At 33.9% G+C, this 72,089-nt stretch overlaps 5 protein-coding genes and 1 pseudogene across 8 annotated transcripts; 3 read left to right on the top strand and 3 right to left on the bottom strand.

Moving 5' to 3' along the window:
• The first annotated feature begins 23,689 nt into the window (after positions 1–23,689).
• Positions 23,690–26,722, top strand: LOC122306674 (probable WRKY transcription factor 31). Its single transcript, XM_043119137.1, has 5 exons — positions 23,690–24,272; positions 24,382–24,480; positions 24,590–25,174; positions 25,265–25,378; positions 25,648–26,722. Exons 1-5 carry the CDS (start codon positions 23,922–23,924, stop codon positions 26,383–26,385), a joined length of 1,887 nt encoding a protein of 628 aa, XP_042975071.1. The 5' UTR covers positions 23,690–23,921; the 3' UTR covers positions 26,386–26,722.
• Positions 26,723–30,779: 4,057 nt separating this feature from the next.
• Positions 30,780–37,276, top strand: LOC122307517 (aspartic proteinase A1-like). Of its 3 annotated transcripts, none has more exons than XM_043120436.1 (14): positions 30,780–30,936; positions 31,600–31,970; positions 32,057–32,117; positions 32,745–32,839; positions 32,925–33,037; positions 33,244–33,412; positions 33,518–33,557; positions 33,669–33,733; positions 34,117–34,230; positions 34,370–34,434; positions 34,597–34,753; positions 34,829–34,948; positions 35,312–35,400; positions 36,985–37,276. In XM_043120436.1, the coding sequence occupies exons 2-14, from the start codon at positions 31,608–31,610 to the stop codon at positions 37,067–37,069; spliced, it is 1,536 nt and encodes a 511-aa protein (XP_042976370.1). In that variant the 5' UTR covers positions 30,780–30,936; positions 31,600–31,607; the 3' UTR covers positions 37,070–37,276. The 3 variants fall into 3 exon arrangements, with proteins under 3 accessions (XP_042976370.1, XP_042976368.1, XP_042976367.1); XM_043120434.1 differs by lacking the exon at positions 30,780–30,936 and adding an exon at positions 31,473–31,506; XM_043120433.1 differs by lacking the exon at positions 30,780–30,936 and having other exon boundaries at positions 31,564–31,970.
• Positions 37,277–41,200: 3,924 nt separating this feature from the next.
• On the top strand, positions 41,201–42,867 carry LOC122306914 (mitogen-activated protein kinase kinase kinase 18-like). The gene has a single exon (XM_043119483.1). It carries the CDS (start codon positions 41,432–41,434, stop codon positions 42,836–42,838), a length of 1,407 nt encoding a protein of 468 aa, XP_042975417.1. The 5' UTR covers positions 41,201–41,431; the 3' UTR covers positions 42,839–42,867.
• A 606-nt stretch (positions 42,868–43,473) lies between these two features.
• Positions 43,474–45,878, bottom strand: LOC122306915 (annotated as a pseudogene).
• A 1,296-nt stretch (positions 45,879–47,174) lies between these two features.
• LOC122307343 (B-cell receptor-associated protein 31) lies at positions 47,175–54,158 on the bottom strand. The gene is made up of 2 exons (XM_043120185.1): positions 53,702–54,158; positions 47,175–47,764 (listed from the first exon to the last, which is right to left on the bottom strand). Exons 1-2 carry the CDS (start codon positions 53,982–53,984, stop codon positions 47,382–47,384), a joined length of 666 nt encoding a protein of 221 aa, XP_042976119.1. The 5' UTR covers positions 53,985–54,158; the 3' UTR covers positions 47,175–47,381.
• Positions 54,159–69,867: 15,709 nt separating this feature from the next.
• Positions 69,868–71,815, bottom strand: LOC122308521. 2 transcript variants are annotated; one of them, XM_043121886.1, is made up of 3 exons: positions 71,583–71,815; positions 70,775–70,842; positions 69,868–70,685 (listed from the first exon to the last, which is right to left on the bottom strand). In XM_043121886.1, exon 3 carries the CDS (start codon positions 70,635–70,637, stop codon positions 70,008–70,010), a length of 630 nt encoding a protein of 209 aa, XP_042977820.1. In that variant the 5' UTR covers positions 70,638–70,685; positions 70,775–70,842; positions 71,583–71,815; the 3' UTR covers positions 69,868–70,007. The 2 variants fall into 2 exon arrangements, with proteins under 2 accessions (XP_042977820.1, XP_042977819.1); XM_043121885.1 differs by lacking the exon at positions 70,775–70,842 and having other exon boundaries at positions 71,583–71,809.
• Between the last annotated feature and the right edge of the window lie 274 nt (positions 71,816–72,089).

A 72,089-nucleotide genomic window follows, 5' to 3' on the forward strand; every position in this document is an offset into this window, starting at 1 on the left:
ATCTTATTATATATTCGTGAAAAAGAAAGAAAGAAAGCAATGAATGAAGAGCATGTCCAAACTCATGAAAAAGAGTTTCTACTTCCTAGTGGTTAAGCCTCACGGTTGATGGATTACATGAACCAGAAAAATGGCAAACAAGTGGTATAACCTGCAATGTCAGGAAAACCAAAGCTAATTGTGATAACTTTTTTTTATCAGTAAAGCTAGATAACTAAATTATAACAAAAGATCATTCATCAGGTTTATACATTAAAAAGAAATTATGAATCCTAAATCATATCAAACAAAAATGTTTTCCTGTACAAGGTAACTGATTGAGACAGGGAGTACCAGAGCTATCATATGAGGCCAGAAATTCTTAGGTTAAAATTGAAGATTTTGATAAAACTAGAAATTTAGAAAGTAAGAGTAACAACACAAACAATTCTAAAACAAATTTCAAAATAAATTAACAATTTCCAGACATTACATAGACAATCAAAAAGTTACCCAATACATGAAAAATTAGATGGCAAAAATTTTCTCACCAACCGAACAAACCTTTGTAAGAAGCAATGGGTTTAGGAAAAGGTACCTAAAAGAGATTGTTGAGCGAGTGCAAAAGGCAGAACTATAATATTTTCTGCTCATGATCAATTTGCGTATTCTCGGAAGCCATCTTCAATTTCTCCGATTCTTACAGATTACGAGTCTTATGTGCAACAAAAGGAAGAAAAAAATCTAGGGTTTTCAGCTTCACTCGCTTAGAAACTCGTTGGGGGCCGTGGGTTGCGAACAGAGCAAGGGAGAGAAGGAGGGCCTCGGGGGACTAGGCTAGGCACGAAGGAGAAGGGGGCTCCGATAGAGGACTGGCGATGGCGTCGACGTGTGAGTGGTGGCGATACAGAGAAATCCGAGAGACAGAGAGAGAGAGAGAGGTGAGGCCAGATTTGGGGAAAATGACATTTCCGGCATGGGGTTTGGGGGAGAAGGAGGGGGCGGACGTCGAGGTGAGGTGGCGGTGACGTGGTGGGGCCGCTGGAGACTGGCTGTATGCGGCGGCTCGGGTCGAGGGAGAAGATCGATGGGGACCGAGAGAGGGGAGAGGGGGGAGGGGGGGGGGGGGGCGAGACCACTGGAGGGAAAAGAAAGAGGAATCGGGGGATGAAAAAAATGAAATTTCGCGCCCAGAAATCAATTACAACAATTTTCAGGCGCTGCAAAAGGTTTTTTACAAATACAGCGGTCAAAATCGCTGTAATTGCTAAATTTTTCGCTGTAAATATTAAAATCACGAATCTGATAATTTTTAAACACCAAAATCAGCAGCGATTTAAAAAACGCTGCAATAGATAACTTATTGCAACGATTTTTTTTGCAACAAGTCAAAAATCGCTGCAATAGGCCAAATTTCTTGTAGTGTAAGTTTATTATAACGTATATTTAAACTATTATATGAAATTATGTCAGTTTATAAATTTACTTTTATAAAATTTTTATGTAAATGTAATACTTTTATTTTATTTAAAGATTATTTGAATTGAGAGAAGTTCTTAAATATTCATTTCATATAACAATTATAATTTTTTTAAACTTTGATAAAAATAAATAATTTAATTATTTTAAATTTTAAAATAAAAATAATATTAAAAATAATATTTTAATAATATTTTATTCAAATTTTAAATTTTATTAAAAATCATTCTACCTCGTCGCATTATCCAAATCTCCTTCTCCAAAGCGAAAAGTGAGAAATTGGTATAAAAGAAACTTGAATAGTTGAATTCAACTATAAACTTGATTAATGTTTCAAGGGCGGTGAGCTGGCATATTGTACCAAAAGGACGTATATAGCTGCGGAGCAGTTGACAATAGAATAGGCAAGTATACGGACCGGGAAACCAGTTTTAAATTTTGGTTGTGTTTGAATGTTGAATTAAAATAAAAATTAAAAATTAAATAAAATATTATTAAAATATTATTTTTAATAATATTATTATTTTAAAAGTTAAAAAAATTAAATTATTTATTATATTTTATATTAAAATTTAATAATTATATGAGATGATTAAGTAGAGATGAGTTAAGCTAGGTGGGCAGTAATGCGCAGCTCATGGTAGGCGTGCAGGCCGTAAGGGTTTACTTCTTTCTTTCGCATGTGTCTTCAAGTTCTCACCGGGCGTTTGCGTGTACTGCACGCGCGCAAAGATTTGGATAAGATGCATTCTGTGCAGATGGGCAAATTGTTCAAAGGGAGAAACTTCTGCTACTTAGACGACTGTGATCCAGTTTATACTTTGGACTCGAGTTTCCAACCTTTCACAAGACTTTGTCAACCATTTTTAATACGCTAGCTACCATGATAGAGAGAGAGTATCGGTCTTCACATGTTTCACGGGTCCATTGAACTTGGATCTTTGAAAGTGAAGGGTACTACACCTTCAGAGTTAGGCGAAGGCAGCGGAGCCACGTTGGAATGGTCTCCAAAAAATTTGAAAAAAAAATATATATATATATATTGATTTTTTTTATTTAATAAAATAATATTAATTTATCATATATTGACTCTCTTCTAAAAATTATTTTGACCCCTCCATAAAATTTAATATGATATAAAAATGAAATAAATAAAATAAAATCTTATATAAAATAAAATACATATTTTTATTATAAATAAAATTTAAAAAAATTCTAAGTACTATATCCATTAGTATTTATAACATCTTTCCATTGTCTACATTGAAAGAGAAATAGTTAAGAATTTTGATTTAGATTCAATACTTGATAATTTTGTTTATTTAAAAAAATACAAGTTACAATTTTAGACACTCTATATTTCTTTTGTTTAATATATTTATATGAATGTCTTTATATTATTTCGATAATATATTATTTTTGACATATCAAATACTTTTTTAATACATAAATTGTATTAAACGTATTTTATTTTTATTATAAATCTTCTAATCAAATTATTATATATCGTAAAAATATTATATAAAAATAAAATAAAAATTATTTTATGCATATTATTTTAATTTTGTTTGGGTCCCTTAAAATAAATTCCTCACTCCGCCACTTAGCCAAAGCACTTAGTTAATAGTGCAATGTGAACTTGACTCGTCGAGTTATTCTCTATATATACACAGTTCTTCCACTAAAATTATTTCAAACAGAAAAAGAAAACAGCAAGTGGATCATCATTTTCTGTTAATTCATGTGTTTAAGATCATGCCTCTTCTACTATTTTTATTATTTACTTTACACAGCAGGAAAAAAAAAATGAGTTATTTGAACTCACCTGATCATTAACCTGTCACTACAAGAAGAGTTTTGCTACTCATAAGCCTCGAGCAAGAAATCTTGTGCTAATTGGTCAAACTTATTGTGGCGGCTTTGTTTTGTGCCATAAGCTTATATTTCTTGTAGTGATGTCAATTTTTATAGTTTGTTTAAAGAGAATTTAAATCAAAACTTAAAAACAAGGAATCGGGGGTAGGTTTTGCCTTTGGTAGTTTATATATATTGAATATTCCACAATTCTATATAAAAGATATGTTGATACAGTAAGATTATATTTGTGAGAAAACTGAATTTTTAAATATCTCATGCAAATTAAATAAATTCTGTCATTTCACTTATGTGGAGGACAACCCCTAACGTGCAAGTGTTAGAAATGTTTTTAATTAGTGGACCTAGATAGATCATAATAAATTTTACATTAATATACAATTATCAAATATAAGGTTTGGATGATGTACGTCTATATATATATGGTTCATTATAAGTGTGATTAAAATATAATAAAGTGATATAATTGGGTTATTGACACATCAATAGAAGTCCATAATTTTAGTCATGAGCTTTCAAATGTACACACCTAATTCATGTGTACAGATCCAATAAAGATCCATATAATTCTATTATTTTATAATAATCAAAATTATTGGAATATTTTAAGTACTATATATATGGTAATGGTTCTTCTCGGCTCCTACGTGCCGCATTGCAATGAGATCAAGGATCTGGTCAGTCGTCGTCTTCGATCTCTAATGGAAACATGTATACCACCCTACCAGATTTCTACAATAATTTGACATGTGATATTATCGTAACAGGATTCTCCAATTCTAAGAGCAAGTAAATTAGGTCTCATATGGAAATATTAGATGGAAATTATTTTTGAAGCATGATGAGGTATTAATGTTTTGGTGTATAGAAGATATATGCATTCAATTATAATTTTAAAACAAAACCAAAAAAAAAAAAGGAAAAAAACAGTGAGATATTTTCTAATGACGCATGAACATATAGATCATCAAGCTTCGCTCACAGCCCTGATCTTTAGACTAGCTAGCAGCTCTTACTTGTATAATCGTGCTCTTTGTATAAAGTTCGACTTGGTCCGATCATCACATGGTTTGGTACGACTTTAGTAGTCTGCCACTAGTTTACAGGAGAAAGCTAACAAAAAGAATGAGGGCGACAAGTTTCCACTGTTGACATTAACGAGCTATGGGTTTACCTTCTTTTCTTTATATATATATATAATAAATACTATTATGATCCTAATTTATATCATTCATTTTGCTTCTTAATTCATGTAACATCACGACATGGTGTCTGTATTTTATTAAAAAAAAACTAAAAATATAAATATTAAATAATAACAAAAATCAAATTTTATTCTTTTTATGGTCAGTTGCCATTTCATTTTAAATATATAAATATAGGTCCTGGAAAATAAATTAAATTGCAGTTTGGATTTTGGAAATATATTAAAATCTGGTTTATCAATATAATTTGTCCTTTTGTAAGCTGTACTTGATTTTATTTTATTTTATTTTTCTAAATAAGCAAATTTTATTAAAATAAAAAAATGATACAAGTTAAAGAAGATGGAGTTTCTTAACAAAATATTTCAAAATAACAACCATAATGTAAAAGAGGTAAAAAAAAAAGAAAAAATAGATTTTGCATATCAATTTTTTGATCTCTACCCGAACCTTACAAAGAATTTATCGTTTTAAAAGATATTTTAAAAGTAAGTCATTGTTAGAGACGGTGCAAGTGGAAGTATTATAATTGAAAGTTTTGAAATATTTGTAGATGGGGTCTCTTTCACAATGTAAGCTGTACTTGATTAATTGGTCATCAAAGTGCCTTTAATTTGAATTATCTTGAGAGAAATCCATTTGAACATTGACAAAAAGTGATTTTCATATTTTATTATTGTTGCCGACTCTTTTGTTCTTACGGAACTTGATATATAATTTTAGTAATTAAATATTATTGTAAGTGTTGAAAAAGAGGCCTGTAATTAATTATTTGGAATAAAATCATACACGTCTTTCCCTCGTTTCCAATATGAAATTCAATCCAAATCTGGAAAGAATCTTTTTTTTTTTTTTTTATCTTTCTGTTACGTAAGTCATAAGATGTACACTTGAATATTTAAGGGCGGTAAGTATGAAATTGATATCAGTGTATGAAATTTTATATTATTTAAAAAAAAGTTTTTATTTTTTATAATATTTTAATAAAATTTTAGCTATATTATTGACTAATTATTTAATAATATAGATCACGTAATTTGAAACTTCTATTAAAACGTTTCAAACGTTAGAGGTTGTGTTAGGAATCTTAAAAGATATTTAAATAACTTTAAAAATTCTTTAATAGAAAAATTAAATTATTTGAATGTTATGTATTAAAGTACTTAATACTTTTTAATCTCAAGTAAGCTAAAAATTATTTCTTATGATAATCTGGAATGTAGTTCAATTTTAAAAAAGTTATCATTAGTCAAAAATACCCATATAACTTTCAGATAATTATAACTTTTAAATTTTTAAGGGTATGGTCATAATTTTAAAAAATTAAATTATCGTCATTGATACCTTAGAAATTATTTTTTTAATTTGTTTGCAAACAATTAAACATGTTTGAAATTCCTTTAAACATATTATTACCAAATAATAAATAATTTTTTAATAGAAGAACTTATTACTTAAACTATAAGTTACAAGTTTTAAAATTTTACGTTATATTTTCCACCACATTTTCAAATAGGTACTTAATTATGAAGTCCAAGACAATACTTTTTGCTTTGCTATGCCTAAAACTTAACCTTTTTTTTTTTTTTACCAATACTCTTATTCTAAGGTCTCCGCATGTTACACTGATGTGATTTAATTTAAAAGATAAATTTTAAAATTTTCTTGTTACAAATCAAATCTTACATTATAAATTATGTGGATGCATGCATTATGTGCTTTACCCACCGATTTGATAATAAAATATTTTTTTAAATTTCCTTAGTTTCTTATTATAGCTCCCGTTGTTAAGCTATATTAAAATTCAGCCGTCCATTATGTTCTATATATTAAAATTCTGAAATTGATGAGTGTATCCCTGTCTTCTCATGATAATCTGTCTACTTCGTTTAAAAAAAAAAAAAAACCAATCTTTTACAGGTAGACACTACTAATTATGTTTGTAATGGAATATGGTAGTAACTCCTTTTAATAATCTTTATATATATGCATGTAACATCCCTCGTAAATTTGGACATGATCCTTAATTACCTTGGTAATTTAGATAAAATTTACCAAATATTAGCAACAATTTGTTTACATACAATGGCTAATTATTTTCTCTGTGGTCCTTACTTTATTAAGACTCGACAACATTATACATCACAAAAAGTTTAATGGGGTTTCTCAAATACTGTTTTTCTAATTTTTAATTAAGTTTTGTTATCAACAGTCGCATATGCTTTTAGTTTTTCTGATTATTTAAATAAATAATAACTTAAAATATGTCATATCAACAAGTATAATTTCGCATGAAAGATTATTAAGACACGTTTTGGAGACAATGTGTCAAAACGTGTTACATGCATATACATATATAAAGATTGCTTAAATATGAGACTCACTTAAGAGTACTTCATCCTTTTTCATAAAGAATATTATTATGCGAGATTTGCAGACTTTATCACTGTATTTAATATTACTCTTTAAAAAATTCTTAAATATGTTTTTTTTTTCAAACTTTAGAACTGCCCCATACATAATATGTATGTATGTATGTCAACAAGCTAGATCTTTGTGTACGTAGGGCTGTAAATGAACTAGTCTGTTCGATAGTCCGCTCAGTACTCGCTCGGTTAAACTCGAATCGAACTCGACTCGTGAAAAAAAAAAAAAAAAAAAAAAAAAAAAAAAACTCGTTCATAAAAGCAGATACCCGCTCGATTTGTAAATGATACATACCCGACAAACCTTAACTCGACTCGACTCGATTAAGGCTCGTTTAGGCTTGCTCGTTTATACTCGAGTCGACTCGTTAGCTCGACTCGATTAAAACTCATTCATATATTAATAAATATATACATACACCTATGCATGTATATATATATTAGCTAATAATATAAGCATACCACTTTTATAATTAAATATATAATATGTATTCTAATTACTTATGTCTATATAGTGAATATACTTCATAGATATATTTTATAATTTGTATAATAATTATTCGATAAAATTTAATAATTTCATATATTAGTATGTGGGAACCATATATGCAATAGATTTATGATATCATATTAAGTGTATGTATTAATAATATATGTATGTATATAATATATTGTTATTATGGATAAATATCAACCAATTAGATATTAATTATTTATAAATTTTATAATTTAGTAGAGGTTCTACTTGTTAGTTGTATAAATTTAATATTAGTTTATTTATTTATTTATTTAATTTATTAATTATTAAATCTTATTCCAAAAAAAAAAAAAAAATTTGAACTCGAGCTCAAAGTCAGCTCGACTAGAACTCATTTGTGGGATGAGCTCAAGTTGAGAGTTTAGTTTATCGAGTCGAACTCAAACAAAGAATAAAAAAAAAATCTCAAGCTCGGAATCGAACTCGAGTATTTTGAGTCGAGCCGAGCCGAACTCGATAAGTCAAAAACTGACTCGGCTCGGCTCAATTACAACCCTATGTATATCCACAATTGTCACGACAGAGGCAAGTGACTGGAAACAAAAGTGGTGAACAACATCATTTGGGCAATTATAGAGAAATAAGAAAATGCTCAAAGGTGCATAGCTTTTTTACAAGCTGCATCGCTCACGGCTTTCTAAAGTACTACCTAATGATCAAGTAGATCGAAGTACTAATATTCCCATGCATATATATATATATATGTATGACTAGAAACAACTCAATTAATTGAATCACGTTTTGGTCATGTTCTGATCTTTTAATTTCATGCACAGTACTATTGGACTTTTTAATCACTTTTTGTACAGTACTATCTTTTTCAAGAAGAGCAGTAATGATCGTCGATCTGCTTAATAATAAGTTCAATTGTCGAGTACTGCCGCCTAGCTTCCTTTTTCTGTCCCAAGCGGCCGAAGTATTGTTGGAACAAAGATCCACCTGATCTCTCAATCTTCCTGATAGAAATCTAAACAAGGCTAATTAAAGTCTCAATCACAAGTGATCACGTGATTCATGTTGATCAGGGAAAGATCAGAAATTAGGGCAGCTTGTGAAGAATGTAAGGAACGTGAAGAATTAGATCGAAGCTGGTAATTGGGTAAGGAGATGACGATCGCTACTTCGTGATCTCGATCTTCAAATGATGCGGCCGCCTCCTTTTTGGTTTGGTTGGCAAACAAGCTGAGGCCAAAGAGATCTTGGGGTCCCCCAAATATTCAATATAGAGCACACAGAGAAAGAAAGAGAGAAAAAAGAAGTAGACAATTGATCCCAGTTAGCATGCAGCTATGAGCCCAAGCACATGAGCAAATTACAATGCCTAATCTTAAATAGCTATGTTAGGTCGCCGCAATTAATGCTCCACGTGAATAGAATATCAAACCAATGAACAATGCATAAACAATCAAATTAAAACACGAGTTACTAAGAGTACTAACATTCAAAAAAAAAAAAAAAGAAAGAGAATCGACTGATCAAGCAATAGCATGATCATTTGCAGAAATAATGGACAATAATGGATCCAATAAATAGATTGTAGATTAATCAATTAATTAGCTAGCATGAGATAAAAATGTTATGTTCTTATCACGATGTTTCTCTTCACACTACAAGAGATATGATTTTTTGAGACAAAAAATTTTGTCTCAAAAAATGAAAATTTCGTCCCTAAAAGTTTTGGGAGACGAAAAAATTTCGTCTCTATTTTGTCTCAAAAAGGCTGTCTCAGAAAGTTTTCGGAGACGAAAATTGATTTTCGTCTCCGAAAAGTATTTTTAGGGACGAAATTGGGCGGAACCGGTCGAAACCGTTCGAACGGGAAATTTTTTCTGAGACAAAAGAATGTCGTCTCAGAATCTAGTTCGAACGGAAATATTTTTGTTCGAACAACATGAAATGTTAATTCGAACCAATAACCATATCTGACCAAGTTTGTTCGAAGAAAAATATTAACTGTTCGAACAAATAATCTATTTACAGAAATCTTCTGTTCGAACGGACTTTTAGAAATGAATTTATTCGAACGAGTATTTAGTTGTTCGAACGAACGCATGGATTGTATTTCCCGGTAAGTTCGAATGGGTATATTTTTGTTCGAATGGGAATTTATTGGTTCGAATGGATATGTTTTTGTTCGAATGTATGCATAAATGGTAATTTACCATTCAAACGGCATTGATCAAACAAAATGAAATTGATACTAATACAAATTGTAATCTATATACATCAATTGTTCAAATGTTTACAAACATCGTAAATATAAAAGGCTATTAAAAAAAAAACAAATGAATTATGATTGTGGTGGTGGTGGTGGTATAGGGTTTTGGGACATCATTAATTGAAATTGTTCAAACATTTTTTGGTTATTTAATTGTAGCCTCTCTTCTAATCTTGCTTCTAAATCTGCTGCTTGATCTAATCGGGTCAACAACTCTTTTTCCTTCGATCTCAATCGTTCTATCTCAAGTGCAGCTTCCTCTAATTTTTTAGTGTTGTCGTCATTCGATCTGGCTTTAGAAGATGATGAAGATGTTGAGGATGGCTTCACGCAACGTCCTAAGCCCCTCAAATATCCAGAACGTGATCCAAGAACTTGAGAAAAGATTTGAGCATCGTTGACAGATGATTCATCAGATGGATCCGCAACAGTGTCTTTAAGAGATATCATCTTGTCCTGGAAAAAGAAAAACATTAAAATTAGTATATGTAACAAAAATATATTTAGACAATGAAATTAAATAAACTTAAACTTACATAATTTGCCTCTGCTTCAGGATTGCTCCAAACACCATCACGATTTTTATGTGCTTTAGCATACAATTGGGTCAGATCATAATCAGTAGGATTTTCTTCTTGCTGCAAAATGAAAATTAATATCATAATTTATACGAAAAAAGTGTATATATTAAGATTTATTGGAGACAATAAGAACTAACCATTTTTTTTGCCAAGCGATGAAAAGATCGAGAACCCGCGTGATGGTGTATCGTTAAATTTGATCTATTTGTTTTGTTCACTGTACTCCGTTTCTAAAAAAAAGAATTATAATTTTTATTTAATACATCTATTATATATTATTAAAAAAAAGATGGTAGCGAAATTACCTGATAAGCAGGATCTTCAAACAGATCACAAACTTTCTCCCATTCGTTTGGTGGCATTGCTTGGAATGGATTTTGACGCGCCTCTATCGTAGTACTGAACTTCTGGTAGTGTGCATGGCATCGACCTTTGTACCTCCGAAATGCATTCGACATGAGTTCTTCAATCGTTAGTCGATCCTCCCGCCGACCAAAATTTAGTTCAAACTCGTCCTTCAAAGAATTATAAACAATTAGTATAATTTCAAACATTCGCATTTAAGTAAAAATATTATACAAAGTAACTTATTACCAGACAACGATTTTTGATGTGGTCTTTCACATCTTGGGAAACTTTAGCCCAGGATGATGTAGCCATCGGTGCATACGTGCGAGTAAGTGTACCAACATAAGAAGCAAGCCAAGCTGCCGAATCCCCAGAGCCACCGGTGTGATCATCAGATATATCAACTTTAATTTTACCCACTTTCCTTACTTTTTCTATGCAGACACCCCTCGTAATGCCTCTAACTCGGCGCTGGTTTACAACAGCTATATATACAAATGGCTTAGAATATATTTTAATTAAATTAATCTTATTTGAAAGATATACATTGAAAAAATACCTTGTTCTGGTTCTGTTGACGGTGGCCCACCATTGTTGGCAGGTGAAGCACAGGGGGATTCGCTAAGTGGTGGGGATGGCTCACGTGTTCTTTTGCGTTTAGGAGGCATATCTGTTTGAAATTACACAATATATTATTATTCGAACAAAATACATGAAATATTTTTATAAAAATTTTACCTACACAAATATCTGTTTGAAAATCATTCGGTATCAGTATTGCTGGACCAATCGCTCTCATCCTCAGTAGACATTTCAGTTGATTCATGTTCTTCCGACATGTCACCTTCAATTACTTCGGGTTGAACATCTTCTCTGCGCAATGGGACCATGTCATAATGGCTGAGATCAACAAATAGATTGATGCCTGATTCATTTTCTTGATATGCTTCTTCATGGTCTGGACTATCAACTTCTTCATGTGGTTTGTCTACCTCTGGAATATAATCATACACATTTCTCGGCGCAAATTTCTCGACTATTCTCCATGGATTTCCGAACTCCGGATCATCTAAATAAAAAACTTGATTTGCTTGGCATGCGAGAACAAATGGGTCGTCCTCATACCATTTGCGAGATGTATTGACACTTACAAAATATTCATCCTTACGCACTCCCAATCTAGGATTCGAGACATCCCACCAGTTACATTTAAATAACCAGACCATATATCCCCCCACATACTTTAATGCTATGATATTCTCCACAATTCCGTAAAAATCAATATTTTCATCCCCATGGCTTCCTTCGACAACAACCCCACAATTTTGAGTTTTCCTATATCATTCTCTGTCTGCTGTGTGAAATCTATATCCACGCACCAAACATCCTGAATATTGGATAGCCCGCTTAGACGGACCACATGCCAAAGCATATACTTCTGGTGAGATTTCACCTGAATGTTCATTATATTTCGATGCAACCTACATAAATAAATTTTATTCTACTTATATCAATATCATATATAAATATGATGACACCTACAAATTAAATAAAGTTTAAAATACTTTCAAGCATAATTTTTTATACTATCAATACCGTATGTTCAAACCATGAGGCAAATTCTTCTTCATGCGTTTTTTCTACGTCAGTCACACCATTCGTGCGAAGTAGTTGTATATGTTCGCTGCATATGTTAATGTGAATTATTAATTTGTATCAATATATACTATATTATTAGAAATGCACTTAATACTACTACCAAATTAGATGATCATCACGAACCTCAAATACTGTTCAATCTCTTCACAATTATTTAAGACATACCATCGAGCTCTTTCAAACTCTCGCCCACATAGGTCATAGCCCCCTTGTGCACCTATAGGACGTACTTTCTGGGAAAACACGGTAAATGCTGACGAAACTCCCATTTGTCCACCTTCATAATTTCGATCCGGTCTCGTAAATCTAGTATCAACCCCACGAAAATACATTGAACAAAATGTATGCCACTCATTATGAATATATGACTCTGCGATCGATCCTTCCGGACGAGCCTTATTCCCCACAGATCGCTTAAGTTTTCCCAAAAACCGTTCAATAGGATACATCCATCTATACTGAACGGGGCCAGCAACTAAAGCCTCACGAGGGAGATGCACAGCCAAATGAACCATTACATCAAAGAATGAAGGCGGGTACAAACTCTCCAATTTACACAATATCAATGCAATGTCAGCTTCCATTTTTAATAAGGCATCAACTTTCACGTTCTACTGCAAATATTTCTGAAAAATCGCCCTAATTCTGTGATAGCTGTACGAACATCTGGAGTAAGCTTTCCCCGCACACCAACTGGCAACAATCGCTGTAAAAATATATGGCAGTCGTGACTTTTTAGACCAGTTATCTTCCAATCATAAGGTCGGACACATCTTGACATGTTCGAAGCATAACCATCGGGTAATTTGATTGTCATAAACTAATCACAGAATTTCTTTCTCTCATCACTTGAAAGTGTATACCATCCAATGGGCATATAAGCTGATGACCCAGTATCTTGCAAATGCAACTCTGATCTGATTCCCAACTCTTTCAAATCTTTACGAGAGTTGACTGTATCTTTTGTTTTTCCTTGTATTGACATCAGGGTACCCAAAATATTCTCACATATATTTTTTTCAATGTGCATTACGTCTAGATTGTGACGCAGTGTTAAGGTAGACCAGTATGGCAACTCAAAAAAAATACTTTTTTTGGTCCAATTCAATTCCACTGCTTGTCTTTTCCTCTTTCGGCATCTTGCATTCTTTCCAAATCTGTTGTCTGGGACATCTGCCAATTGAGTGAGAATATCACTGCCAGAATACTCTGGTGGTGATGACCTACGATCAACCGTTCCATCAAACATTACCCTATTGTTTCGCCATCTATGATCATGAGGTAGATATCGACGGTGTCCCATGAAACATAATTTCCGGCCATTCGCTAACCACTGAGACTGTGTATCTTTGTTACAAACAGGACAAGCCATTTTTCCCTTTGTGCTCCACCCAGACAAGTTCCCGTATGCCGGAAAATCATTAATTGTCCAAAGTATTGCAGCATGCATTTTGAATTCACGCGAAGCGGCCACATCATATGTATTGACACCCTGTTCCCACAACTCTTTCAACTCTTCCATCATTGGCTGCAAATATACATCTATTTCATTTCCTGGTGACCTTGGCCCTGGAATCAATAGAGTCATCATAAAATAAGGATCCTTCATACACTTCCATGGTGGCAAATTATAAGGCATTACTATGACAGGCCAAGTGCTATGAGAAGTGCTCATGTTGCCAAATGGATTAAACCCATCAGTTGCTAAACCAAGACGTACATTGCGAGGTTCTTCAGCAAACCATGGATACTCGTCATCAAATTTCTTCCATTGTAAGGAATCTGCAGGATGAGTGAGAAATTGATCATTTTGAACTCTTTCTGTGTGATGCCAAGTCATATCTTTCGCAGTCATCCGGGAAGTAAATAATCTTTGAAGTCGAGGAATAAGCGGAAAATGTCTTATCTGATGTCCATCTTGACTCAAGACACACCGGACATGATTCACATTCTGCATATTGCTTCCAGAAGAGAACACAATCATTCTTACATGCATGGATGATATTATAATCAAATCCTAACCCTCGCTTCAATTTCTTCGCTTCATAAAAATTCCGAGGTACTACGTTATCCTCTGGCAGAGCCTCTTTAAATAATTCAAGCAGCATATCGATAGCCTTTGCAGAAATATGACAAATAGACTTTATATGGAGCAACCTGACAGTGAATGACAACTTGCTATGACGGGTACACCCTTCGTACAATTCTCGTTGTGCATCCTCCCACAATGATCCAAAGTCTTCATTTCCCCCAAATGACTGGGTAGATGTTCCTTCTCCAACCCTGGCACCAAATATACCAGCGCCAAGATCTCCTAACATTTCAGTCATATCTTCTCCATTATCATAACCATCATCAGAAATATCAACATTTATGTCCTCCGTGTCGATCTCGTTACATTCACCCATCTGGTTGGTGTGACTGCCAAATCTAACTCCTTGGGGAAATGGTTCTCCATGTAAAACCCAATCTGAATATTTACCATCAATTCCATTTACGAATAAATGATCCTCCACAACTGTCATATTATAAGAACTAAGGTTTTTGCACTTCTTGCATGGGCATCTTATAAATCCTCGACTATCAACACTCCCACAAGCAAATTCTAAGAAAGACTTCACCCCTTGTGCATATTGTATATAGTCTCGACCAAGTCTATCTCCCAACAACATCCAACTTTTATCCATCTATAAAGGAAAACCACAATCATGGGATAAACACTATCATTCAACTATTACAATACATGTGTTTAATTACCATGTACTTTTAAGGTAGTTGGTCCTATCCCATTCGAGAGACTATCATCTATATCGCATATATACTCAGTCTAAAACTCGTATGTTAGTTTAAATTTCGGCAGCATTTCCCTACAATTCTCCAAGTATGCTAGTCACGATAAGTCGTCGACCCTATTCATGAGCCGAGAAACTTATGAACTACATACTCGAAGAATGTAGAAAAATGTTAAACCAAAATTTAAATTGACTAACACAGGAGTTATAACTAAGTATATATGCCATATAGATGATAGAATCCCAAACTGTCCACTTTGGACAATTCAAGAGTTATACCCAAATATTCTTTAAGAGAATATTTGGCCACAACTCTCGAACGGGTCTAAGGTTTAACTGCATGTAAAATAACTACAAAATCCAAACACTTAGTAATAAACATAACAAGCATATGTCACGAATACATGGGAAGATTACATTACAAGTATACATGATGGGCCTTGAAATATTTAATACTTGAGTACTCAAATATCTTCACATATTTAATTATAATTTTTTAATTAAATATCTTATTATTATATTTGGAGTATTAAGCTATTTAATTAGTGTACTTAGATATAATTAATTATACATTAGGTATTAATCATCTTATTACTTGAGTACTTACTTATGTTCAAATATGTAATTATAATTTTTTAATTAAATATCTTATTATTATATTTGGAGTATTAAGCTATTTAATTAGTGTACTTAGATATAATTAATTATACATTAAGTATTAATCATCTTATTACTTGAGTACTTACTTATGTTCAAATATGTAATTATAATTTTTTAATTAAATATCTTATTATTATATTTGGAGTATTAAGCTATTTAATTAGTGTACTTAGATATAATTAATTATACATTAGGTATTAATCATCTTATTACTTGAGTACTTACTTATGTTCAAATATGTAATTATAATTTTTTAATTAAATATCTTATTATTATATTTGGAGTATTAAGCTATTTAATTAGTGTACTTAGATATAATTAATTATACATTAAGTATTAATCATCTTATTACTTGAGTACTTACTTATGTTCAAATATGTAATTATAATTTTTTAATTAAATATCTTATTATTATATTTGGAGTATTAAGCTATTTAATTAGTGTACTTAGATATAATTAATTATACATTAAGTATTAATCATCTTATTACTTGAGTACTTACTTATGTTCAAATATGTAATTATAATTTTTTAATTAAATATCTTATTATTATATTTGGAGTATTAAGCTATTTAATTAGTGTACTTAGATATAATTAATTATACATTAAGTATTAATCATCTTATTACTTGAGTACTCAAATATCTTCACATATTTAATTATAATTTTTTAATTAAATATCTTATTATTATATTTGGAGTATTAAGCTATTTAATTATCACTGCAAATAATAAGTATTTAATTCTGTGATACTGTTCGAACAAACACTCTATAAGTTCGAATGGAACGCTGGTGAAGTTATATTCTGTTCGAACAAATAAAAATTAATTCGAACGGTATTCAGCGCGTTCGAATTAAACCAACCCAGAAACCAGTCACGAAACAGAGCACAAAACTGATAAACAAAACACAATTTCTGCATTCATGATGCCATATTTCAATACAACAAACTCAAAACATCATGAATATCTCTAAATATGATTATTAAAAAACTTAGAAAACTAATAAAACTTACCTCTTGTACTAGCAATTCAAACTTTAGTCAATCCACAATACCTATATATACATAAAACACATTAAACTGTTGTTCTATCCCAACAAATAAATGCAAAAACTCTATAGATATTTGTAAACGAAAATCGAAATGAAAAATACAAAAAAACACAACTTACCTCTTGTCCTTCTCCTTTCTCTCTCAAGAATCTCTTCTCTCTCAACGCTTTCAAGCTCTCTCTCTCCACAACACTCTCTCACAGCCTCTGCCACGCTCTCTCTCCTTTTCTCAATCTTCAATCCGAGTGAAAAATGAAGTGAAATGATCGGATTAATAATATGTGCATTTCAGTTCGAACTAAATTTTAATCAGTTCGAACGCGAAAGTCCAAATACCGCTAATTTTTCCCACAATTTTTTCGCGTTCGAATTAATATTTTTCCAGTTCGAACAGAAAAAGGAATATTCTCCAGCATATACTGATAACTTGGCGCGAATTTTCCCTCCAAACAAAAAAAATTCGTTCGAACATGAATTATCTCTATTCGAACTAACATTATATTAGTTCGAACAGATAATTAGATAAATATATAACTATACACATAATACACCCAATATTATTATGTGTATATGTAAAAATTATATAGACTATATAATACTAAGTGTCACTAATATCATAATACTAAGTTTCTTATCAATCTATAATATTAAGTATTTAAAATAGTATAATATTTTATTTACAATCACTAATAGTGTTATACTTATAAGTTAGTATCACTATAAGTATAATACTAAGTATCACTAATAGTATAATACTAAGTGATATTAAAGTATAGATACCATCAAAATATGAAAACTAATAATACTGTAATATTTTATAATATAGTCCAAGTACTTGGTTTATTATTAATATACAAACTAAACATATTAGAAATATGTTTTTTATACTAGTATAATTAATGCAATGTTTTACTATATACTTACTATATTTACTTTATAATGCAATACTTTAGACAATACTATTTTATACTCATCTAATCCATAATATATATACTATTACATATATATATACTAGATACTTACAATATATATAAGTAACTAGTATAAAACTCTATACTATCGATATATAGTTATCTAATATATATTATTATATATACTAGTGAGAAATTTGGCCATTAGTACTAGTATACTCTGTATTATATACTATTATTACTAATACTTCTCAATTGTTTTACCTCTTGTACTTATATATATATTTTTATGAAGTATTATATAATTCATTCGAACTTATACCCTTCTAGTTCGAACTTATACCCTTTTAGTTCGAACTAATTATACTTCCGTTCGAACGAAATCACGTTATTTAAGCCGCGAACCAGTTTCTTCCCCAGGAGATTTCGTGCCTCCTCTCATTCGAACTTTTCGATTTCCTCCGCCGTTAGCAGCCACAACGCCGCCACCAACTCCGACCAACTCCTCAAATCTCCTAGAACAAGAGGTATGGGTTAAATGTTAATTATTTTTATAATTTTTTTAGTTAGTTTTGGGGGGGTCGGATTTTGAATCAATCCGGCATTTTGTTGTTTTGGGGGCAAATGACACAACTATAATCGGTAGAAATGATAGGGATTTACTCCTAAATCATTTCTACCGATTAAAATATTGGATTCCTTCATAAAAATGAATGTGTCGGTTCGGTTCTGAGTCGACTCAGCCATGTCTGTTTGGCTCAGGTCCGTTCGAATGAATACAAATTTCATTCGAATTGAAGTCAAGTCCATTCGAATTAAATTTATGTTAATTCGAATGGAATATAATTTTATTCGAATGGATTTTAGGCTAATTCGAATGGACATATCTGAGGTCATTCGAATGAAAATTATGTTCATTCGAATGAATTTAAATTTCATTCGAATGAATATAATTTAATTCGAATGGAATTAAAGGCCATTCGAATAAGCAGTTGTCAACCATGATAGCACAATATCATCATTCCTCTAATTCACTTTAATTAGATCACATATATCTTTTATACATCAACAGTATACTAATGGCAAGCAGCAGCGGAAGAAAACGTTCCAGACCCCAGACAGTAGAAAGTACCTCCGCATCTCCTTCTCAGCCGGCCGTCAGGCCTATACTAGTTGAGCGGGAGATCATTTTAGGTGACTTCCGTGACCTCACTTGGGAGGGGCGGAGCATACATGACATCATCACCGATCGTGGATGGACCCCGATCTGTCAACAGAGGGGCACAGCATATCCTGAGATGGTCGGTGAGTTTTACCGTGCCATGGGTGAGCAGCCTGGTGATGCTCTATGCTATAACTTAGTAGTCCGGGGAGTGAGTATTATATTCTCTCCTCGCGTTATTGCTGAGTTCCTAGATTTGCGGCGAGAGCCCGGTGCCTATCCTGCAGCAGCAGCAGCGAGATCAGCGACTGCACCATCTGGAGAGGACACTACAGTCGCATCCTCATCGCCAGTGCCGGATAGACAGACCGCAGAGCTGGATGCTAGCTCGGATGATAGCGAGAGCGGTGATGAGGTACCTGATGATGGTCTCACAGACGATCAGGTTCGTGACCTAGTGCGAGACCCTGAGGCTCCTCCATATGATGGCGGTAAAGTGATCCGACAGGCCGACTGTATAGCATTTTTCAGAATGCTTAATTTGATTGTTGGGTATAACATTGATCCGAAAAAACACAAGACTGATTTCAGGATCGAGCGGGCCAGATTTTTGTTACGGTTAGCACAGGGGGAGCCGATTGATCTGGCATTATATTTCTTCCTCCGCATTCGCACAGAGTCACGCTATTCGGGTGGAGGTAGTCTACCATTTGCGCTTTTGATATCTAACCTCTTACTCCATTCAGGGGTTGCAGTGACTTTGACTGAGCGGAGGTCGCCACAGATGGGGCCCGTTAACAAGATCACATTCAGTAAGAGCAAGGGTCACTTGTCGAAGACTCGTCCAGTCCTACAGGATCAGCCTCCGCCTACTGATCCAGCTTCTACTGCTGCTGCCCCTATTGAGAGACACCCTGCTGGGGCTACTCCAGATGAGGTACGAGCTATATTGGCGGACCACCGCGACATTTTATTGAGGGACTTCATTCAGCCCATGATGGAGAAGCTTAAGGACCTAGAAGGACGGTTGCAAACTTTACAGGAGGATTTTGATTTATATAATAAATAAATATTGTTAGTAATTTTTTTACTTTTTTATATTGTATAGAACGTCTAACTCATTTTGGAATGTAATTAATGCAGTATAGTTTTTATTTTTAGTATTTGCTAGCCTCTTTATTGTTAATAACACATTTCTTCTCATTATACTTAGTGTTCACGATAATTGAAAAAATGACACTATCTTTAAATTAATATTTAGTTAACTAAAATATTTTTAAATTAATTACATAAAATTAATTATTTATGAATTTGTAAATATTTTAATTCATTGTAAATCATAATATATAATATATAGAACTTTTTATTTACTTTGGAAATGATAAAAAATTAATAGAAAAAATATGTATTCTTACAATTTTAACAATATATCTTTTCAATTAAATAATACCGTTCGAACACGTTAATACTAATTCGAACAAATAATATTGCATTCGAATTAATTAATTTTCTGTTCGAATTAAATTTAATTAGTTCGAACGTCATAGATTTTTGGAGACGACCTAATTCGTCTCAGAATCTCAAGTTCGAACTAATTTTTTTTAGTTCGAACGGATTTATAAGGTTTTCCATGTTTTGAGACGAAATTAAAATTTCGTCTCAAAAAAGTACTTTTAGGGACGAAATTAATTTCGTCCCTAAGAAATTTCGTCCCTAAAAATTAAATTTCTTGTAGTGTCAACATGTGTATCAGGAATGGAGAAGTACTAAGCGGGGCAGTATTATATAAAACGACAAATTAAAGCAGCTAGGGTTGCATGAAATCCTTGCATAATATTCTACAACAACACTTGATCGAGAAGCACCGTAATTGTTGAACATGCACCGTCTCTATTAGCCACTACATATATATATACACACACTAGTTGATGGCGTAACGTGCAAGGCACGTTTTTCTAGTTGTGTGAAAAAATCGTGAAAATAACATTTATAAACAGTAAATACAATGCGGTTGAAAATAGGATAATGTAAAGTAGCATAAAAACTTGGTATATGTGAAAATATGAAATTGGTTGAATTGAATAGAAATCGGTTAATGAATAAGGTGGGTGAAGAGTAGCATTCAAAAAATCTGTTTTTTTCTTTCTTGGCCAAAGTCTTTAATTCAAAATAATTATGGACACTCAAAAGAATAAAGCAAACAATGAAATTAAAAATAATAATAATAATCGAACTACCCTCCATACAGATTCAGAATCAAGTCAAAACATAATATTGATAGGCAATGAACAGAAATTGAAAATGTCTAATACCCTCATACTCAACCACTTTCAACACAACCAACATGAAAAAAAATAAATGCTAAACAGAGAAATGGACAAGGGAAAAGTGATAGACAGAACGTGAAAATTGAAGAAGAAAAATGGAACAAAAGCACAAAAACTTTTGGACCTAAGAATATACGTAAAGTACCCGTCAGATTCATATTACGTATAAAGTAGAAAAATAGGAACAAAAAGGAACATACCAACATGGCACTGTGAAAACAAAGGAAGATTCTCTTCGGCGCTTCACCTTTGAGATTCTTTTGATTAATGGTAAGAATTGAAAATTGAAAACCTTAACCTCTAAGATTCAACTTTAACGCTTCACCTTCAAGATTTCTCAACTCGGTCAACATAGAAAAAAGAAATGGAAAACAAGAAAATGGAAAAAGAAACAGCCACCAAGAAAATGGCAAAAAGATAGAATAAAAACACAATAAAATGCAAAAAAACAAGAATGTATAGGAAGTACCTAAAAATGAATGAAAGCTTTTCTTTGGTGCTTCACTTTCAAGATTCCTCAATACGACCAACACAAAAGAAAGAAATGGAAAATAGGAAAATAGAGAAAGAAATAGTGACAAAGAGAATGACAAAAATAAAGAAAAAAATACAACAAAATACAAGAAAACATAAATATATATGCATGGCTTTGTCGTGCTCAATGAAACGACAAAAATGAAAGCCTAGCAACGAGAACGGAAGAACATACCGATGAAATCAAACAAGGGCAGAAACGTAAAAAACAAAACAGAACAGGGACAAAAACATACAAAAGCAGCAAACAGGAGGACAAAGAAGGAAAGCGAAAATCAACAAGCAAGGGCATAAATGTACAAATGCAGTCAAACAAGGGTAGAAATGTAAAAATGCAAGACAAAGCCATGCAGATTCGGGAAGACAAATCAACAAACAAGGGCACAAAAGTAAATAAGAGAAACATTGAGGGACAGAAACGGAAAATAAAAATCAGTAGAATACACACACGCGCGCGCACACACACACATATATATATATATATTATATAATTGTTATGTTTTTAAAAAATCAATTATGCATAGACCTGCATATTAATTGTTGTGTACTTAATGCTTATACACTATATATTTTATAATTTAATTTAAAAGATAAATTTTAAAATCTGAATTTTACAAATCAACTCTTAGCATTTAAGTGACGTGGATAGTGTTCTATACACAAACTCAAAAATAAAATAATTTTTAATTATTTTTATTTAAAAATTAAATTAAACCAATAATTTATTATTATCTCGTCGTATTAAGCAATCAATCCATATGAGTATGACCTTATTATCAACCATGATCAATTATGTTCATGTGAGGGACGTGCAGAACGAAAAAGGAATTAATTAGTTCATTTTGGGACAAAAATATAAGAAAAAAGTTATTTTTATAGGGTTTGTCTTATAATTTTTTTTTTTAATGATATTTTAAAATCTTGTGGGGCTGAAGTCCTCAAGACCAAATCAGGGTCAAATAAAATAATGTTGCAAGAAAATAAACAATAATGCTGTCATGGAAAATTAAATATACTTAAAAAAATCATAAAAAAAACTTAATTCTCCATATGTCAGTTATTAATATATTGAAAATTATGAGATTTTAAATTCAAAATTTGAATTTTAAAAAAATAATAAAATAAAATTTATAAGTAAAAATATAAATAAAACTATAAATACATCTAACATTACTCGTCATGTTATATACAAAATTTTTTTACTCATTAAAATCTTAAGATTTTATTTTGTGTATTTTTTCTTTTTATAAAAATCCGAACAATAAAAATTAAGTTCTGTTACATATAAACTATTCAATCATTTTTATATATTTTTTATATATTTTATTAATGTGATTAGTTAAAATAATTATACAACTAATTATATTAATAAAATGTATAAAAAAAATATACAAAATAAATACATATAAAATTTTTAATAAAGAATATGTGCTAATTAGAAAGAGAGCAAAATTTCAGGTTTTGAAAGGGCGGGTCCCGAATTCCGGAAGGCAATTCGGGGCGGGCCCAGGGTCCCCCCATCAGGACCGTTGACTCAGACAGAGTAGTACCTCTTTTCTACGGGGGAGTGGCGTCGGGCCAATTGGGGAGGTGAATTTTTGGAACGCGTCAATCTTCTCCAGCCCCACACTTTGACCCAAACAAAGCAAACCAAAAAATATTCCTCAGGTGGGCCCCAACTGTCCCGTGGACCACACAAAGCAATCTGACCGACCTGATTTACCTCCTTTTATTTAGTAATATGTGTCTAATATACATTTTTTTTTTTGACACTATATATTTCTGAACTCACTATATTCACCTGATATTGTTAAAAAGAATTTAAAAGAATTATTTAATTTTAAAAATAATAAACATAAAAATTAGAATGTAATTTGTATTGTGGAATGGACAAAATTAAAAAGAAACGAAGTTCGTGGAATTTAAGGAAAGCAGGAACGAATACACGGACGTCGAGGCATGGCCGTAAAAGCGATGGCATTCTCTCTCCCATCACAAACCAATATTACAACATTCAACACAACACCAGCACCACACTAACAACTACTACTACTCCTTGGTCTTCTTCCAAGGTCTCAACCCCCTCTTTTATTGCCGAGTCCATTGCACCGTTTCATTCAAAGACTTTGTATATCTCTCTCTCTCTCTCTCTCTCTCTCATTTTCTTGGATTTATGGCCAAAGGAAGTGGACTTTCTGTTGATTCAGATCCAATTGGGTTCTTTTGCCACCAGCCAATGGTAATCAACTCGTTCCCTGAAGACAATCCTGGCCGAGAACCCAAGTGGAAGCTGGGTGCCATGGATGCCGCTCTCACCAACTCAGCTCCCCCGACTATCCAATTCCCACTGAACCTTAACTGGTCTCGTCGCCAAGATTCTCCTTCATCGTCAGACAACAAACGCACTGTTATCGACGAGGTGGACTTCTTTGCCGAGAAACACGGCCGCGACAACAAAGCTGCCTCTACCGATACCGACAGAAAAGACTCGGACGGTCCGGCCGCGTTAGAGTTTAACGTAAACGTACGGGATCGATCCATATTATGTTTTCTCAATGAGTTTTATCATATTATATTGGTTTTCCGATCTGATAATCTGATTGAATAGATGTTTCTTTTTTATACATATATAGACTGGTTTGAATCTTCTTACTACCAACACTAGTAGCGACCAATCCATGGTGGACGATGGCCTATCACCGAACGTGGAAGCTAAAAGAGCTAAGAGTGAGGTAAGGGAACGAAAATCTTGCTCAATTCTGTCATGGGCTCGTATGTTTTAGAATTTATGTTTTCCTGAATTTGTTGCTGATGATTTTGTATCACTATGTTGTGTTTCAGTTGGCTGTTCTTCAAACTGAGTTTAAGCGAATGAAGACCGAGAATCAGCGTCTAAAAGCGATGGTTGATCAGGTTTCTACCAATTATAATACTCTACGGATGCATTTCGTTACTCTTATGAAGGCTCAGACATCCAAAAACCCTGAAGAAAGTGGTATATTGGTGGATGGAAAAGTAGATGGCAAAAATAATGGATCATTAATAGTGCCAAGGCAGTTCATGGATCTTCGGCCGGAGACTAATGGAGATGCTAATAATAAGAAGATGTTGTCTACATTAATGGAAGGAAGAAGCCAGGACCAGTCAAGATCGCCAGGTAAAACGGCAGAAGTCATGGCGTCGGAGTTTATAATGAGTAAAAGTGGGAATCTGAACGAGGAGCTTGCGTTTCATCAGGACAAAAAGGACGAAGATGGTGGTAAAACTGGGAGAGGAGATCATAGCCCAGATCAAGCTTCACAAGAATGGAGTCCTTCTAATAAGGTTCCTAGATTCAATCCTCCAAAAGATGTTCATGATCAAACGGAGGCCGCCACGATGAGGAAGGCGCGGGTATCGGTTAGAGCTCGATCAGAGGCTCCTATGGTAGGTGATAAAGAATGAATTTATGGTCATAAAGTGGTTTACTAGATCTTAATTCTTGCAGTTTATTGATTGGAAATTTGTTGATGTTAGATCACTGATGGCTGCCAATGGCGGAAGTATGGACAGAAGATGGCTAAGGGAAACCCATGTCCTCGAGCTTACTATCGCTGCACCATGGCTAATGGTTGCCCAGTCCGTAAACAAGTATGTTCGCTTCTCTTTTATAAGAGTACTACTACTTAAAAACATGTTGAGGGTGCATTACTGCTGAATTATACACTTACCTGCTAAATTTAGCACTAGTTTTTTGGGGCTAACTAAGCTTTTGATCAAACCCTTTTTTCCATTTTAGGGAAGTAAGCTGCAGCTAGGCACCTTTTTCCATGTTTTAAATTAGACTCGACGTTCGAGTTAAGAAAATTGGGAAAGAATCGAAATAATTTCAACCTGTTATTTTTCCATGTCTTAAACAGGTACAGAGATGTGCAGAAGATCGGACGATCATTGTAACGACATATGAAGGCAATCATAGCCATCCCTTACCCCCGAACGCCATGGCAATGGCATCGACAACTTCATCAGCAGCACAAATGCTGCTGTCGGGCTCTATGTCTAGTGCTGATGGAATAATGAACTCAAATATTCTCACTAGGACACTGCTGCCATGCTCCTCTAGCATGGCCACCATCTCAGCCTCAGCCCCATTTCCCACTGTTACATTAGACTTAACTCAATCCCCCAACCCATTACATGAATTCCAAAGGCCACCAAGCCAATTCCAAATCCCATTCCCAAACCCAGCCCAGAGCATTTCCGATGCCCAGACCACATTGCTGCCTCAGATATTTAGTCAAGCACTTCACAATCAATCAAGATTCTCTGGTCTTCAAATGTCCGGCCAAGATATGGACCCTTCTCAGTTGGGTCACCTTCAGCCACACGCATTGGAATTAATGAACCAGGTGGGGCAGCAGAACTCGCTTTCTGATTCTCTCAGTGCAGCCACTGCTGCCATTGCCGCGGACCCGAACTTCACTGCAGCTCTTGTAGCAGCCATCACTTCGATTATTGGTGCTAGTTCTCGAACGAAAGACAATAGTAACAACAATGCCAACTTGACAAGCACTACCAGCAGCAATGCCAACTTAACTTCTACTAGCAACAGCAATGGCAACAATAATATCAGCAATTCAAGTTTCCAAGGCAATTGAGGCGAGGCTACTTTCTTTCGGTTTTCTTTTACTGGGAAGAATTCTTTTATTGGGAAGAATTCTTTAATGACATTGGGTTGAAAGCAGTGAGATTATACGTGTTCATTTCTGTTCTAATGTTTTTCTTTATAATTAGGTCTTGCCGGGTATTGAGCATAGATTTCATATTCTTTGTTATTTGAATACTATGTTCCAAATTGTATGTCGATACAAGTGAAAAAAATAGAATGGAAAATTAAAATATCAATAGAAGAAAGCTGTATGCGTAGACAGCGTAGTTTCCTTGTTCTGCACGGATCCAGAAACCAAAGGAAGGGACGAAGGGTGTTTTGTCTTCCATCTTTTATTTTTGTCAATGTATGTTAATTAATTATTTTGTTTCTAAAGCTAGCTAGGACAGAAACAAAGCCAAGAGGAAAAGAACAAGGGAAAAGATAAAAGGAAGAGAACAATGGAGTTCATTCCTTCTTGGAGTTACGTGCATCATATATATGGCACTCGCCGAAAGGAAAAAAACGTATCACTTGGCATTCAATAGATCTCAGAAAAATGAAAAAAGAAATAGGACCAGTCTATAGAAGAGGTCAAGAAAACCGTCTGAATGAGGTTAGTAAAGATGATTTGTTTGACACGTTAAGAATATAGAAAGTAATGTTTGCGTGTGTGAGAGAGAGAGAGAAAAAGAGAGAGAGCGACTTTCTCGCTTAGTATCATATTTGATCTTGTCTTTAGGCATTTTGTTCCACTTGACAGTGGTTAACTAGATACATTTGTTTCCATTCATTCATGATGCTTTCGTTTTTCCTTTCTTTTCCGACGTATACGTAAATTCCTTGTATATCGGCCAATTACTTCCTTGTTTATCGGCCAATCATACATAAAATAATGAGAAAACTTGTAGTGCAGCTAGCGTATTTGTCTACCGATCGAGCCAAGAAGAAAGAAGAAGAAAAATGGACATGTCCATATATTATAACGTATTATATATATTATCAATAATATTTACAGTTTTGCATGCATGCAGCTTATAATTAAAAGAAGTGATCCAAATTACGAGCCCTAGCTAGCTAGCTACGGACTGCACTGCATATATATATATATATATATACACGTACGCTTATAAATTTGCATGTTCCATGCATGCAACAATATTTATATATATATCGATATTCATTTTTCTAAGTCTATAAGCTGATAGAAGTTTCAGATCATCATCATCTGGTTAAACTTTTCTCGTATTCATGCGCTGCAGGTAAGATAATCAGTCGTGATGATCTGAGAGTAGAAAACCGCAAAGTTTTTAACAGAAATCAAACTAAGAGATGCGAATTAATAAGGAAAAATATATATATAAATATATATATTTATATATATAAAGATAATGAGAAGTTAGTACTCGTAGTAGTACGTACTGAAGACCCAAGATCATATTAATTAATGGAGGTAAATGCCAAGGCCAAAAACTTCAATATTATTAATTAGTTGACATGATCATTGATCATGAAGTTTGCCCGGCCAGGTGTACCAGGATTCCGGCCTGCTGCTGCTCAGGTAGAATGGGCCGGGATTTCCTCTTTTGGATGATCATTATTATAAAGTGGGAAAGCCGGCCAGCATTGTTAGAACTTAGAAAAATGTCCTCCGATCCAGAAAAATGTCCTCCTAACTATAGTAGCCATTAGGGCTGAGCATAAATCCGAAAATCCGACTCCGACTCCGACTTCGCTCCAGCTCCGCTCCGACTCCGACAAGTAGGAGTCGGAGTCGGAGTTTTTTCCCACTGAAAAGTCGGAGTCGGAGTCGGAGTCGGAGGTGGAGGCGTTCCGACTCCGCTCCGATCCGACTCCGACTCCGACACACCGAATCCGACTCCGACTCATCCTCCGACTCCGACTTCCCATCCGACTCCGACTCCGATTTCCACTCCGACTCCGACTCCGATATTATGCATATTTTATAAAAATATGTGTTTTTAATATATTAACATGTAATAAATAATAATGTATAAACATTATAATGAATAATATAAGTTAATATAGTTACTATAAGTTAATTTACATTACTAATTTATTATAAGTTACTATAAGTTAATATAGTTACACTATAAGTTACTATACCTTATATAGTTAATTTACATTACTAATTTACTATAAGTTACTATATAAGTTACTATATAAGTTACTATAGCTTATTTTATATTTTACATTACTGGTTTACTATAAGTTAATATATAATATATAGTTATATATATACTATATATATTAAGGGCTTATATAGTATATAGTTACTATACTATGTATTTTTTATGCATTAATCATATATATTTAATGCATTATATAACTATACCTTATATAGTTAATTGACATTACTAATTTACTATAAGTATATAATAATATAGTTACTATATAAGTTACTATACCTTATTTAGTTAATTTACATTACTAATTTACTATAAGTTAATATATAAGTTACTATAGCTTATTTTATATTTTACAATTTACATTACTAGTTTACTATAAGTTAATATATAATATATAGTTATATTATATATAATTATAGATTATATATATACTATATATATATTAAGGGCTTATATAATATATAGTTACTATACTATTTATTTTTTATACATTAATCATATATATTTACATATTTTATATAACTATACTTATATAATATATATATAGTTATACTTATATACTATAATATATATAGTTATATATTAACTTACTAATTAACTATACTTATATACTATAATATATATAGTTATATATTAACTTACTAATTAACTATACTTATATAATATAATATATATAGTTATATATTAACTTACTAATTAACTAATATATATAGTTATATATTAACTTACTAATTAACTATACTTATATAATATATATATATAGTTATACTTATATACTATAATATATATAGTTATATATTAACTTACTAATTAACTATACTTATATAATATAATATATAGTTATACTTATATACTATAATATATATAGTTATATATTAACTTACTAATTAACTATACTTATATATATTTGATTTAGGGTTTAGAAAAAAAAAAAAAAAAAAGGCTGAAAATACCAAAACAGAGCCCAAACGGCGTCGTTGGACTCTGTTTTGGTCACAGACTCACAAAAACAGGGTTCATTACTCCAAAACGGTACCGTTTTTGAGGTAAACGGTGTCGTTTACTTCAGGCCAAACAAGATAATTACCCCCTGAGTCCGATCCCTCACTCTCGTCTCTCTGTGTAAGATTTGCTTTAGGGTTTACTATTTTACAGTTTACTCTCGTCTCTCAGTCTCAGCTTTGCTCAGCCCCCACGATTCGGCCACGAAACGGCGCCAAGATCTCAGCCGCAGCCCAGCCCCAGCTTCCGACGCGTCGTTGCTTCTCCGGTATCTCCTCTCTCTCTCTAACAGAAATCGTTCGATTCGTTCTTGGGTTTGAACTTTGAAAGTTTGAAATCTGTAGACTGTTTTAGTTGTTTTGAATCTTTGATTTCTCTTTTATATGTTATGGTTTTGGTTTTGATTTGTTTTGTGATTTTTTTGAAGCTTTCAGGTGCCCCAGTCGGCACTCGGCAGTCCTCGTCGGTCGTCGCCCCGAGTCCCCACGTCGTCGCAGATCTGGGTCATCGCACGGTGCCCACTGCCACGGTCTCACCGACTCCGCTCCGACAAGTCGGAGCCGGAGCCGGAGCGGAGCATATACCCTTCGGAGCCGGAGTCGGAGGTCGGACAAAGTCGGAGTCGGAGTCGGACAACCCAGATACCGACTCCGATCTGTCGGTGCTCAGCCCTAGTAGCCATAGCCAGCAAAAACCCAGAAAAATAAAGGTAACTTTGTTCAGTTTTCATTAATATTGCACCTATATATATATCTGTTGCTTAAGCTTTTTTCTTTTTTCTTAAAATTTAAATTTGTGGATATTCACTAATTTATTCTTATTTTTTATTTTGTCCCACTATGCTTTAGGGTTGCAATGCTTTGTGCAAGAGTACGCCCATAGCCCATAAGGACAGAAAAATATGTTTTCAGAACAAAAATAAATCATATATATAAACTGTAACTTTCTTCCGAGAAAACAGGCGAAGACCCATGAGCCTAATTATGGGCCTGAAGTTTAAGAATAGAAGGTTCGGCCCAGAACCCAGCTTCCAGTCCCAGATAGATCTTTGACCGTTGTAGACATACCCGTAGAGGTAGGGGATCGAACGGCCAGGATTCAAGGCCGCCATTACTTTTTTTCGAAAGTGGACTGGTAGTTAGGGCCTAGAATATGTCCGTTCTCCGAATATTTATTTACGACTGACGATGGCAACCAACCAACCACCTCCGCGTCATCATTTTGAAGCCACCGAAACTGTACTGCCATATTAACCGTTGGATCTATAAACCGTCGAAGTCAAATCAACGCTGAAACGCCAGAGTGCACTACTCCTGAAGCAGACAAATTCCCCCCTCACATTTTCTTCAATACCTCCGATATGGTTTCCTAGAGTCCACTTCATTCCTCTCCGTTCGTGGCAATTTCAGGTGTGTTTCCATTATTCTTTCTTCCTTCCTTCCTTTTCTTTCAACGATTTTTTTCGGTTAAAATTTTCTGTTACTTGATCTCATAGTTGCTGTTAGATTCCGATATTCTAGTTGAATTTGGTACTTTTCTAGCGTTTTGATTGATTCGCGGCTCCATGAGCTCAGTTTGGTTGCTGATATAATACAGGAACAAAACAAAGGAAAATTTGTAGGGTTTTCTTTTGGTTGATCCTATTTACTAGTGGGTTAATGGTCCTGTGACTGTCAGCTTTTCTGCCCCGGCCCCCTTTGACATCCAAATCAGATTCTACAATCAAGACCAAGACTGTATCTCAGTGGTTTTGTGATTTACTGTAATTATTTGCTTGGATTCTGAGAATCTGGTGTAAGAGTTATATTTCAAAAACTTATCAAAAAAAAAAGAAAAAAAGAAAAAAGAAAAAAGAAAAAAAAAGAGTTATATTTCAAAAAACCGGTCCACTCTTATTTGAGGGAGAGAGAGAGAGAGAGAGAGAGAGATTTGGCTTCATGGATTTTTCTTTATTAGCTACATGGTTTTAGTGATTGATCGTATTTAATCTCATTATCTCAGAATTGGTGTAAGTTTTGGGTTGCCTTTGTCAACTGATCTCTAAGAAAATATGTGCATTAATTATTTTGCAGTTTCCAAGATGAAAACCAGATCTAGAATCACTCTGGCTGCTCTTCTTCTCTTGTTCCTTCTGTCCCCAACGGTGTTCTCCACGCCCAATGATCGGTTGATCCGAGTTGGACTTAAAAAGAAGAAATTGGACGACAGCAACCGGCTTGCTGGACAAATTGACTCTACGGAAAGGGTAACAGTTCGAGCTCCTGTCAGAAAATATTATCTCCATGGTAACTCTGAGGACACCAGTATTGTCGCACTAAAGAACTACATGGATGCTCAGTATTTTGGTGAGATTGGAATTGGTACTCCTTCTCAAAAGTTCACTGTGATATTTGACACTGGAAGTTCTAATCTTTGGGTGCCCTCTTCGAAGTGTTATTTCTCAGTAAGCATCTTTAATATTTTCTCAATGGATTTTCATTGCGATTGGTTGGGAAGGACCAAAGTTGATACTTTTGTGTTTTGGTCCAGGTTGCTTGCTTTTTTCACTCAAAGTATAAGTCCAGCCAATCAAGCACCTACCAAAAGAATGGTATTATCCATTTCCTTGGTTCAAAGTCTATTTTGCCTGCTTTCACACCTCATTTTCGTCCTTGTTTATATTTGGATTGCTTAAGGAGATTGGAATCTCGATTTCCTGAGATTGGATTAAAATGGTGCAGGAAGTCTGAAAGAGGGCTAATCAAGGCAATTACTTGTTGAAACAAATTTGAAACGCTAATTTTAATGAGTTTGCTCTTGTTTGTCATTGACAAATGTTCTTCATATGTTGTGATGAACCACAGCTGTGCATGGTGATGTCTATCAGGACACTTTACCATTGCAATGAAGTTTACTCCACCAATGTGGAAATTTATGTTGCATGAATAGTCCATGCATATAAAAACTCTAGTTAGGTTTATTTCCACCAGTGGGCAGACAAATGTGGGACGGAAATGAGAGACACAGATAGCTGAGAGAACCCATCAATCAGTATCGTTGGGATATGAATTATAACGTAATTGCTAAACCTTTTGTGGCTACACTTTCTATTTTCTAACTTACTTATAGTCAATATAAGACTGGTACTCTTTGTTTGCTACTATAAATAAATATGTGTTAGGATAATTCATGTTTCATTTTCTTTATTTTTCTTTATATTCTAATAATCTGTTTGCAGGGAAATCTGCTGAGATCCATTATGGAACTGGAGCAATTTCAGGTTTCTTTAGCCAGGACCATGTCAAACTTGGGGATCTTATTGTTACGAATCAGGTAGTTTTGATAAAAATTCTCATTTTGGTTGTCTTCAGTTCAGCATTGTAGTTGGGGTTTATATACTAATGCTATTGCATATTAGGATTTTATCGAGGCAACCAGAGAGCCTAGCATCACGTTCTTGGCAGCCAAGTTTGATGGTATACTTGGACTTGGATTTCAAGAGATCTCAGTTGGTAATGCTCTCCCTGTCTGGTAAGTGAAGGCATCTCAGCTGGCTACTAGACTATGAATCACGTGATTATACTTGAAATCTACATGGTAAAAGTGTGCTTAGCTGACCAGATTAATCAGTTTGGTTAATGATAATCTTCTCTCAGGTATTGAATTGCTATCTTATTGTTTTTGCTTACTGGTTCAGAATGATTAACATTTTTCCACTGTGTTTGCTATTATGATAGGTATAATATGGTCAATCAAGGTCTTATAAAAGAACCAGTTTTCTCATTTTGGTTAAACCGCAACATTGAAGGGGAAGAAGGGGGTGAAATTGTGTTTGGTGGAGTTGATTCTGATCATTACAATGGTGAGCACACCTATGTTCCTGTGACCCAGAAAGGCTATTGGCAGGTTAGCCTACCCAAATTCCCACCATCATTGTCACAGTTGTCCATGCTCCATTCATCATATATTTTTTATGTTTAATTTCAAGTTATTGGTTTCTCTTATTGGCAGTTTGATTTGGACGATGTACTAGTTGATGGCGAAACAACTGGTAATTATATTGAGCTTTTATTTCTGCCCTTGATTTATTGATTCTTACTTGTTAATGATGTGAATCAAATCCACTTCTTATTGTTTTTAAATTAAGCACATCATTTTTCAGGATTTTGTGGTGATGGTTGTTCAGCAATTGCCGATTCCGGAACCTCTTTGTTGGCTGGCCCAACTGTATGTATTTTGGGCAGATATACATCCATTTCTTATTTCTCCATTAGGAGTTCTGCACCATGTTGAGGAGTAAAATGATATATGTTTCTGCCAAGACTTCACATGTGTATATGTAGTTACTTTTGGTAGATGGTTATTTAGGGCTTCTGCCCTAGTTTCAATTCCATAATGGTATAATATATCACAAGGCCACGTTTAAAATAAAATTGCAGTTTTTTTTTTTTTTTTTATTGCTAATGAAAGATTTCCCAAGTTTTAAGACAGTATCTCCTTTTTCCTTGGCAAATCTAGGCCCTTTCATCTTCACTGTGATTGTGTTTTTTAATACCCATTAAAATCTAGCAACTTTTGATGCATATCATGTTATAATATCTCATTCACAGACTGTCATTACACAAATCAATCATGCAATTGGAGCTTCTGGGGTTGTAAGCCAAGAATGCAAGGCAGTGATTGCGCAATATGGGAAAACCATTCTGGACATGCTGGTAGCTGAGGTATGTATTTATTCTTTTTGTAAAAAAATCTTATGAATCTTATAGCATGTTATCATTCTCCCATTCTAGAATGGAATGTGTGGTGCTATTTTCCTATTCCCCCACAACGAACTGACTTCTTACCTGTGGCTTTTTATAGACACAACCCAAAAAAATCTGCTCCCAGATTGGTTTCTGTACTTTTTCTGGGACTCACAGCATTAGGTCAGAGTTAATTTATTTTCTAAATTTTTATGAATTAATTTATTTTCTTGTTGTTATAACTTCTAATAAATGGCAGGATGATATTAGCAGCATTTTCTATGATAGTCAACCCGCTATTACTTATATTGTCATAGTCAAATTATTTCTACCATGTCTGTGCAGTATGGGCATTGAGAGTGTGGTTGATGGGAACAAAAACAAGGCATCTGGTGGGGTGCATGACGCCATGTGTACTGCTTGTGAGATGGCAGTGGTTTGGATGGCAAATCAGCTAAAACGGAATCAGACAGAAGATCAGATATTGAATTATGTCAATGAGGTAAACTAGCCTTTTTGTTTACACTTTGGAATAAATGGCCTTGCAGCAAGCTTATGCCTGTAATTGCACTTGCAGCTTTGTGACCGACTTCCCAGTCCAAATGGAGAATCAGCAGTTCAATGTAGCAGTCTATCGTCCTTGCCTTCTGTTTCATTCACCATTGGTGGTAAAGCATTTGATCTTGCACCAGATCAGGTAGGTGTCATGCAGATTTTTAAATGTTTTTGGTTGCTGAAGTCATATAATTTTCCTTAAAGTTCAGTTTGATGAAGCTACTGTTAGTTGTACTCTAATGCTTTTGTCACTTTTTATTCTGCCATCAAGCTTCTTTAAATTCAATTTGGAAAGATATAATCTTATATACTTGGTGATATGTATGTGATGGTCCCCATCAATGTAGGTTGTGAGAATGAGCTAACTAAAAATAAAAGTAAAATAAAATTTGTGCCAGTTGTAATCCCACTACCTGGATTACCCAAGATTGTTTTTCTTCGCCCATTGCTAATGTTTCCTCTGTTTTTTTGTTTTTTGTGTCGGGACGGTGGTGCCATGAATCAGTATATTCTTAAAGTGGGAGAGGGAGTTTCTGCTCAATGCATTAGTGGATTTATTGCTTTGGATGTGGCCCCACCCCGTGGACCTCTCTGGTATACTTCTTTCTATTGTATTAGCATCCTTTTAATATTTTCTCCCTCTCTTGATGTAATAGGAGCAAGTATAGATTATCGAGCCCAATGGTGAAGGTTGATGAAAGGGGTGAGGGTAGGGATTGCCCCTCCAGATGGGCATCGTGACTTTGCACCCCCTGCCTCTATGAGAGCAAGATTTCCTTCATCTTGACAATAAATTTTCTTCTTTTTTTCCCCCCACATTCACCAAAGATTATTTCAATTAAATGAGATTAGGTTCCAAGCATATAAAGATTACAAAAAGAGAACGAGACTACCTTCCAAGAATAACAAGTTGATAACTAGTTCAGTACAGTGTTAGCATCTAAAAAAAGTATAAGAGAACGAGACTACCTTCCAAGAATAACAAGTTGACAACTAGTTCAGTACAGTGTTAGCATCTAAAAAAAGTATAGTAACTATTCATTTCATTATTATCTGATGACTGATCACATTGCTAGCAAAAAAAAAAAAACGAAAAAACGAAAAAAAGAAAAATCACATTGCTGTACCACATGCCAAACGCCCTTCATTAATGCGTTTGTTCCACTTTTACCCATTGAATTTTCTTTTCACTATGTTAAGAATCCTACTTATAAAAATGTGAGCAAGGAAAGAGACAAAGGGAACCTCCCATCCTTTGATAAAAAGCAAAAGAGTTGTGGATCATTATGTGAAATATCACAATAACATTAAATAAGTCTTTCAAAAATTTTTGGTCTGTTTTCTGATTTACTTCTAGTAGAATTGTATTTCTCACTTTTGCTCTATGTTTATATTAAATAATTTTGCTTTGAAATAAAATAGTTTCTCAGTTGGTTAAAATGTTGTAAATTGGATGATTGTATAATTTCTTATGAGAAGATTGAACTGTTTATTATTAGTGTCTACAATTTCTAATCATGAGATACTAAATTATCTCTTCTTTTCACTGTGATGCTTCGCACCAAAATTAAAATTGAAAAAGTATTGATCAGTTGTTTTATTATAGTGAAAAAAGTTTTTTTGTTATTCGTATCAAAACTAAATTAAACTAAAAAAATGAGGTCATATTTGATTGAAAATCAAGCCATTGGCATAACAAAAGAATGATAATTTAATTTCTCTATTATTTTACCAAGCAATTAAATTCTATTTTGGAATTATTATATTGTATTGTTTATGAAATAAACACTTTTAAAATTACAATTTACTTTGTTAGACTACCTTTTAATTTCGCCCTGAACATGGTTTTGAAACACCACCACTAAAATGTAGCTCGTTCACATAAATGGTAAATCACTCAACACTAGCTCCCATAAGTAGATTATTTGCAAGAATCTTTATTGATACAGCAAATACACCACTGATGCTGAAGTTGGCCATATCAGCTCATATAAAAAAGTTTTGGTATTTTGACTGTTTTTATGAAAATAATGGGTCTGGTCCCACACTCAGTGGTGTGTTGTTACACACTGAGCTTGTAAATAGCATAACTTAATTCATCACTTACTTTCTGCTAATAATCTGCCTCTTTATACGATGAGCTCATTGATTCACTATGTTGCTTACGGTGGAATGCAGGATTCTGGGAGACATTTTCATTGGCCGCTATCACACAGTGTTTGATCATGGGAATCTTCGAGTTGGATTTGCTGAAGCAGCTTAAATCACTACTACATCTATGTTTCTCTTTTGCCGCTTGAGTGCAACATACTCGTGAAAAAAACTTTGCACTGTTGTGATGTTATGATCATGTTATGATACAACTTGTCTAATCGATCGACCATGGCGTTAAACTTGTTTTATCTGTAAATATATGGAGACAATGTGCTTTTTATTGTACACTAGTAAAGTAAGGCACGTTATGAAGTTATTAAACTCTTGTTACCAATATCTGAAACCCACTTTACCACTTTAATTCCTTCGACATTTGACAGGTGGGTTCTTAGATCAGCATTTGCCAACAGAAATCAGAGCACAAATGGTGGCACATATGGTATGGTTATGATGTTAGCTAATGAATGATACATCTGAGATTTAAGCCTGACAAATAATTTAGCAACAAACGAATTATACAAAAGTAATCTCATAAATTGATATGGCTTAATGTGATTCATTAGACTGTAAAGTTATTTCATTGACAAATACTCTAACGTATCACAAGAAGTTACGTCACTTTATAGGATTTTTTTTGTATAATCTCTTTGTGGCTATAACAATTTTTTTTAAGCCTAGATAGCAAATTCTCAACTTTTTATGTTATTAGTTCTGTTTGGGAAATCGACTAACTAGTTTGGAATATAGAGTTGTCAACTTCTCAAACTATCATACTTGTTAGTTATTTGATATAGAAGGATGTTATATACCATCATTTCAATTATCATCTTGTTCTGATGTATCAAATGATTGAAAAATAAATAAAAGATAATAAATAATTTTCTGATCATTTGGTGTCACGTTGAGGATGATGTGTGGATAATGATTAAATGGAATAATGGATGATAAGTAGCATTTATTTTAACTAACTTGTCTTGTTTTTGTTTTTTTTGGAACATCTCTTAACATAATAAGATGTTATCGAAATATATAATTATAGTTTTTCTATAAGCTGCTCCATTTAATTTGAAATCTCTAGGAGCTGGCTCAAGTTGTAAAGGCCTTAGGTTTAAGGATATGCTGGGATCCAGCTCTAAGTTTTAAATCTCATTGAATGCAAATAATCTTTAGGGGCAATCGAATTGAGAGATTTTTTTTTGAATTAATCGAGATATACTTGCAGAAAATTTCTTACCGAGGTTCTATGTACCCTTCAAAATTAATCAGGACACTCTCTTAAATATCTAGTGCCAATAAAAAAAAATATATATAATTTGAAAAGAAATAAACACAACATTAAAAATACTTATGAAGTTTACATAATAGATTGATACGGACACTTTGGAAACAATTCTATGGAGTTGCTTTGGTGTCAAACTTCCCAACCTCCTGTGTGCCAAAATATATCCAAACATAAGTGCCATACTTATTGGTACCGAAATGACAGAGAGTATGGCAATGATTGGCAATTATGTGTCCAACATCTCTTTCTTTGCTCTAAGTTCTAGAAGTGGCCGGTAATTGGTGAGTATGCTACACGTGTTGACTTGTGACACAAAGAACCAAAAAAAGGTATCTGAATCCCCAAACGACAGCACTTTGTTTTGTATAACGGCACGTCAAAGCAAACTCAAAAACTTAGATCTATATGCATTAAATCGTGAGGTGGACAACCTTATCATAGCATAGCACATCAAAGCAAATCAACATTTTAAAGTGTTTTTACTAATACAAGGCTCACCTTCGTATGTGGATGAAAGATTATATTCTCTTTGAAATATTTTCCTTAATTAAGAGATGAGAAATAATATTTATAATTTTAAAATCGGTAAATCTTGCTTTGTTTTTTAAATGACTAAATTTAAGATTTATATGAAAAAATTATTTTTTTAATAATAAATCTTAATTCTTTTAAAAACAAGTGTACGAAATATACACACCCCACTTACCGTATTCGAGAAAAATATACAATTTACAACACAGGTGAAATTCTTTTGAAAATAAAAAATAAAAATATTTTTGAGTTGATGAATTAAAGTACACGTTGCCTCTCCCATATTAACACAAATTTCACATTCATGCATTCACACGCATATAAAATGTGGTCTTTTAGTTTCACAACACAAACGTGTTGCCCGGCGGTTAGTTCAAAATATGGGATGGATCATGGATGGACCCTACTCTCTACTTCCCACAATAGACATATAAAAAAGAAAGTAAAGGCTAAAGTCACTATATTTTTTATACGTATATATATATATATATATATATATATATATATAAACACATAATTAAATAATACCCAAAACTTGCGTACGAGAAAAGGCTCTTCATCATGATTCCTATTTCCCACTCTTCAAAGATACGCACGCTTTTTATTTACCACTCTTACGTGGTCCAACCAACTTAGATAAATTTTTTGTTCAGACTCATACCCTTGTTTATTTTTAAAAATAAGATAAAATAAAATGAGTTAAAATTAAAATAAAAAATTGAATAAAATATTATGAGAATATATTATTTTAATATTATTTTTGTATTAAAATTTAAAAAAATTAAATTATTTATTTTATTTTATATAAAAATTTTAAAAAATTATAATGATTAAATAAAATGAGATGAGAGGAGGTAAGATATTTTATGAACATAACTATTTTAAAAAGTCTTCGATTGGCTGACCTTTATATTTACGTCATGTGTCAGGCAATCAAGTATTGTCCCGTGACATCAAGTTAGTTTTCTAACGGCATCCAATTAATTGCAAGTTTATTAAAATTTAGATATTATTTTTATAAAAATTAAAAACCGAGACTTCAAATTACAAGAAAAAAAAAAGTAAAAATTCAGATACTAATTTTACAATTAATCTTTATATTTAACAAAATTTAAATTTTCCTTTTAATTTTTTCTTACAAATCAATTAATTGATCATGTTAAGGTGTATATCCTAAGCCAGCTTCCATGTAAAAGTAGTTTGAAAGATATCATGTGCATAGTGAGAAAACACATGAGTGGAGATAGCTAGGTGGCTAGTTGGGTTTTTATTCCAAATGAGAGGTTGGTTGTTGTTGGGTTTTTGATCTATAATCAACTAACATCTCCCAACCCACCTGCTTAAACAGCAATGTAATTTTGAAACCAACCCAGCTGCATGCATACTTACTTTATAGAAGAATGTAGTATTTTTAGATATTTTGGTGATTTTTCTTAGTTCTGATTATATAGACTTAACTATTCTGAAAAGTTTTTGAGATGAAAGGATTAGAAATGATATTCATAAGTTGGAAAATAGCACATGTTTTTTTAAAATTATCATATATTTCCCTTCATTCTTCTTGAATGGAGGCATCCTTTAAGTACACATGCGAAAATAAATAAACAAAAAAAAAAAAAAAAAAACGTGAATGTATAACCATATATCATCATTTAACTAAATAAAATATTATTTTATTAATTATGATCGACTTGTCATAATTTGAAGCAAAAGATGGTGTGAAAGCAAAAATAAGGTCAATAAAATTAAAAACGTGGGGGGTTCAATAGAAAGAATACAATAGGCATTTTAAGACATCTCGGAAGGAAATAAAACCATACTCATCTCCTCCTTGCTGGGTAATTGTGTCTTGGAGTTATATATTCTATTCCCACGTTTATATTTGATACTTCTCATTGACCCACGTTTATATTTTTTAAAAAATAAAAGTTGACTTTGTTATTAAAATTTTCATGTTCTCATTTATTGATGAGTTATGTTACGTATAATCATTTTTATATATTTTTTTATATATTTTATTGATATAATTGATCAAAATTATTATTTTATATTAAAAAATAATATAATCAATTACATTAATAAAATATATAAGAAATAGATAAAAGTACATGCACATTGAATTTTTGTTTATTGACTTTTAGTATTTTTCGCGATCCAAAAAAGACTTCAATTTTGGTACGTACTAATATTCAACTATTTTCACCAAAATAATTAAAAAATGTTAAGGAAAAAAAAGAAAGATACCAACTCTCAACCAATTCGGTGGTTCAAAGCCTTTAGAATCCCAAAAAGCTTTGATTATTCAAGAGTCAAAACAGTCTCGAACAAAACAGAGAATCCCAATACGGATGTATTATCCATCTCTCCAACCTCTCCCATCATCCCACGCACCAACTTTATGTCCCATTTCCAGGCTCTTTACCTGATATTCTTAACACCTGCCAACGTGCCCTTCCAAGACATTGCCGACGAGACAGGCACGCGGGCTGCACCAGGCCGCCACTTCCACCCATATTTTGACACCTCGTTGCCGTAGACACACGACTAAGGAAGTGTCAAAGTCCCCCTTTGGATAGTCACAGACATAGAGAGAGAGATGACCGACCAATAAAAATAACCGTCAAAATTTCCCATACTTTTTACAATTAGAGTCCTTGTATGTATGTGTATGTGTATGTGTATGTGTATGTGTATGTATATATATATACACATATACGTGCATCGGCAGATTCGATAGAAACAGCAAAGCCTCGAGCCATCTCATATCAGCTCTCCAATATGAATTGGACCAGAGGAAAGGCCATCGGCCATGGCTCATCCGCCACCGTCTCCCTAGCCACCCCTCACCTTTCCGGGAGCGTTTTTGCCGTGAAGTCGGCGGAGCTATTCCAATCTGAGTTCTTGCAAAGAGAGCAACAAATTCTCTCCTCTTTGAGCGATCCTCATATAGTCAGCTACAAGGGTTGTGATGTTAGCATGGAGAACAACATGCTCATGTACAACCTCTTCATGGAGTATGTCCCTGGAGGCACGCTTACCGATGTAATTCGCACCTGTGGAGGTCGGCTTCAAGAATCGGTGATCGGATGTTACACGCAGCAGATTTTACAAGGGCTGGAGTACTTGCATTCGCAGGGTTTTGTGCATTGTGACATCAAAGGCACGAACATTTTGATTAGTGAAGAAAATGGTGCCAAAATTGCTGACTTTGGATGTGCTAAGTGGGTTGATGAGAAAGTTGAGAAGGACATGAAAATGCCGAAGATTGGCGGCACGCCTATGTTTATGGCGCCGGAGGTGATGCGTGGAGAGGAGCAGGGGTTCCCTTGTGACATTTGGGCACTTGGGTGCACAGTTATTGAAATGGCTACAGGCGGTGCACCGTGGCCTAATGTGTCTGACCCAGTATCGGCCTTGTTCCATATTGCATATTCCGGTGAATTGCCTGAGTTTCCAAGTTTTCTATCCGAGCAAGCAAAGGATTTCTTGGATAAGTGCCTGAGGAGAAGTCCAAAGGAGCGGTGGACAGCTAGTCAACTTCTTAAGCATCCATTTCTTGTGGAATTCAATTCCAGTGCAAAGATAATTCAAGAATCCAATTCAAGTTCGCCTACAACTATTCTTGATCAAGGCTTTTGGAACTCGCTGGAAGACTCAGAATTAAATCTAGACAGTCTAATTGAGGAAAACCCGGGTGCTGATAGGATCAGACGGTTGTCGTTGCTTTCAGAGGTACCTGATTGGACATGGGATGAAAAATGGATCACAATAAGGGGGAATAATGGTGAGGAAATCAATATGATTATGGATGATTCTGAAGGTGAAGCTGATGATATAATGTGTTGCAGTGGGTCAGCAACAGCTTCCATTAGTAAAGTATTGGTAGAACTGAAAAGCACAGTCGGTAGTGAGGGGTTGATTAGTTTTTCAGATAGCAATGTAAATAGCAGTAGTGGAAATTTAATTAGTTTCTTTCAATGTGCGAAAAGTAGTGTAGCTTTGAGCCATTTCAGTTTTGAGAGGGACAAAGAAAAGTTGTTTCTTCCTTCAATTCCAAGTTTTTAAGTACATAAAAATCCATCTCTTTTTCTCTCTGTCTCTCTCTCCCTCTCTCACACACAGTTTTAGATCTTTGAACAGGAAGTTCCAACTTCCAAGTGTAAACACTAACAAAAATTGTATGATTTTCTGGAAGTCAGTCTGTCCGCGTTTGGACTTTCTCAATTCCCACACTTTTATACTGCACATGTTGCATTTTCTATTCTTCCTTTAATTGCCTCACCCTATCCTCTGTTTCAGTTTACCCCACAATGGTGTACTTTGGGGATGGTTCCAACTAACCCATATAAATCCCTACGGGCTGCACCCACCCTTAACTTCACTTTGTTAGGTAATGGCAATGTGGAATTAATTTTCACAGCTCTAGAGGTATCCTATTAAGATATAAATTAAATAATAAAATCTATCTATTTTTATTAGTTTAGAGTTTTGGAAGAAGTGGTCATTTCACATGATATAATGTAAGTCTTGAATTTGAATCTTGATTCTATACTCTTTCACATTTAATTAAATATTTCATGTGTTGAGCCTACTCACAATGGATAGTCTGGCCTATGCGTGAGGTGAGTGTTAAGATATAAATTAAATAAAAAAAAACCTACATCTTCAAATCAAAGCCTTTTAAGCTTTTTAGACAAGTAGGTTTAACTCCCTGCAATATGTAATTTCTACACCACGGATAGTTTAAAAAACTTCATCGTTTTGGGTAATTATGCAAAGGTAAATTCAGGGAAATCTGCCTCGCACACGTACGGTATTTTATTGCTTAACGTCTTGATCAGTTCCCCGGCTAAACAAATAGGAATGGAAGTTCTACCCGAGTTGAGATATTTGGAAGGTTCTTTTATAGCCTGATGAAAAGGAGGTTTTGAAGTACCAGAATCTTTCAACTCATACATAATTTTCTCTGAAATCTTTTCTCTTCTCAGTGCTGTTCTTAGAAGAATGTTCTCATGCTTCTCATTAGCAAATAGATAACAGAGTTAACCATAAATCTTTCTACCAACAGTCGGTAACTTTGGACCAAAGTGAGCACACCAGAGGATAAGCACGGCCAGACTAAATGCCATGCATGGTAATTACATAGATTGTGTCATGTAATGCATTGGTATCTTGGCCTATGGTATAGCTGCTATAGCATAAATATTATAGAGTGGACAGCATAGATTCAAATCTTAAAACTTGGACGTGGAAATAAAACAATCCCCCCTCCCTTCCCCATATATCTCAGAAACATTATGGGTCTAGACTCTAAAGAACGACCTGGCCCAGGTCAAGTTATGCTTCAAGCAAACAAAAGGAATAGTCCCAATGTATGTTATTGATCATGGGCTCCAGATTGAGTACTGTGGAGTAATTGTCATCCACCGGGTATTGCAAATCCCCCATTTCGCCTTTAAAGAATAAGAAAAAACTGTCGATGGTAAGTCAGTAAAGTTTGAGAGTACTACAAGCAAAGCAGTTTCATTGATTGCAAATGCCGTGATTAATTAGCAGCATGGATCAAGATTTCCTAAAATCTTTATCCGAATTTGAAGGATTCGAACAAAAAAGAGATAGACGCATCAAATGGATTCTACATAGCTTAACTTGAGAGACCTTCTACATAAATAAGTACTTCATGAGAGTTAAGTTTCAGCAAGTATATATATAAAATCATATTGAAAATGTGAATAAGATTGAATGCGAAGAAAGCTCCAGCCCTTGAAGCGACGAGGCATCTCAATGCATGGTTTCACAGACAAAAACAAGAACAAACATAGAAACCAATTATGACAACTAATACACAAACAAATTAAGGACGTTAAATCCGAGCCTCACGTCCCTGCCTTAACAGCATTATTTATATTTCTTGGCCGGCCTCTGCCAAGAACCAACAGCTCTAGCTCGATCATGTTTTCTTTCTGGTACTCCGACCCCAACATGTTCTACACTACTAGTAATGTTGCACCGGATGATCGCGTACTGGGTGGGAATTTCCAAGAAGTTTGTCTCAAAAGTGGCATAGCCCCTAGCAAACCGGAATTTCCCTGTCCCTGCGACCTCGGCAACCTCTCTAACAGGCTCAAACTGCTTGCTAATACCTTGTATTTGTAAGGAGCTTCCACTGTACTCCTCGTTTGTGAACACTAATGATATCATAACATGTGAATTCAAGCCGTCCAACCCGGTTGTCACGTACATGCCTTGCCCACGGCCAACTGCAGCTGAATTTGGGTCTGAGGTTTTAGTTGTCGGTGACATAGACGGTTCCGAATTGGGTGAATGTCCAAGCCTTACCGGCAACACCTGCAACTGGGATAACCGTGGCATTGGCAGCGCCGTGGGCTGAGATGTCTTGGAAGTAGAGGGACAGCTTGGTTTCTTTAAGTTCCGTAGCTTTGGCTAAATGTATGGCTGTGGCTAGAACCAAGATAAAGAGCAAACTGGTTAGTCCTTTGGGTAAAAGGTTTCGTGCCATGGATGGGTTTGGAGGAGGCAAATTAGGCAACCAAGAGCTGTGCTAGTACTTTGGACTGTGAGTTTGTATTTGGGAATGGTCTCTATTTATACGTAGGAGAGGGATAAATGTTTTGTTGGGTAGTCTACAAATTATTATTCTATTGTTCTCTTGTTCGATGGGAATTGTTTAAGAATTATGGCCATCTCTGGCCGGAGCTAGAAGCCAGAAGAGGGGATCAGGGAACCTTATTTTTCTAGTCAAGAAATGGTTCTGTATTTTGTTCTCTTGCTTTCTCATTAAAGAAACAAAAGGACATGCAATATAATTTTAAGTTTTTGTGAATACCCAATATCAAGCAACCTGTATATGTCATATGACATGTAATTGTCGAACCCAAAACATGAGAAGAAAAACCCTACAGATTTGGATAAAATTATACACCTATATATGCATGGCCCACACAAATTCAAGAATTCTAATCACTTCGTCCGAATTTCAATGGTCAAGATCTTCAACGAAAGTATAGTTTTGCGTGCTTCACGCCCCTCTAGTTGATTTAATGAAAATGAAGCGGTGATGTAGCCATTCATGGTGATAAGTATATACGGGCTGATGTTAACCATTCATAGTGATAATTTACTTTAGTAGAATCTCTTTGTGATTAAAGCATTTCTCAATTATATATAGAGCACCACCCTTTAGCCCAAGGATGAGAGGGCTTCGCTTGGTGGGAATTACAAACCTAATTGCCTCCGGCTAATATTAAAAACTAATATAGCCAACAAATGATATAAGTATTTGTTCCGATAAAATAGTATATATGGTCAATGAAAAGGGATAACTACTCATGAAATATGTCTCTCGATTATACAAATCAACTTATTCAAACACTACTCTAATACATGATCTAGTTGAAGAAGTCTTGAGATTAACATGAATTACAGGAATGAGTATTCCATCCGTGATTGAATTCTATATTTGAATTAGACGATCAAATACATAGAGGAAAACACAACATGTGGGATATATATGGAGACTATATACCATATTCGATGTCTCACATGAAACAACATTAAATGTTGTAAGATCCGCACACTTTATATATCACTTTTCCAAAATTTAAATCCAACCCAAAAACATAACCACTAAGAATGTCCTAAGAAATTACTCAGATCCAAAGTAGTCCGGGGGGGAGCACACGAAACTCATGTACAAGGCTTGGGTTGAGATAAAGGATCGTCCAAGTCTTTCCGGCACTAACTGCAATTAGGATATTGGCAGTGTCATTGGGGCCAGCTGAGATGTCTCTTACTACTGAAATAAATTGGTGACGATTGGTACAAAGTTTTGAGGGATCACTAAATAGGCAACCGAGAAATACTAGGCTACGAATAGAATCAGCTCAGTAGTTTTTGAATGATTGTTTGTTTTTCAGCTGTGGATATCGTTTGCAGTAGGACCAAAAATGGAGAAGTTTTGTACTGTTGCCTAGTAACAAATATTTCTGGGGAAAAAAGCTATTTTATAAGCCAGCATACATGTGTGTAAAAAATATATATATATATATATATGACACAATTGATGTAGAAGTATGTGACAATATCTAATATTAAAAAAGCTTCTCTATTTTGACTTTTTTTTTTTTTTTTTTTGTAAATAGATCCTAAAATAAGAAGTGGCCTCAATAGAGTTTGTGGATTTATTTCTCTTTCTCGCTTCATAAACCAAGCGAAACTTGCCTTGATCTTGACATAAAATGGATTGTGAACCCCTTAAAAACGTGTTTGGTTTCAAAACCCATCTTATCATAATTAATTATGGTTTCTACATGTAAAAGGCTTCAAAAATTAGATTCGTTCCTTGTATCCAAATTTATGCAACTGTCTTTCAAGGCCTCTGTTTTGATTTTATCCAACTGCATGTATAAGTTAAAAAGGTAACAATCACTCAATGTGTGCATTAGAGACACATCATTTTACTCTACTTTGTATATAAACCTAACAGTGAACAGGCACCCTACATTTTCTTCCCATTTGCAAATACAATCTTTAAGTTCTCATTCATACAAGTAGCTGAGAATATTGTTCATTATTAGCCTCTGCCCACTCACATGTTACTTTTGTGATCCGGCTGTGAGAAGCTCTGGTCGATTGATTCTAACTGGTTGCGAAGGTTTTGATTGTCTGCTAGCAAACGGTCATATTCCAGAAGGAATCCTTCAGATTGCTTTCTTAAAGCCTCTGCTTCGGCTTCAGCGGCTTTCGCCTCCTTTGCTTTTGCTTCACATTCAGATCCCAGCTTCTTGATCTTCGTCCTCAATACAGCAACCTCTTCCCCTAAGGCCTTAAACTCCTCTGCACTGCCATTTTTGGAATCCTCAAAACTTCGATTTTGTTTTTTTGCAACCTCCATGTTCTTCCTGAGTAAACCCAGTTCTCTTATGTAATGATGTAATCTATCAATCATCAGTGAGAGGAATAACACGAACCCTGCATGTAATTGATTGCACTGATCAAAACCTCAACAGCAATTGTACTCGAAACAATTTTTTATTTTATTTTTATACGTAAAAGAACAATTATATTAATGAGAATGAAATAGGCAAAGCCTAAGTACACGGGAAGATGGTACTCAAAACAAATTGAAACTGAATGATGAAAGCAAGCAAATTGAAAAGTTAAGGATTCAATTTCGAAGCAGCTCGGAACAAAATTAATTAAGTTATGGCATGAATCATAAGAATATCACTAACAAAAATGCCAATAACGGTCTATCTTATCATCCAAAAGCAGCAACAGCTGCTGAAGCAAATTGGTTGTCTTCCACTTCATATGAAGGTGGTCTACTGTTCACCTCATAAGGGGACAGGGTTTCTTTGATAGCAGGGAGATGCCTGCTATCCTCCTAAATTTATCATTCATATGTTCCCAGACTCGGGAAAAAAAAATAAAACATAAAACTTTGAAACCAACAGGGATTAAAGTTGACAACCGACATTTACAACTTTTTAACTAACATATAGTTAGATGTGATATGCTGAACTTAAACCATTCAATGAATTTTTGTTTAGTCACTTTTGCATGCTCCTTGTGCACTCCACTGGTGTGATTGACTGCATCAATTTTTTTTTAATATTCAACCAATCACATCATTGGAATGGCAAAAGAGTACACAAAAGTGACTACACAAAGAATTTTTGTTCAATGAATGACACATATAGGCATTCAGCTTACCTAGGAAGAAAATTACAGAATGCCACTTGATAAAAAGGATAGAATATATAGATTTCTTGCTAATATTACACCACCGCAACATTCATTATACAAGTCTCTATGGGGATGCTTGGGAATGAGATGGGATGAAAAATCTATGAATAATGGTGAAATGGTTTGTGAATAGTAGTGAAATGGTTTGAGTTAAGATGTTTTATTGGATTTTGGAAAATAAGAGAAGAAAAGTTGAATAAAAATATTATAATATTAAAATATTGTTAAAATATTATTTTTGTTTGGGGATTTGAAAAAGTTAGAAATTTTTTTCCTTCGTGTTTTGTTTGGAAGTTTGAAAAAATTGTAATAATTAGGTTATGATTAGATAAAAAATTTGAAAATTTGAAATTGAAAGTGTTTGTGTTTGAATGGTGTTTGGATGGTAAGACGAGATGGAGTAATGCTAAGTATAAGCCCCAAATAGACAAGTCTCGTTTAGGCCCTTTGTAATCCCACTCAAAAAGAAAAGTTTTCTTACACTTTTTCATGGTGGGGTTCACTTTTTTACAAAGGAACCGTGCAGGGCTTGTCGATTTGGGGCATGTACAAATCATTACTCTTTAGGCAATACATTTGTGACTTTTTTTTTTATTATTTTTTTCAGTAACCTTCCATCAATCTGTAAGTTCAAAATCCAGGGAACTAGCTTAAAATGTACAGCCCTAGGTATTTAAGAAAAGCAGATCAAAATAGATTATATCAAAGAAAAATCAATACAATTGCAGTCAAGCAACTTTCACACTAGCAGTTGTCTCTTCAGTACACTTTCTGTTGTCTGATTCCATGTACAAGCTCAACAAAATGTTAGAGAGACTATAATTATTGCATGTTCTGCTTAAGAGAAAAAAATGGATGCCTTTTAATGAAAGATCATCTAAATGTTTTCAATCATTAGCCAAGAATATAACAGGAATCCAAGAGAACTAAAAACTTTCAATCGAGCACCCTGTACTGTGTCCAACATTATATTTCCAGTTTTTGCTTTATCTAAACCCACTTATACACAGGAAAGAAGGTCAGTCATGCAGGGGCATTAACAAAATGAATCACAAACAATAAGCAGGGAACCGTGCACGCCGGGGATGACTGGAACATAATAAACCCTGAAATGGGAAGTATTGATCATCTTAAAGCAAACACCCAGAACTTCCATTTCTAAGCAATAAATTCATTTCCGGAAGGGCTGGGATGATTTTCTTGGCAACTGCAGGTTCGAGGTCGGAAGAGGCACGCGGACAAAATTTTGGCATGACTGTTGGTGTGGAGACGTGATCTTGAAAAATGTTTTTCCCTCTCTTTATAGGATCACGTTGGATCAAGGTTCTTCAGTGGCTGATAATATGTGCATTAATTCTGACTCCATCACTTGGTCTGTAAGTTTTACTAGAGCTGTACAAGATTGGGAGATGGGGGACATCACTGAGTTCTATAGAGTGCTATATTCGCTGAAGTTAAGGGCAGGAAGGGAGGACAAACTACTTTGGACTGGCACAGGGAACAAGAAATTCTCAGTCCGCTCATACCATAAAGCCTTTTCGACACACTCCTCCAATGCTTTCCCCTGGAAGAGCATTTGGAAGAGCAATGTTTCCTTCAAAGTTGTTTTTTTTGGTTGGGTGGCCTCCCATGGTAAAATCTTAACAATCGACAAACTAAGAAAGCGTAGATTTTACATAATGGACTGGTGCTACATGTGCAAACGCAATGGCGAATCAGCAGACCACCTACTCCTTCATTGCGAAGTAGTTAAGGTTTTATGGAATGCAATCTTCGCGAGGCTTGACATTGCATGGGTCATGCCCCAGAGGGTGATAGACCTATTGTCTTATTGGCAAAGGATTAGGAGCAATTGCCAGATTGCTGCTGTATGGAAGATGATACCTTTATGCCTAATGTGGTGCACATGGAACGAAAGAAATGGCCGCTGTTTTGAGGATAGGGAGCGCTCCCCGGACAGCTTTAGGGACTTTTTCTTTCATACTCTGTTACTTTGGGCCCACTCTATTGCATGGAATGGAACGGGACTTAATGATTTGTATGCTACTATCCGTAGCACGTAGTTTTTGTAACTAGGCTTTTCTTGTATACTCCTTGTGTACTCGGGCTTTGCCTATTTACGAGGATCAATTAAATTTCTTTTACCTATAAAAAAAAAAAGCAATAAATTCACTGAACAGATATAATTGCATGAAATGTAAAAAGGCCAAAAAACAATTTTGTTAATAAGTAATAAAAAGCACAAAAGTATACAAGAGGGAACCTATCTCAAAATGGAAAACCAAGGACTAGTTTAAAAAAGCCAAATAATATTAGCGATGCGCCCAGCATTGAAAAACAGAAAACCTGAAAAAATATAGATCTTTACTGCTGCACTTCATCTTAGAGAATTCTTTTGGGTTAAGATAATTGGCAGTACCCTGCAAAGGCCACATTTCTTCATCTATGCCACTGAAACCAGGTTTCTATATCAACCATGGAGTGATCTTAGATGGCCAACAATTTTTCATCTTCCTTATCTCTTAGGTGGATAGAATTTAGATTGTCTACCCCCAGGATGTACAAAGTCATCATGCATAAACCATAGGTTCTTTTGTTTTTCTTTTTTCGTTCTTTTGCAACCATACATTGTTATGTCATGTGCTCAATAGAATAGACGACCAAACAGCAATAACAGATGAAACAAAAACAATTAGGGTATGCTTGGGGAATGAGATGAGATGAGAATTTGTGAATAGTAGTAAAATAGTTTGTGAACAGTAGTGAGATAATTTGAGTTTAGTATTTTTTGGGTTTTGGGAAAGGAGAGAGAAAAGGTTGAATAAAAAATATTATTAAGTTAAAATATTGTTAGAATATAGTTTTATAATATTATTTTTGTTTTGAAATTTGAAAAAGTTGAATTGATTTTTATTTTTTATTTGAAAGTTTAGGAAAGTTGTAATGATTAGTTTGAAAATGTTTGTATTTGAATTATGTTTAGGAAGGAGATGGGATAAGATGAGATGAGATGAGATGAGATTTTTTTCCAGACAAGCCCTTACTATTCCACATTATGTGTGCATGCACAAAAACTGCATCAACTGACAAACTGAAATACAAGACATCAAAAGGAGGCATCATATGCTTGTTATGAAAGCTTCCCTTTTGTCAGTCTATTCCCAACCAATTCTCCAATACATGTAGGATCAATATATATCAGGCCATCATTGAGTCACAAGCTTCCAAAATATGCATTTGGACAGATCTTCCCAGTTAAATCCTTACAACTCCATACATTGTTGGCCAATCTCAACACGTTAATCTTGACATTAGTGCACCTAAGGGCCTTGTTATTGCAGCGTGATTTGTTAGTAAGAATAATAAGTGGCAGCAAATGATGCAACCCAATAAAAAAACAACAATAATCGAAAGGAAATTAATAAACGTTTCACTTTAGCCTGGAATGCACCAGAAATCTCACTTAGGAGTTAGGACTGGAAATACCACAACGCAAACTAGTATTTTCTTCCTCAACCCTTTTCTCCACACTTCCATTCTATTCAAACAACCCACTACAAAGACTCCACTAACAAAACTACCACTATAGCAGTAATGGAAACACAACTATTCCCTAACACATACACAAGGATGGGAGCAGGACAATCTATGACATATACTAACCACTACAAAAAGTACACCGATCATGAAATCTACCCCATAAAAAGCTAATTAAGCTACCCATGTCCACTCCCTATTTTAGCCAGTGACAACAGAGCACTGCCAGTGATCATTCCCATGCCAGACTTGTTCAGTTGGGTGCAATTTCAACATTTCGCCTTAATAACAAACCACACCTACTTTTTTTTTTTTTTTTTATTGGCACCAGGTGTCCAGGAATAGTGTCCCAACTAATTCCAGGGGTGCACAAGCCATCGGCAAGGAGTTTTCCGCAAATGCACCTCGAGTAATTCAAGGCGAAATCCCCCAGACTGATAGCCTCTAGAGATTGTTTGCACCCAAGGGAATTTGAACCTTAGACCTAGTGGGAGAATACCCCCAAAACCACTTTTACCACTTGAGCCAACCCTTAGGGGTTCAGAACAAACCTACTTTCAATAAAAATCAAGAATTTGTTATATCAAGCAATTGATTTCCAAGATAGATTTCGTCAAAATCTGAAATTTGATTATGCTACCTAAAGTTGGCAAAAAGAAGCACCAGTATATTCTTTTTTTCACTTAGCCCATAGGACATTAATTATCATTTAACATTGTGAGGAAAAAAATTTACAGTATTTGGGATCCCAATAATATAAAGAATTTGAGACTTTCAAATAAACATGTTACCATCCTCATTAGAAGTATTAACGCCACCACCTCAATCTGTCATATAAACAAGGCCCAACATGATTGATCCCTTGCATATGTGGCCACGTGTTGTTACACTAAGATTTTAACAACAAATGCCTTAGCATTGGCAAGCCAATGAAAAATGATTTCCCCTTTTAACCATAGTAATCAACCTCAAAAATAACCAGGTGTGTGGCCCAATGCTAAGCCATATGATGCTATATGAGATTGATTGGAACAACATGCGACATGGAACATTTCAATCTGGAAAAAGTATGAGAACGCATGCCAAACATCCGTGTATTGAACACAGATTAGTTGGAACTTTTGTCCCCGAGTTGCAAACAAAATGAAAACATCCCATGGATTCAAGGGAAATAAAAACTCATAATCAAGCATCATATGAGGGTGTACCATTTTCATATCAATCACCAATATCATTATGGCACTTGAGCCAACATAACTGAATTATTATTAGATCCACAAAAGACACCTAATATTAGTAAAATACTACTCAATAACCAGTTCCTAACACCAAAAAAGGAAAATGGAGATAAAGAAGGACCAAATTTTCTATGCAAGATTGATACACACGACACACCTAGACCAATAATATTTCAATTGGAAGATTTGTATGGGCAGAGCAATGAGCATTGGATCATCTTCCCAAAACTGCACAATCTAAGACATATACCTAAAAATTCCATCTCTTTTTTAATTCTTTTTCGCCAAGTTCTCGGTGACCAAACAAAGCATAAGAGTCAACTGCTAAACAACAAAGCCTCAAATTAAAAATAATAAAAGCAGCGAATGAATGGAGAGAAGTTACCCATAAGAGAAGATTCGAGCATGTGCTTGGACATGAGGACCTGGTCGGTGGGATTGGCAACGCCTGCCTCGATCGTGCGGCGCTGGATCTTGACCATGCTGAAAACGCTGGATGCAAGCACGACGAGGACGGTTCCACCTACGGTCTTGACCATGACTGGGCCTCGCCCGCGCTTGACGCGATCCAAGGTTACAATCACGAGCTTTCGCAGAGGCGTCTTAAAGAGAAGGGTGAGAATGAGAGCCATTTGGGCGACGATCACGGTGTAGAGTAGCTGTATCATCCCTCTATGGTGGTGCTCAGCCCGGCTATCACAGTTAGAGAGAGAGAGAGAGAGAGAGAGAGAGAGAGAGCCCGGAGGGTTTAGAACTTTAAAATGAAGTTCTGTCGGTCAGTTTCGGCAGTGTGCCCCCACTTCCATTACTTTTATTGACAAATTGAATCATCGTTGCCGACTGCTTTTGAAACGTCACCGAAGAGATTACATGAAATGGCATCTTTTCTTTTCAAGAAGAGATAAAGATAGGATAAATCTTTTGAGCCGAGATTAGATTAAATAAAATATATATTTATTTATAGAGATGAGATAAAATTAGTTTGATTTTATTATAATTAATAATATGATAAGATTTATAAATATTTATAGTACTTTTTATAGTATTTTATTTGTTTAATCATTGGTCACGGCGTTATTTTATAGTATAAAAGTTGTCATCACTTTCATGCTTTCCATATTTTAACCTTTTTTTTAATACCATTTGGTCAATTTTTTTGTTTATTTATTTGCTATGTCCTTTGTTTATTTATTTATTAATGGTTCTTTTTTTTTTCTGCTTCCTTTATTTATTTACTTTATATGTAAATATTTTTTCTTTTAATCAAATATTTTGCTACACATTCGGTACAACTTTTACTTTTTTTGCAGTGTGTATTCATGTCAATATACTATTTATTTAAAATATATTATTAGAGGAAACAATATTGAAATAAGGTGAGATTCGGAGATATGAAAATTTGAGAAAAAACTTGAGATCTTTTAATATGAAAACTGGTAAATCAAAATATGTGTTTGTTTTTGTAAAACCTCTAACCGTACGAAAATTTTGAAAAGTTTTCAAAGTTTTGGTTTTCAGTCACGAAAGCAAAGGAGGCCTGATGAGCCCCGCTCCATTTGACCGATTCGTTTGTGTGACGCCCCCAACTCTCACGTACGGACACGTGAAAATCGAGGCGTTGGGATGATGACAATACGGGTCACGCATCCTATCGCTAAGTGCTAAGTGTGTGTACATGCAACACGTGTATAACAAAAATAACGCAGCGGTTCATAAAAGTCATTCAACTAAATACCAGAATTTTAAATACAAATTTAAAATCAATCTCGCTTAAATACAAGCGTATCAAAAATATTACAATTAACCTGTGTAAATATAATACAAATCAAAAGCAATGATCGAAAGCAGGAAATAAATCTCAACCCACGAGTGATCTTCAATCACTCCTTCGGCAGAGCCGTCTTCTCGGGTTCAGCCTCCTCGTCCCCTGCATAAAAAATATACGGTACCAAAGACAGTACCACATGTAAGTAATAATCTAAACACCCACAAAATAAAAATACATTAAAACCTCAACAACATGCATGATCAGGATGTAACATGCATGAGATCCGAAAATAATCATTTTCCAAAAATAATCATTTTCCAAAAATAATCATTTTCTAACACACGCCAAAAATCTCATTTTTGATCCAAACATTTCCATTAAAAATATTTCCTCATCATTATCCCAGATAATAACCCACAATAAATCCTTTAATACAAATCTTCGCCATTATCCCAGATAATGGCCCAACGCAATAAATCCACAATTTTTCCAGAAAATGGTTCACGAAAATTCACTTATAAAAATCTCGTCAATTTCCCATAAAATGGCCCACTAATATCTGTTAACCAAAACTCGTTATTTTCCTAGAAATGATCCATATTCAATATCAAAACCAGTTCCAATTATTGTATGTACCATAATCTCCTATAGGGATTATCTGTACACTCTGGCTCCTATGCCACACCGTAGGTAACGACTACGCATGTGACATCTACACAAACGATACCCAACTCCGTGCCCAGCGCGTATCATGACCAGGCATCCTCTAGTCCCCGCTAGCCAAGGAACCACGGAGTCGGCACGATAGCATTACCGTATCTTCCGATCCTGTTGTCGCCCAACGACAACTCAGGGGATGTCACTCAGTATTATCTGCTCCCGAGTGACCAGAGGAATTCCACCGAGATAATGTCTCATCTCGGCTTGGGGTCGTGATACACACGCACCCAAAAATCCATTTAACTCATAAAAATCCAGTTTCAATTTCTAACACATGTATATGCATGCACCATACAATGCAAATGACATGACACAAAATACTCAACAATCCAAATCATCCAAACATAAATTACTCTGTCCTCAAATCCATCCGACCCCCACCTCCTCGGACTTAGTTTGGCATAACCAACCAATCACAAATTTATTGTAAAAAAAATAATATATTTCAATCTAAAATGAAGTTTAGAAAATACTTACAGCGCTATAAAATAATTTTTGGATGATCAACGAGCTGCAAAAGAGGGAGGAAAAGCAACATAACAGTACAAAAGCACTGTTGTCGTGGGTTGTAAAATACTCACTTTTGAATAGGGATGAATCAAGATTTGGGATTGATAGAAAATGGCTTATTGGTGTTTATGAAGCTAGTGGAAGTGTGGTATGCATTGGGTGGCGGCAAAAAAGGCGGTGGAAGTGAAAAAAGGCCAAAACGGAGTTGAGCTCGTGAGGGTTGCTCCGGCGACGGATCGAAACTGGAAATGGGAGGGTTAGGTCAGCAAGATGTCGGTGATGAAGTGGTGGCAGGAGATGGAACGACGGTGGCGCTGGAGCACTTGAACGCCGCTGCTAGAAGGGGGCGCGTTCTGCTTAATGGCACCATCGAAGGGGCTGGAAATTGGAGGGTAGGTGCGCCGGCCGATGGGAAGTCAGGTGGGAGGGGCAGTGAGGGCCACGCCGGGGTGACGACGGTGCTATGGTAGGATGAAAAAATGGACGAAGAGGGAAGGGGAGGGGGTTGGGTCGCGCGAGAGAGAAGTAGGGGAAAGGAAAAAGAAAGTTTTGCCTAGATGACTAACACAAGAGAGAGATGAATTGAGTTGTATTTAAAAATTAACAATTATAAATCAAATACATAATATAAAATATAAATAAAATACAAAATAACAATAAATATAAAGAGTAAAGGTAAGAGAGAAACAAATTCAGTATGTTAACGAGGTTCGGCCCTGCTGCCTACGTCCTCGCCTCTAGCTACCCCTTGAGAATCCCCAAATTTACTATTCAACCTCCTTCAAGTGGAGATAGAAATCTATTACACCTTTGAACAACACCGCTATAAAGGATCCATATAGAACACCCTCTACACTTACAATCACCTTTCACGTGGTGATTTAACTATTTCTTGTGTAGAATACTTTCTACACGTATAAGGGTTATACACATCCTTTTACTAATACAAGAGCTGATAGTGGGTAGGTTATTAGAAAACACTTATCAATGAGTGAAATAAGAACAATACATCGCAAACTATATCTCTCAAAATGAAAAATGGTTAAGGCTTAATGCTTAGAGAAAAGAGAATGAAAGTTTTGAATTAATGTTGTATACTCTTGGTGTTGTGAATGTGAAACTCTCAAATGATCTATTTATAGGCATATGAGATTTCATATTCAAATTTAAAATAATTCACATGGCAAAGACAACATCATTCACTTTTCAAAAATTTCAAACCTAATCTTTTTACTTTTTGCATATGACAAAAGGAGTATACTTTATTTTTCAAATTTTTTAAACAAAATCATCTACTTTTTTTCATAAGTCAAAAAAAATATCAATCACTTTTGAAAATATTCAAATAAAGCATGCACATGTGAAAGATGACAATCAATCATCTTTAATATTTCTAAAATTTTTAAACAAAATCATCTACTTTTTGCATAAGTCAAAAAAAAGTGTCAAATCACTTTTGAAATATTCAAATAAAGTATACACATGTGAAAGATGACAATCAATCATATTTAATATTTTCAAAGTTCAAATATTTAATTATGTCATGCACATGTGAAAGATGACAATAAATCATCTTTCAAATTTTTCAAATTTAATTTTCAAAATATTCATGCACATGTGAAAAATGTATTTTAATGCTTTATAATAAAATATTAATTTTTGAGGTTTAATCCTAATTTCAAAATTTTAAGAGATTTACAATATTACTATATGACTTTAATGTGAACTTATTTCATTTTTGCTCATGCTTGGTTCCTTGATGTGCTTGACTCCATTGTGTAGACAACTTGAGATTGAGACTCCTTTATTCTTTGAATTTATTTGTTATCATCAAAATCTATGTGTAGATATATAATTACACGAAACTTGAAATGTTAGATTCAACAATCTCCCCATTTTTTTATGATGACAAATACCTAATAGAACCTAAACGTTATATTAATACTTAAGCTCCATCTGAGAATGTGCGTTAGTTTTTCAAGAAAAAGTATAAATATAATTCCAAGTATATATAACAAGTTTAGCGATTCAAATAATATTAATATTCTAGTCTAAAACTTCTCCCCATTTTGGCATCATTAAAAAGAATCTGCAGCAAGTAAATGGACTGAAGAAAACAAAGTGTTAGTAGACACTGTAGATAGTTAAAACATTGGAGCCGCCCAGTGACCCGACAAGTGTGGCTGGAGATTTGAACAATCGCATGATATTGTTGACAAACAAGATTGAGGGTTCTGAGTTTTTATAAAAATAAATGATCATTTTCACCCATCAGATACCCTATAAAATCAATCTTAAAGTTCATTCAATTCGCGTCAAATATTATTCTCATCTATATACCTTATCTACATTCTTTCAACATTCTCACTTTAAACTTTCAATTCTTTTCTCAATGGCTTTTTTTTCTAACATTTCTCTACATCTATCCATGAGGTATTCTGTACCTCAACTTCACGTCCTTTCTGCAAACTGCCATTGGTGCCATGTTGCAGCAAGAAAATAATAATTTAGCTAATAAGTCAGATTCCGATACTATTTATGACTTGGTGAGTCTCGGGACTCGCTACTCATCCTCTATAGTTGCTTTTTCTCAACTACTACAAGTCAGAAACCATGAGGTTGAAAAACTTAAAGAATAAATTGTTGTACTTCAGAAAATTGTTCAAAAGTCTCACACAAAGGAATGAATTTTTCGACAGAAGAATAAACAGTTAAAATCCCTATTAGATTCTTCATCCTGCTTGCCAGTTCCTATGGATAGGGATGACATGATATTGTATGAAGAGAATGAGCGTCTCAAACATGAGGTTAAGAACCTCAAGTTTATGTAAAAGTATTTATAAAGATTCTATCTCTATTTTTATTAATTCTAGTATGTTTTTTAAGAGATATTCATAGTATACATCATACATATTTCTCTTCTAATCATACATAATCTATCTTTTGGTAAATTTTTTGTGAAAATATCTGCTAACTAATCTTGTGTATTTGTGAACTCTAGTACTATATTACCTTTCTGCACATGATCTTGAAAAAAATGATATCTTATTTCAATATGCTTAATTCTAGAATGTTGTATTAGGTTCTTAGAAATGTTTATACACTTGTATTATCACATTTGATTGAAATGTGATTATACATGAGTTTAAAATCTTCAAGTTGTTGTTTCATGTAAAGAACTTGAGTACAACAACTACCCGCAGCAACATATTCTGCCTCAGCAATAGATAGTGCAACAGAATTTTACTTTTTTACTAAATTAGGAAACTAGTGCATGACCTAAGAAATGACATGCTTCACTAATGTTTTTTCGATCAATTTTACAATCAGCATAATCTGCATCTGTGTAGCTGATTAGATTGAAAGATGTGCTCTTAGGGTACCAAAACTCTAGGTCAATTGTACCACTACGATATCTAAGAATGCGCTTAACTGTAATTAAATGTGATTCTTTTGGAGATGATGAAAGCGTGTATATAAGCACACACTAAACATAATATCTGGTCTACTGACTGTCAAATATAATAAACTACCAATCATATATCGATATACCTTCGAGTCAACTGGCTTACTGGATTTATCTTTATCAAGTTTAGTGGATGGGCTCATTGGTGTTCCAATTTCCTTAGCACTTTCAATTCCAAACTTCTTCAGTAATTCCTTAATATATTTTGATTGATTGATGAATGTTTCACTTTTTGCTTACTTAATTTGCAATTTGATAAAGAATGTAAGTTCTCCCATCATGATAATTTCAAATTCTTCCTGCATAGTCTTAGCAAAAACTTGACACATATTTTCATTAGTAGCACCGAATAATATATCATCGACATAAATCTAAATTTAAAGAATTTAATCATTTTTGTATTTAATGAAAAGAGTTGTATCGATTTTTCTTCTTGAAAAAACTTTTTCAATCAAGAAATCACTGAGTCTCTCGTACTAAACTCTAAGAGCTTGTTTGAGTCCATATAGTGCTTTTGTGAGTTTGAAAACATGATTTGGAGAAATATGATTTTCAAAACCTGGAAGTTACTCAATATATACCTCTTCATTTATAAAACCATTTAAGAAAGCATTTTTAACATCTATTTGAAAAAGGTTGAAATCTTTATAACAAGCATATGTAAGTAGCATTCGAATAGTTTCTAATCTTGCAACTGGGGCATATGTCTCATCATAACCGATTCATTCTTCTTAATTGAAATTTTGGGTTACAAGTCGAGCTTTATTTCTAATAATGATTCCGGACTCATCTTTCTTGTTTCTAAAAATCCATTTTGTTCCAATAATAGTATGATTTTTGAGTCTAGGAACAAGTGTCCAAATATCATTTCTTTCAAATTGATTTAACTCTTCTTACATAGCTAGAATCCAAAACTCATCAAGAAGTGTTTCATCAATATTTTTGGGTTCAATTTGAGATAGAAAAGTAGTATGATTGCAAATATTTATAAGAAATGATCAAATGCTTACACCTCGTGAAGGTTCTTCTACAATTTGTTCCACTGGATGATCTTTCACAAATTTTCACTGTTTGGTTACATTTTGTATTAAATTTTGATGATCTTTCCTGATGTTTCCATGTTAAACTTCCTCTACTGTGTTCTCTTTGTTGAGATTGAGACTTTCCGTATTATTTACACTTCTTGTTTCTTCATCAATGGATTTCTTGGAGAGTAGAGAATTAGATTCATCAAATACTACATGTATAGATTATTGTACAGTCAAACTCTTTTTATTAAATACTCTATAAGTTTTACTATTAGTAGAATAACCGAGAAAGATACCTTCATCAGATTTTGTATCAAACTTGCCTAAATTATTATACCTGTCATTCAGAATAAAATATTTGCATCCAAATACATGAAAGTAACCAAAGTTTGGCTTTTCCTCATTCCAAACCTCATAGCGGGTTTTATCTAACTTACCTAAGTTAACTTTATTTATAACATAATATGCAATACTTACCGTTTCAGACCAAAAATAATTAGGCAAGTTGTTCTCATTGAGCATTGTTCTTGCCATCTCTTGAAGAGATCTATTTTTCCTCTCTATTACCCCATTTTGTTGAGGAATTCGAGGAGTAGAAAAATTATGCATAAAACCATTTTCATCACAAAATATTTCAATATTTTTATTAACAAACTATTTTCCCCTATCACTTCGGATACTTAAAATAGTATAGCCCTTTTTATTTTGAATTCTCTTGCATAACTTGGTAAAAACATTATGTGTCTCATCTTTATGAGTAAAAAATATAACCCAAGTATATCTAGAGAAATCATCAACAATAACAAATGCATAATATTTTCCTCCTAGACTTGCAACTCTATTTGGTCCAAAAAAATTCATGTGTATCAGTTGCAGTGGTCTAGTAGTAGAAATATGTTTCTTGATTTAAAAGAAGTTTTTGTTTATTTACCAAATTGACATGCATCACAAATTTTGTTTTTAAAAAAATTTATTTTTGCTAAACCTCTTACAAGATCATTGTTTGAAAGTTTAGAAATAAGTTCCATGTTGGTAAGATTTAATCTTCTATGTCATAGCCAACTAGTTTCATTTTGAGCTGAAAAACAAATGGCATCTTATGAGGTAATTTCTTCAAAATCGATTGTATAAACATTGTTACTTCTAAAAGTAATAAAACAAATATTAAAATTATGATCATTTAAAATAATGCACTTATCTATTTTGAAAGCAACTGTAAATCTTTTATCACATAATTGACTTATGCTAAAAAACTTATGTTTTAGACCTTCAATAAGTAGAACATCTTCAATTATAAGAGAATATTCATTACCAATTTTACCTATTCCCACGATTTTCCCTTTCGAGTTGTATCCAAATGTCACGTGTCATTCTTCTTTAGATCTAAGATCAAAAAACTTAGTCTTGTCTCTCATCATGTGTCTTGAACATCCACTATCTAAAAACCATTTATTTTTACTTGTAGATGACTTCATGCATACCTATAAAAACAATTAAAATGATTTTTCTTAGTACTCAAGTTCTTTGGATCCTTCATTTTTTAGTCTTAGAATAAATAAGATTTTTAGGTAACCATATGGTCCTAATAGTCATTGTATGATTTCTTTTAATAGGACAAACATGATAATTATAACCATTTCTATTACAAAAATTACAAATAGGATGTGACATATATGAAGAATTTGAATAATTATAATAGTATCTTTTTTTGACAAAATTATTTTTATGAATAGAATTTTGAATACTGAACTTTGATGTAAAAGAATTATCAAATAAGTTTTTATAAGATTTATATTTTTATTTTGGCATATATTCCAAGCTAGCCTTGTCAAAAACACATCTTTGACTACTAAGAAGTTTTTCAAACTTTTTTTTTCCATTCGTAAAGTTTTCAACAATATTTTTTAAATCAGTTTTCTTATTCTTCAACTCTTGATTTTCATCTTTCAAAACGATATTTTCTTTTCTTAAAACATCAATTTCATTTGTTAAAGAAGAATTTTTCTTTTCCAAAGTAGCATACTTGATACCCAATTTTTCAAGTTCATCATATATCTCTTCTAAAATATTTTACAATTCTTCATATGAAGGATCTTCAATATTATCAAGATTTGTTATCTCAATGTCATATTTAGCCAAAAAATAAAGATTTACTGATTCTTCATTGTTTGCTTCACTATCCGAGCTACTTGAATCATCATCCCATGTAACTTTCATTGTTTTATTGCCCTTGTTTCAATCTTTGTTTAGTAGAAGACAATTTGGTTTGATATGACCAGACTTATTGTATTTATAATAAATTAAAGTGTCATTTTTACCTAAATCTTTCTTGAAAAACTTTTTGAATAATTTGCTTGGATGAGCTTTATTTTTCTTTAAGAACCTCTTAATTCTTTATGTTATCATCATAACTTTTTCATCTTTGTCGTCATTTTCTCATCTTCATCACTTTCACTTTCATAAGGAATAGTTTTAAGTGCCAATCTCTTCTTTGACTTTTTTTCTTCTTCTCCTCTTTTCAATGTGTACTCATGAGTGATAAGTGACCCGATGAGTTCATTCATTTCGAGCTTCTTGAGGTCTTTAGCTTCAAGAATCGCTATCACTTTTAATTCCCAGCGTTTTGGTAGAGAGTTGAGAATTTTTCTTACTATCTCCACCTTGGAATAAATTTTGCCAAGAGTTGTCAAGCTGTTTATAATGTTAGTAAAACGAGTGTATATATTAGAAATATATTCATCTTAAACATTTCATATTCACGGTAAGAATATAAATTTTTTATTTATTAACTTGCGAAGTTCCGTCATAAATAACTTCCAAGTTATCCCAAATTTTTTTTGCCGTAGCAAAAGTCATTATTCTATTAAACTCATTTCCATTTAGAGCATTATATAATAAATTCATAGCAGTTAAATTCAAAGTATAAAATCTATCGTCTTCACGATCAAACTCTTCTTCTTCCTTTTTGACCTTTACTCCATCAACAACTTTTGTTGGAATATAAGGTTCATTTACAATACATTTCCAGATTTCTCGACATTGAACTTGAAGAAATATTCTCATTTTAACTTTCCACAATGAGTAATTGTCTCCACAAAAGAGTGGAGGTCGACTGCTAGATTGACTTTCACCAAATGAAGCTGTAATGTTAGTCATAAGATCTTAACTCAAAAGATAGTTAATCTTATAACGGAGCCCTCGCTCTGATACCAATTATTGCCCAGTTGACTAACACAAGATGGGGGTGAATTGAGTTGTATTTAAAAATTAACAATTATAAATCAAATACATAACATAAAATATAAACAAAATACGAAACAATAATAAATATAAAGAGTAAGGGTAAGAGAGAAGCAAACTCAGTATGTTAACGAAGTTCTGCCCAACTGCCTACGTGGAGATAGAAACCTATTACATATTTGAACAACATCGTTACAAAGGATCCGTGTAGAACACCCTCTACACTTGCAATCACCTTACATGTGGTGATTCAACTATTTCCTGTGTAGAACACTTTCTACACGCACAAGGGTTATACGCACCATTTTACTGACACAAGAGCTGATAGTGGGTAGGTTATCAGAAAACACTTCTCAATGAGTGAAATAAGAACAATACAGCGCAAACTATATCTTTCAAAATGAAAAGGGGTTAAGGCTCAATGCTTAGAGAAGAGAGAATGAAAGTTTTGAATGAATGTTGTATGCTCTTAGTATTGTAAATGTGAAACTCTTAAATGATCTATTTATAGGCATATGAGACTTTATATTCAAATTTAAAAAGATTCACATGTTAAAAATAACATCATTCACTTTTCAAAAATTTCAAACCTAATCTTTTTACTTTTTGCATATGACAAAAGGAGCACGCTTTATTTTTCAAATTTTTTAAACAAAATTAACTACTTTTTGCATAAGTAAAAAAAAATTAATCACTTTTGAAAATATTTAAATAAAGCATGTACATGTGAAAGATGACAATTAATCATTTTTAATATTTTCAAAATTTTAAAACAAAATCATCTACTTTTTGCATAAGTCAAAAAGAGTATCAATCATTTTTAAAAATATTCATATAAAGCATGCATATGTGAAAGATGACAATCAATCATTTTTAATATTTTCAAAATTCAAACCTTTAATCATGTCGTACACATATGAAAGATGACAATCAATCATCTTTCAAATTTTCAAATTTAATTTTCAAAATATTCATGCACATATGGAAAATGTATTTTAATGCTTTATGATAAAATATTAATTTTGAGCCTTAATTCTAATTTCGAATTTTTAAGAGATTTACAACACTACTCTATGACTTTAATGTGAACTTGTTCCTTTCTTGCTCATTCTTGGTTCCTTGATGTGCTTGACTCCATTGTGTAGACAACTTGAGTTTGAGACTCCTTTATTCTTTGAATTTATTTGTTATTATCAAAATTCATGTATAGATATATAATTATACGAAATTTGAAACCTTGGATTCAATAGAAAGAAAAGAAAGAAGAAAAAGGAAAGAAGAAAAAGAGAAAAGAAAAAAAAAAGAAAAAAGAAAAAGGGAAAAAGAAAAATGGAAAGAAAGAAATGAGATCCAGTCCTCACATCTAAGGTCCCGAAACTGATCCCACGAAAACATTTTAAAAGCAATAAATTGAATAAAATAATTTAAACACAATATTTAGCTAAAATGAAGTAAATAACTAGTAAAACTAACAACAAAATTTAAAATCCAAAAATAAACTAAATTAAATTAAAGAGAAATTTAAACACAAAATAATAATTAATATTAAGAAAGTACCTCAAAATAAATTTTACAAATAAATATGTCCAACTAAAATGCAAAAAAATTAAAATAAAAGAACCAATTTTTTTAATGAAATTAAAATACTCATTCAATAAAAATACACGTAAAATTGGGATATCACAGTTTAACTGCTAGTTCATTTTAGAGTTTTTAGTTTTTAGTTTTTATTTTCATATTTTTTTATATATTTAAATGTTTTTAAAAATTAAAAAAATACATTAATACATTAAAAATTACTTTCTTAATCATTAAATTAAAAAAAAATTACTAAACGGTACACTTGAGTGGGCAAGCTAGCTTTCTTTGGATTGAGATATCTTAAATTTTTATTAGTGAACTTCATAATGATGGTCACTTTAGGCGAGATAAGACGTTTGTCCCGATCTTTTCTGACTGTTATTAACCCAAATTGACCAGTGACGTGGCTCATTATGTGGAGCGTTGTTATATGTGTTAGCGGTCCAAGGGAGTTCTCACTAATACGGGTCTGTACACTCATTTACCTGTACCTAAAGCCCCTTGGTTTGATGTTAGTATGAACTTTGTATTGGACTTACCCCGTACCCAACAGGCCCTTGGATTCTATTTTGGTTGTGGTTGACATGTTCTCCAGGATTGTCCAATTTATATATTGCAAGAAAACAATAGATGCTGCCTGGATCGCCCATCTTCACTTCAAGGAGATTATGCGTTTACATGGTGTTCCTCGATCAATCACATCAGATCGTGACACCAAATTCATGACTCATTTTTTGTGGAGTTTATGGAAGAAACTGGGGACAAAATTGAATTTTAGTAATGTCTATCACCCCCAGACAGATGGTCAAATTGAGATAGTAAACTAGAGTTTGGGCAACCTTTTGAGGAGTTTGGTAGGAACTAAACCAAAGCAGTGGGATTTGGCGTTACCTCAAGCAGAATTTGCCTATAACAGATCGAAGAACAGAACCACAGGATGAGTCCATTTGAGATTTTCTATGGTCAGAATCCATCCGGGGTGCTTGACTTGGCCCCTATTCCACGTGTAAGTCATTTGAGTCACAAGGCAGATGAGATGGCAAAACATCTTCGGGGCATACGAGTAGGTGAAGCTTGTCATTCACAAGAGTAATGCCATTTACAAGGTTTTGTTCGATAGTCATCGTAGTCAAGTACTTTTTAATGTTAGTGATTTTGTTTGAGTGGTATTAACTCATGATCATTTTCCTGTTTGAGAGTACAACCTTGCGAGGTCCTGCAGAAGATAAATGATAATGCCTATAGGCTGTGCCTCCCCAATCATTTGCGAACTTCTGATGTCTTTAATGTGAAACACTTGAGTCCTTATATTGTGGATTCTGATGAAACTACTGTGAACTTGAGGACAAGTTCTTTCCAACCCAGGGTGACTGATACAGGAGGATCTGAGTCAGATGATGTTGAGTTGTCAGATGGCACATTGATAGCACAAAGATACCTTGAGTTGGCAGATCAGCGCAAAGATGGCAAATAATTGTGATCTTTTCCTAATTGGGACAGTTTTGGGTATGTTTCGGTATTTTGACCATAACTTTGGCTATGCGTATCATAACCCCACATATGATTCCAATTTGGAAAGCTCTTTTCGGCACGCACATCGTGGCTACCCAACTTTACTCGATGAATCTTTTTCAAGGTCAAAATCCACAATTTTCCCTTTCGAATCTCCATTTTTAGTTATTTTTTTTATGGTAACATTTCATTTATCGTTTAAAAAGTAATTCTAAACCCGATTTGGGCCAGATTTTTGGCAAATTACTTCTTTTATTATGTATTTAATTTTGGCATGATTATTGAGATTTTGTTGTTTTTGGTAAAATTTTGATAAGAATAATTTTCAACTATACAGCTTGGCTTGTGTGCTGAGTTTGACATTATTTTGATTTGATAATTTTGAATTGAACATCAGAGGTGTTTCTCTGTATTTTTGAGTGATTTTTTTGTGTTCTTCCCCATGAATTATCTGTTGAAACTAGCCTGCAGAATAATCACTCTTTTGTCTGGCATCATTCACAATAGAAAGATTTTCATCTCTTGATGCACTAGTCAAAGATCTCCACTTTTCCATATTTTGCATTTTTGGATAGAGGTGGACAAAAATACTTCCCACTAAAAGAAACACCAATAGGTTTTAGGAAAATGGCAAGAGAGTTGGACATCACAAAAATGGAAACAAATGAATTTCAAACACCTTCACAAAACACAAAAAACAAGTAAGAGAATATAATATAATTGCTATCATTGGGGGTAGTGTGTGGAAGGGATTGCAGGAATGTGGGATTGATTTGGATGAGGAAGATAGGAAGAGTGGTGGCAAGTGGTGGCCATGTGCATGGGCATTGACACGTATGACCCACGAATTGAGAAGTGAGGTCTATTAACATAAGGTTGCGATGACGATAATGAGGCAGACTTGGTAGGAAAGTATATGTGGTGTGAGACAATAGAAAGGCTGGATTTTTTAGGGTTGTTTGGAGGAGATAGGTGGTGCATGTAAGATCCACATGCAGTTGTGAAGCTCACGTGCCCACCAATTGGGGTCGATGATTGGTTTACCAAAAGGAGAAGAAAGATATGGTCTTGGTGTGAGTGACAATGGAAGTTAGGAAACAACAATAAAATCCTTAGAATCAGAGTAATGCAATGCCTAAGAAGGGAAGAAAAACTTAAAGAGTGTTGCTGCTTGACTAGAAAGTGAAGCATTCAATTAGAACAGGGAGGAGGGGAGGACTAGAGCTCCTCCCTTCACCCTGTCCTCCCCTCCTCCCTCCACCCTGAATGGGGGCTCCTTGGTGGCTACTACTATAGATGTGCAATTTTAGGGTTAGAACGAGAGCAAGACTTGGGCGATTGATTGTCCATTAGAATCATTATAGAGCAACAACTTGTCTCTTCTATGTAATGTAAGATATTATTCATCATCTATACTCACTATTTTGGACATTCTAATTGAGCTATAGCATCATATGTGGGATACTCAAGTCTAACATTTTTGGTTGTGAATGGCTATGATATTATTTTTAAGACTAAACCTTATGTGAATCCATAGTTCAAGCAAAAATTTAACAAAATTGGTAAGTAAAATAACAAATAATTTTATAGCCAAATGACATATGTCAAGGAAAAATGATCGGAGGATTGCTAAATAATTTTATCTAATATAATTTCCAAAAGTATTCATGATCAAGAGTCTTAAAACAATGAGAAATACCTTAGTTCATTTTGGACATGTTTTTTTTTTTTTTAACCAACCGATACCATAGACGATGATAAAATTTGAAATAAAAAAATTACATTAATTTAAAACATCTTGCTCGGATAATCAGAACAAAAAACAAACTATTGAAATTAAAAATCTATTAAAATTTTTAAATTTTTATTATTAAATTTCATTAAAAAAAATAAAAATATTTAAAAAAAAGCATTAACAAAGTTGGAAAAAATAACTTTTTTTTTTTTGAGTAAACTCAAGAAATAATTTAATTCGACTGGCCGAGCTATGAGCCTATGAGGTTTACAAACCGAAGAATTGTAATCTTTGATTGAAGAATTTTATCGAACAGGTGAGAGTAACCTTTGATCAGCAGCCCAATAAACCATAATGGATTGTAACAAACACACAAAATGAAAAAAATAAAAATAAAAATAAAAAAGAAACTCCATCGGTATCAACTACAAATCAGACCTAATCAATCTGAAAAGTGAACAAACTCCGATGACAAAAGAATTAGTAGTGTCGCCGACAGAGTGATTACGTAGCACATGCTTAAAATATAGAGTTTTGCTACATACAAGCACAGTTGTATATTAATCTGTATATTAATATTGATTTATTTATACTTAAAATTTAAATTAACATTATTTTTAATAAAATCTACTTTTCGACCAATCACATCACATTAATATACAGATTAATATATAATTATACTTGCAACTATATTTTTCCTAAAATACAAATATCAGAGGAAGAACAGATTAAAGACAAACAGAGGTGGCACATTGTCGTGGATGACATTATTTCCTGATATCATGTCAAGAAATATCTGATACCGTGACATTATTTCAGAAAATTATTTAAAAAAGTATTGTCATAAAGAAAAGTAGAACGCGTGTTGATGCAGAAATAAGTGTCGGTTTATTCATAACTTGTCATTGATGAGTATCTATAATGAAAACCAGCTCAATATTCTATGAACAGTGAAATTAAAATTCTTTGAACAGAAAAGAAGAGTGCAAGATACGGCATTTTGAATACTATTATACCGGTAATCCACTAATAGGGACAAATGAAAACAGTGGAGTGAAATATAAAAAGAAGTAAGGACGGAAACAAGATTCTGAATCAAATTACATTATAAGGGCGAAACAAAAAGTGTATTTAAAGTTTTGTCTTATACTTGCAGCCTTGATTGTCGACAGTTCGATTGAAGATGTGGATGTTGTAATCACAAGATGAGGATGATACGGCGTGTATTCTAAACAAAAAAATCTTGACTTTCCCAGAAAGTCTGATGTAGGTATTGAGGGGCAGGACACCGGAGGTGACATCGGAGAAAATCTCGGTGTTGGAGAGCAAGCGGTCGGCCATGATGGTGAGCGACAGGTTCATGTGCTTGGTTTCGCCGGCGGATATATCACCAGCGATAAGTGGGGCTTCACCGACGAGCTGGCCTCTGTAGTTGAGGAGGGCGGTGGAGTTGGAATACTTGAAGCCGACCTTGTTGGGGTTCTTGACGGAAACATCGACATCGAGAGTGACGTTCAAGTCCACGGTGCGCCTGGCAATGTCGAGAGAGAAGTCGAGGTCTTTGATGCCTACGTCGTCGAACGTTGTCACGGGACGCTTGGCCTTGAATACCGTGAAAGCCAATATGACAATTAATATTACGATGCCGATAGTGGTGCCGATAACCGCCAAACAACAAGTCTTTCTGCGCTTCCCAGATGAACCCAGACCTGGAATTGAACTCGAACCACCTGCTTTCAAACCTTTTCCTTCCACATCCATCACTTTGCTTTGCTACTAATGTTCTTCAGGTAAACATAAAACTTGGGCCTGCGTGTATATGTAACTGGTTACAGGGCACATGATAAATGAACAACGTAATGTAGTTCTCAGAGGGCTCAAGTTTGCTTTGATTTTACCCATAAAGAAGAATTAGCCTTCTAATATTTACTACAATCGATCTTCATCAAATTGCACAATTCAGCATCTGAAAAGTAACAAGCAAAACATTTGGAGGCAATAACGCAACAAGAATTTGTATACTGGAATTTGGACTGGAGCGAATTCTCACTACAAGCAACATCCTAAACATCGTGCTAGAAGCAACCAAGATTCAATTTTTATGATAGGAATTCAGATCTCTGTACAAACATTGAACTGCATAAAAGCTTTCAATCCGTGATTCCGTTATACACGGAGTGAAATAATCACAACCCGTAACTAACAAATAGCCACACCTCAGATACCGGTCTGTAGTGTCCATTTCATTTTCTTTACTCAAAATCAGAACTCAGTTTGTTCTTTCGTTTTCTCGTAAACCAAACAACTTTTTTTGATTGATTCCCATGAACCAAACAACTAAACCACAACAGATTCTAAGTGAAACATAGGGAAAAAAAATCCACAAAACTTAGAAGCTTGAAGACTTATTGAACCACAAATATCCATAGAACTCTAAATCTGTAGTGGGAATCAGAAAACACTTAACCCCATGTCCAATACGAAAGCCTTATCAGACCCGCATACAAATTTCCGGTAAAATCAAAGCTCAAAGGAATCCGATTCCAGGAAAGGAACAACAGAGAGGCCTCTTGTGAGCCAGAAAAAATCATGGGCGTTCAGGGAAACAATTTGAACAAACACGAAAAATGAGAAGTCTTCATCGAAAGAGAGGCAAAGAGACAGAAAGTTATCACGTTAGGGAGACAGAGAGACAGATAGAGATACCTGGTGGGTCTTTCCGATGAAGATGCCAACGTTGAGGTGCGAAGTGAAGAGGCCGGGGAGTAGTTCTGCGAGGTGAAGAGGCCGAGGAGAAGTTCTGCGAGGTGAAGTGTAAAGACCGTTAGGGACAATGCACTGGTTGCGTTGGAACTAGAGATAGGAACATATTTCGTCAACGAAACAAACAACTTTTTTACAACAGAGAAAGGAGCAAAAGCTCCACCAATGCTAGGGGTATTTTCGTCCGCTTAGAACCCCGTTCGAGTTTGGTTTCTCTGATCCTCTTCGCTTTCTTGTGCCAATTGCTCACTCCTCTTCAGCCTTGTCATTCTCATTGATTTCATAATGATCAATGATTTCAGATCGTATGTATTTTTTTTTTCTTTTGTTTAATTTGTATATTCATTCCGTCGAATTTATTTGAGCGATAGTAAACTTGAAATTTACTTTTTTTAAAAAGAAAAAAATGGATATTTTGAAATTCAATTGGGCTAGTCGATTTTCTTTTTC

The sequence above is a fragment of the Carya illinoinensis genome, chromosome 4 (genome assembly GCF_018687715.1).
Source record: "Carya illinoinensis cultivar Pawnee chromosome 4, C.illinoinensisPawnee_v1, whole genome shotgun sequence".
In the NCBI taxonomy this organism is placed as follows: domain Eukaryota; kingdom Viridiplantae; phylum Streptophyta; class Magnoliopsida; order Fagales; family Juglandaceae; genus Carya; species Carya illinoinensis.

What these genes read in the sequence shown, in the direction of transcription:
- LOC122307343 (XM_043120185.1), bottom strand. Translation starts at nt 53,984, where the DNA reads ATGATACAGCTACTCTACACCGTGATCGTCGCCCAAATGGCTCTCATT. An exon ending in GCTCGAATCTTCTCTTATGG is followed by an intron (nt 47,765 to 53,701) that starts GTAACTTCTCTC and finishes AATTACATGCAG; the next exon opens with GGTTCGTGTTATTCCTCTCA.
- LOC122306674 (XM_043119137.1), top strand. Translation starts at nt 23,922, where the DNA reads ATGGCCAAAGGAAGTGGACTTTCTGTTGATTCAGATCCAATTGGGTTC. An exon ending in CGTTAGAGTTTAACGTAAAC is followed by an intron (nt 24,273 to 24,381) that starts GTACGGGATCGA and finishes ATACATATATAG; the next exon opens with ACTGGTTTGAATCTTCTTAC. An exon ending in GTTGCCCAGTCCGTAAACAA is followed by an intron (nt 25,379 to 25,647) that starts GTATGTTCGCTT and finishes TGTCTTAAACAG; the next exon opens with GTACAGAGATGTGCAGAAGA.
- LOC122308521 (XM_043121886.1), bottom strand. Translation starts at nt 70,637, where the DNA reads ATGGATGTGGAAGGAAAAGGTTTGAAAGCAGGTGGTTCGAGTTCAATT.
- LOC122307517 (XM_043120433.1), top strand. Translation starts at nt 31,578, where the DNA reads ATGTGCATTAATTATTTTGCAGTTTCCAAGATGAAAACCAGATCTAGA. An exon ending in ATCTTATTGTTACGAATCAG is followed by an intron (nt 32,840 to 32,924) that starts GTAGTTTTGATA and finishes ATTGCATATTAG; the next exon opens with GATTTTATCGAGGCAACCAG. An exon ending in CTTTGTTGGCTGGCCCAACT is followed by an intron (nt 33,734 to 34,116) that starts GTATGTATTTTG and finishes TCTCATTCACAG; the next exon opens with ACTGTCATTACACAAATCAA.
- LOC122306914 (XM_043119483.1), top strand. Translation starts at nt 41,432, where the DNA reads ATGTATGTGTATGTGTATGTGTATGTGTATGTGTATGTATATATATAT.